The sequence below is a fragment of the Acanthochromis polyacanthus genome, chromosome 15 (assembly GCF_021347895.1).
Source record: "Acanthochromis polyacanthus isolate Apoly-LR-REF ecotype Palm Island chromosome 15, KAUST_Apoly_ChrSc, whole genome shotgun sequence".
Taxonomy (NCBI): Eukaryota; Metazoa; Chordata; class Actinopteri; family Pomacentridae; genus Acanthochromis; species Acanthochromis polyacanthus.
Genome location: NC_067127.1, coordinates 21223126 through 21275042, shown reverse-complemented (window position 1 = coordinate 21275042; position 51917 = coordinate 21223126). Strand labels below are relative to the sequence as shown.

The following is a 51917-nucleotide window of genomic DNA, read 5'->3' as shown; positions in this document are numbered from 1 at the left end:
TTTCCTGTCTCTGTATTCTCCCTATGGAACGAAGCCAATAAGTTTAAAAAATAAATATTAATTCAAAAAATGTAGAACTTTTATTGGCTGTAAATATTTTCTGTACTGTAATTTTACTCATTTGGTCTTTCTCTGTACACCCGACATTTATTGTCTGTCCACATTCAAAGAAGAGTCCCTCCCCTGTCACTCTTTCTTAGTTTTATTTCCTTTATTCTTTCCTCATAAACAGTTTTTGGGGATGTTGGATATTTCCTCACCTGAATTGTGTCCCTAAGGATACTAGGTGTCGAATCTTGTACAGACTGTAATCACTTGAAGGCAAATTTGTGATTTGATATTTAAGAATTTACTTTAAAGAGTTATTGCTATTTTTACTTCTACGTTAGCTTTGAACAGCCCTTGTATAAAAATGATACTTGTGCATAGTAATATAGCAAAAACCATATAGTCAGACATTTTCAGTCAATGAATGGATCTCCAAATGACACTGTGTTGAATTTGCATCTCCTACAATATCCATTCATGCCAGCGGTTAAAGTGGGGGAAACATTGTGGTTTCAGTTAAGTAATGAGAATTAACTGGACTTCCGTGCAACACAAAAACCTAGTGCTTCCTTAAAAAAAAAAAAAGCAGTGAACATAATTGAAATAACCTTTATTTTTCCTTTCAAAAATATTTGTACTACAATATGTATGAGTGCCAACAATGTCATGCCAGCCGGTGTATTTTGTGTCATTACAGGCTCTGATCAGTTGGATTGTAAATTTAAAATGTAATAGAAGCCATGTTGTGAGATTGCACTTAAGATTTCAGTATATGCTGGATTAGACATTTGGTTCTGTACAAAAAGTTATAAAATGGTTTATCATGTTCTTTGTCTGGTGTTCTCTGTTTTTCCTAGTCTCTCAGATGGTCATTGAAGAGGTCAATTCTATTCAGGAAAACCTGCAGATTGAGAGGGTTTGTAGAGAGAGTGCAGAATCGCTGGCTTCCAAGGTATGTTTGGACAAATGCTGTCTACAATATGGTTTAAAAACACTGACTATAATATCAACAGGTTGCTGACATTGACAAGTATCCTCAGATTCAATTTGAATTTAAATCTACTAAACATGGTAACAACCAATAAAATAGTGTCATTAAATTGAAACAAAAGAGAAATAATGTTATAGGAAATGCAGGATTTCTTGATTTAGAGCAAACTTGGCTGGATACATACTATATTATTGATTGAGCCATGATGATGTGTTCATTGTATTTCCATAACTATCACCTCGACCTATTTTTTTTTTATGTTGCAGTCAAAAGCACTCTGTGGTCCTTCAGCACTGTTGCTGTCCCCATATCTTAGTATCTGAAATTGCACTGGATTCTTCTGATTCAGAGCACACTTTTTTAGAGTCCTTGCTAAAATGTGAGTTGTGATTGAGAGTGGGGGAGCCCAGCACATAGTAATTTTGTAGCCCACTGGTGCTGAGCTTATCACTGTAATCATTTCTCATTCAATTTCTGGACAAAAGCCCTCACAGTCCACCTGGTTGGACCAGATTTTGGGCAGTAGGGGACTGAGGGAGAATTATGGTGAAGGTCGACTTTAAGGCCTTTTTTTTTTTTTTTTACCGTTTTTCGGCCTTCAGTCCCCCTTTGTCCTTTGACTTGTTTTCCATCTTCATCTTCCACGGCTGACAAGTAAAAGTTTTACTGGCTCAAATGACCATAACATAGCGAGGTTTGTTAAAAAAATCGACCTTCGGGATACTTGGTGCTTACCTGCTATTTTCCGTTACTCGTTGGTCCAAGTCATTTTATATTTTGTAAAGGTTAAAGGCTTTTAACTACTACTGTTATTATTACAAGATTTAACATAATCATATATCACATATATTATAAATGTTGCTGTTGACTGGAGAAGTATACTTTCATTTTTGTAGTATAATTTACAGCAGTGGCATCTGGTGCAAAAAAAAATCAATCACATGAGGTCGGAAAAAAAATACTAGTACTGAGAGCTGCGCAACATGGAAGATCTGAACTCACCAATTAGAACACAGCCCATCTTGGTGCCAAAAGTCGTCTGAGTGTCAAAAGTCAAAGAAACTGTAGGAACTCACTAGCTGTATGGTTTCGGGTGCATATTGGCAGAAATGTCAAACAGCTTTTCCCCGGTTTGATTCCAAGTCAGCGAGACTTTTACTGCATGTCAAAATACTGAAAGTCTTACATACACTCATTTTGCTGACCACCTGTATACAAATTACCCTAAGAAAAGTTGAGTAAATTTTGGAATAAATGCTGACATGACAATGAGCATAAGTGCACGCAATCAAATTTTCTATCATTATTATTTCTCCTTAATTTCGTGAGCAACGAGTGCCACACCTGTGCAGCCACATCAGCTCACAGGCTCAATAGCACATGTGCTGCCAGTATTTCTGCTACATTATCTGAAGCACATATTTATACCATTTAGATCTGATTACACAAATTTTTATCTTTCAAAGTAATTTCTATAAGCTGGACAAAAACAGGCAACAAGTATATTGTTTTTAGTTAACTTGTGATCGTCTCTGGTTAGGATTAGGGACAAGTCAGGGTCTGAGTTAAAATAACATTGGTCCCTTTATCGTGATTAGAATAATAAACACGAGTGAAGTTATAAAACAAGCTTGGGTAAGAGAACTGATGACTGTTGATATGAATTGGTAAACAAACAGTGTGAAACTGTGTTCTTTTCTGTACGACTATCGAAATGTGCTTTTGTGCCTGTTTTTTCCAAAATAAGTTTCAAAGATGAAGATAAACATAGACCATATTGTCAGATGAAAAACAGGAGACTTACAGAGCCCACCAAATATGCTGCAGTATTGTGTGTAGTACTTTGTCACTGTACTCTATGGATGAAAATTTGTTAGCTTGGAATTTCAGGGTTTCTACAAAGTGAATTCTTAGCAACCGATGATAAAGAATCAGACGTGACGAATTGTCATTGCCTTGAAATGTGGGAGATTATTTTGTGTCACATTTCTCTTCCTACTGACCGAGTACTAGAATTGCCTTCAGAAAAGACATAATGTATCAGTGTATGTCCACTGAAGAGGGGCGCTAAGAGGCAGCAATAAACTAGCCCATTCCTGACAGCTGAAATGAATTTATTTGTTCTTAAGAATATACTGGCTAAAAGCTTGCTTCGTGGCAGTCTAAGTGACTACTCTCTTTCAAGCTTTATTTGATGCCTTTGGTCACTGCTTCTTTCCTCCTCTTCTGCCTTGATATAAAACAGTGTGTATAACTAGAACTCCCTGTGTCTGCCTAATATAGCAGGGTGCATGAGCACTCACTGTGGGGGGCAGACAGACACAGGTCCTTGATTAGAATAGATTATATACATGCATCAGCTATTCATTTACTTAAGTTAAAAGCAGCACATTTATTCCCCATTAATCCATAAGTACTGCGAATCCATAAGTACTGCGAATAGAATATAGTTGGAATTTTCTTTTTTAACAATGTCGATCTTTCTGCAGCATTTTCAACAAAACTGTAAAGTCACAATTCATAGACTGGGAAAGTGTTGACATCAGTTTATTACTCATTTACATTTAAATCAAACCAAGAATACACAAGAAGGTGGACAGACAAATTGAACTCTGTTAATTTCTTTGTACCCGATGATGGTAATTTGACACACCAAATATTCCCAAGGCCACTATGAGAGAAACTAAAGTTTAGAGCAATTCCTTAACTCGTCAACATTTTGAATTAAAAAGCATCCGGAGGGCGTTGGCAATTTAAAACCAGTCAGAATATGAGAATGTGGCTTTGATGCTTAATATTTTTGTGTTGGATGTGTGATCAAGGTAAAATGAAGGGCTGTGACTTTGTAATGGTGACCTCCAGAGAGCGCTAGCCTGATGCTATGTCAGCCTTGATTTGTCTGAGTATGTAATTTCATATGTACATCTCTCACCGATTGTAGATTATTATCAAAAGAATGTGATTCCATGTTATGTATTGTTGATTGCATTTCAGAAAAAAAGATGCAGTCTGAAGGGTGTCATCAAAAGATAGAATTGCTGCAATCTGCTCCCACCAGGATGCCATTAATAAATGTTTCCTTTATGGCTTGCCTTTTCTATTTCCCTTTCCTTTTGCTGCTCCACAGGCACTTTTCTCCAGTCAGATGACATCAAGAAGTATGCATAATTGGCATCCATCTCCTTTCCATAGTCTTCATTCATGTTTTACTTAGTAATGGTCTCCTTAATTGATACATATGGCCATCTTGATGATTGAACTTTTAGAAATGGAATGTCCATTGTGGCAGTTTAGTGTATGCCTCGTGTGGAGCAGATCATTTGCAAAGAATTTCAGAGAAAAACACCACAAAGAATACGTGTTAGAAGTGATAATCATGCAGAAAAATATGATACACAGAAATGCAAATACATGTCACATCAAAAAACTGTGATTACAGCTAAAGAACAGATATTCACTGCCTTTTTCTTCAGGCTTGTGCTACTCTAATGATCGCTGCTTTTCGCACCTTATCATTCCTTTTGCATATGTCCTGCCATTATGACTGATTGCGGGGACAAAGAAAAGAGAAAATCAGAACAAACATCTCATCTGCCATGTCTGTTGCTCTCCTATTTTATTTCTTTGAATGATTTTCACTAACTTAATACACAGCGCACCTGTGACTTTATGTAGATTTAGAAAATGAAAATGCGGTACCATGTGCTGAATACAACATGCATTGTGCTGTTTCTGCACCATGTAATTTCATATCGTGATATAGTGAAAGCATTTATTCTTTTCAGTGTCATCATTATTACTGTGCTGTTGAGTGCAAATTATGTGGGATTTCTTTTTTATTTAAAAGAGTATAAGTTCTAAAATGTTTAGTGTTTCTGTATGTTTGCAGCCCCTTTGCTACTGTGTCGTGTCTAACAGAAGTCACAGAGGTGCTGCGAAACAGCTTCAGTGATTAATTGTGCAAATTAATCAACCCATCTAGATTTTAAATGTAACTTTGTAATTTTAAGATTAAGTATGTAAAGGACATAGAGAAAGAATAGTACATTCAAATGTGAATCTTTATTTACTTTGTGTGTTTTCTTTTTGCCTAAATAATTAATACAGGCTTTAAAAGCTACTGTCACCATAATTGCCATACTGACAACTCGGACCTCTCCCTCAGTGTGGCTGCTTTTCTAATAACTCAGTGTACCTGCGTTACTAGAAAGTGCAAGTACAGAAAACAGAAGGCAGGAAGTGACAGTTAGCTGGTTACAATAAGAGTGAAAATAGTCAGTCAGACAGAAGTCTAATATTCACATACTACTGTAAAATGGTTACTAATGGCCCACTTGAAGCCTTTAAGGGCAGATGGCAACTCACCCTGACTCTGATTCTATTGGAGGTTTCTTCCTGTTAAAATTTTGAATTTTGTCTCCACTGTCAGCAAATATAAATGCATCTCAAATAATTCGGCTATTGGAAAAAATGTTTTTTTTTTCATTATTTAGTTAAAAATTTATATTTATTACAAGTGAAGTGAAATATTTCAAGACAATTATGTTTTCTTTTAGGTGAGTATGGCTTATAGCTCATAAAACTCAAATATCCAAAGACTCATTTTGGAATATGAGAGCCACCTGTCAAATATTAGTCAGATTTGCCTTAACTAAGATCTTTTTTTATATATATTTCTGTCCATGATGCTGATCATTAATGTGAAATACCATTGAGAAAAATGGATAGAAATGTTAAATTCTTTGCAGATTCACTTTCTTTGAATACCACTGGATCGTAACAACAGACTTGGAAAAATCTACTGGATGGCTGTAGGTGCAAAAGATAAACCACAGAGAAAAAAAATGAAACAGCACCTTTAGACAGTTAAAGAGTGGTATTAAGCATTTTCTCCATAGCATTGTTGACTCTTCTCTCCATTAAGATGCCTGCATATGTCCTCTGTGCGTCTCTTTTTTCCCCCTTACTGTAGCTGAACCGTGAGAACCGCTCTCTGAAGAGGAAGAGCATGTTGTTGTTGTCTCACCTCAGCCCAGAAACCATCACAGAGATCAACCTTCAGGATGAAGAGGAGGAGAGTGGGAACCTTCATGCAGCTGTCAATGTCTGCGTCTCCGACGAGTGCCGCAACACCATCTCAGGTACACGATGTCTAAATCCTCCAACTGTAATGTATTGTAGGTCACAACTTTCCTTATACATTATACTTCTACTGTATTTACAGCTGTAGCCATGTGGACACAACATTCATTCATTCACTCATTCATTCGTTCATTCATTCATTCGTCATCAAACAAGCAGCAATGACAAAAGATCCTTTGAATTTGCATGTCAGAGTAAATTTACTGGTGGGGAATGTTACTTAGCTAGTCTTAGAAAACAGACACTGATATGTTTACGCTTTGAATTACATTTTTCAGAGAAAATGTATAGATATTACAGAAATCCAGAGTTACAGCATGAATGCATGGAGAGAGATATGGACTTTTAACATGATGCTGCAGTAAAGTCTTGATGCTTTATGGGAGGTGAATGACCCAATGATTTTCCAACTTGAGCTACTGTATACTGGGAAATCTGCAAAAATGCAGAAGGTGTACATTAACAATACAGTCACGATCATGTCATTCTGAAATACAGTGTTTGTCTAATATTTGACATCTAAAACACTTGAACTTGAGAAAGGATTGTTATTACAAATATGGAAAAGGCAACATTAATTGCAAACATGTGACGAGTGTACCTAACTTTTTGAAAGTGCGGTCTCTTAGTCTGTATTACTGAGGCCTCGGTCAATAGTTCTTTTAATCCGAGATTATATATGCTCAATTACCCATTCACATTTAGATATTCAAAGACAATACAAACATATGTGGAGGGTCAAACAAGAAAATGACTCATTTTTATAAGTGCTAAGCTGTTCTTTGCATATGCATGAAGCAGGTAGCTACCAAGTCCAAATGTTCAGTCAGTTTCAAACTGTCTGAAGTACCGTACTGTCCTAGTGAATTGTTTTCCTTCCCATCCAGCTGCCTCTGGGAAATGTCATGGTCAGTTCCTTTAGTCAATCAGTAATTATACCTTGGGTGATAATGGATTCATACTCCATGATGCTTTTCCCGTCATGTTGTACAAGGCTGTTGGCATTAAAATAGAGAGATAATCATGTTATTTGCAAATGATATACTCTGATGTAGAAAAGGACTGAATACAGAAATAAGTTGACTTCCTCAAAGATTGTAGGCTTATTATGTTGAAATTTCATAATTGCATGTTAATAGACAGCTAGTCAAAGCACTTCCTGTCAGGGAACACATGGGATACTTTGGCTGTAGAGTACTTTTTTCCCCTAACCATATGAAGATTTCAGCTAAATATGATCCGAGAGCATTTGTTGTAGATTCTGAGCTAAGCACACGGGTAAGGTTCTGCCACTGTCAAACTGTTCATCTGTTCCCACATTTTTTTAATAGCATTTTCACTTAATGGAAATTTTGTTCAACAGAATCCTTGTCCTACTTAACAAAGGGCATTCCATCCCTCCTCAAAAACAGTTTTAGGTGTCAGTGACCTGTTTCTGCTTAAATACCCTCCTAAATGTCTCAGCCTGGTCCTGCTGTGAGCTGCTTTGTATTAACAAATTTAATCTCTCTGTAATTTAAAAGATTTTGGAACAGAAGTGTTTCTCAGATTTCCTGAGCACAGAAATTCCTAAAATTTCATGCAGCGGACTGTGACTGACTGACATTATTCCTTTTAACAATACCGTGTTGCTGATGCTGCTGCTGTTTTTTTTTATTTCACAGCATATTCATTCCCTCAGAATCTAGCTTTCCAAACACATATCACTAAGAAATAAAACAATGTGCAGTACATTATATTATTGTGGGTTCTCAGTTTTTTACAGCTGTCTTGGAATAAATATTCTGCATATTCTGTAATTTGACACAGCAGCAAATACAGGCTAGTGGCGAGCAAAGGTCTGTTAAAAAAAAAATAACGCTGAGGGGTGAAATTACCTGTAGCACATTTCAACAGCTCACATGGTAAAGTTGGTATATTGTTCATTTTGACTCACTCTATCATTACAGCTATTAGGACATACTCACCACTCTGCTTCTGCCAGCTGTTTGTCTTTTTTTGTCCATTACTTCCGATTATTATGAAGGAATTATCTGCCAAACTCAGCATGAAAACAGGATGTCTTGAGTTTCCTTTGTTTCAAGAACTGGATGGTACATCTCAAGGGTTTTGTCTTAATATATACATTTGAACACATCCATGTGAGAAAAAGGGGGAAACGTGGAATACATTACATGACTCTGCTGTTGTACTAACGTACACATAATAGCACCCACTATCTGACAATTAATGGAAACTGTTTCCTTGAGTATTATGAGTATAATGTTTTGGTTACCAACTCAAGAGACAAAAACTGATCACAAACCGTCGTCCCCCATATTTGGACAGCTGTCCTGTAGAACTTCACCTTCATGTTTTCAGTGTCCTACAGCATAGTGTGTAAGAAATCTGCTCAACTGTTCTTAATTGTTGTTGTTGTTATTGTTTCAGAGCTTGAAAATAAGTTGGACTTGACACTGAAGGAGAAAAATCAAGCGATCAGTGATTATGAGGTAGTAAGAGAACAACTGAGGGAAACCAGGGAGGAAGTAAGTTTGAGCATTTTTAATTAAAAGAAGCTTAAAATCTTGAAACCTTAATGTGAGTGACTTCAATGAGCAAATTTGAGATTAATGATACAGTAATCACTAGTTAAACTATAAACTAAAAGAAGAATAATATTAATAGAGAATTATATTAAAATCCTTGACCGCCTTGACATATGCCCGAAGTTTCACCTAAAGTAAAAACACTGTACATGTTTTCTGTGCTGTACAACAGCTGTATTTCTTTCTCTGCATTGTGTCTTTACTTTATCCGTCCTTATATTTACAGTTGCTGAAAGAAAAACATGATAACACAGTTTTAATTGCTGAGACACTGCAGCAAAAGAAGCTCCTGGGGAGATATAACAGAGGTAAGACGGATTGCATTTTGTATAGAAATGTGGTCTTCATTTCAGGAAAATGATTATTATTCATCTAGTGAGTAAAAAGAGGATATACACAATTATTGATTGTTGATATAGGGTGAATAGAGCATGTAGCATTTCTCCAATAAGATCCATAAATCTCTTCATGTGGAAATCTTTGTCCAGTGTCTCAGTTTGCTGTGGAAGAATACAGTGCTTTACAGGACACCTTGAACCTGGAGCGAGACCTGAGGACGGAGGCAGAGAACTTTGCCAGAACAGTGGGTCTTTTACAGTAGTCCTCCATGTTCCGCTTTTATGTTTTGTCAATTGCAACAATATGTTCTGACTCCCCACGATGAAATATTCATTTAATCTGTGGCCCTTTCAGATGGTGGTGGAGCAAAAGAAGCTGAAGAGACAGAGTCAGATCCTGATAGAGAGCTCGTCGCTAAGTGAAGCTCTGAAGGATGCTCTGAGCCAGGTTGCCAGACTGACAGAGGATCTGGAGACACAGAGGCTGGAGCACCAGAACGAGGTCCGTGTGCACAACCTCAACACATATTTTCAGATTTGGCATCCATTGTAAAATCTTCAAGCATGTGGATAGCAAGTCTCACTATGAGTTGTCCATGTGTGTTTTCTCATAAATATCTAAGCACTTGTAAATTGGAAACGTTTCTACTTACTATGTTTTCAGACCAAGTACTTATAAAGAGAAAAATCCAAACCCATATTTTAAAGCAGTGGCAGGAACAAATGTTTTTATTTACCAGCACCACATGTACATATAGTGGGAGCTTAAGACATGTTAGCTTTTGACTGAAATGTAGGCCTATTATCCAAAAAAAGCCTCTAATAGTCTTTTTGAAATAATACAGGTGATACATTTTTCTATTCAAACAGTCTGGTAACTTCTAGTACGTTAGCAACTCAATTCTAACAATAATAGTAGTGTAATTTACAACAAGCATAAACTATTTCTCTAGTTATTCAAGGAACAGATCTGCATAAGAAAACAGAATCTGAAAAAAGGTCAGGCTTTAGGTCATGGTGGCCCCACCATGATTTTATCCATCTCTGGATGATTTGCTGCAGTTTTTGAATCATGTTTGAGAATCAAAACAAAACAAAGAAATAACTAATAAAAAAATATTAGTAGAAGTTGGGTATAAATATTGTATTAAGTTTGAAAGTAGTAACTCTTACTGTGGGTGCTGGAGGACAGCTTGGTTGCAGAGACCCATTACCTAGTATGTTATTTGACACACGTTATGAACAGATTATAGTGGCAATCAACCAAAATCACTTGCACTGTCATTCATTTAAATTTAGCTCAATAGAAACAGAAAAAATAAAACATATGTAAATCATCCATGTGATTTGCAGCTGTATATTGCCTTTAATTCATATGCATCAAAACAAGATTTTTATTTAGCTGGTTAATTACATAGGGTGCCTGGTGAATTATCATGGGCCTTGACAGTAAAACCAAGAGGCCATGACCTGCTAGATTAATGATTTGAAACAGCAGAAGAGCCTCCAGCTCCCTCCCACTTCCTCTGGCACTGATGGAAAACAATTAGAGTTGAGAGGGATCACTGATCTCTCCTGGTGCTAGGGTGGAGGTAAGCCATACCTTTTATTTGATGAACAATTAAAACACTGGTTAAGGAACTGTGGCTGGGGAGTAGATGATTGGATGTCAACTGGCAGCTGCCCAATGCTATTTATTAGAAATTATCACCACAGGAGCTGCAGCCACCACAACCAGCGCTATGCTGCAGATCAACTCCTCCTCAGCTGTACAACTGAAATATTTCCTGTGGAATACTTATAGTATGATATATTTATGTGTGTGCGTGCGTGTGTGTGTGTGTGGCTAGATGTTCAGAATTTCTTCTCCACCACAATTAATTTGAAATGAAACAGTCAAGATGCGCTTTAAGTTCGGATTTCAGCTTTAATTTGAGGGTATTTACACCCAAATTAGGTGAACAGTTTAGGAATTGCAACACATTTTAAATGTGCCCTCCACATTTTTAAGGGACCAAAGGTAATTGGACAAACTAACATAATGATAAATCAAATTGTCACTTTGAATATTTAGTTGCAAATCCTTCTGCAGTCAATGACAGCCTGAGGGCCGGAACCCACAGACATCACCAGGTGGTGGCCTCTACTGCTGCTGTCTTCAGTTCTTGCTTGTTCTTGGGACATTTTCCCTTCACTTTTGTCTACAGCAAGTGAAATGAATTTTTCCCAGAGCACTTCAGAACTCATCCTGCTGCTTTTGTCAGCAGTCACATCATCAGTAAATATAAGAGAACCAGTTCTACTGGCAGCCATACATGCCCACGCTATTACACTACCATTACCATGCTTCACTGACAAACTGGTTTGCTTTGGATCTTGAGCAGTTCCTTCCCTTCACCAGATTCTTCTCTTCCTATCATTCTGGTACAAGTTGATCTTTGTCTTATTTGTCCATAGGATGTTGTTCCACAACTGCACAGGCTCTTTTTGATTTTAAATTTGTTGGAAAATTCTAGTCTGGCCTTCCTGCTTTTGCAGCTCACCAATAGTTTCCACCTTGTGGTGAACCCTCTGTATTCATTCTGGTAAGATTGTCTCTTTATTGTTGCCTTTGACACTACCTCCTAGAGAGTGTTTTTGATCTGGCCAGCTGTTGTGATTGGGTTTTTCTAGACCAGGGAAAGGTCATTCACCATACTTGTTTTCCGTGGTCTTTCGGATCTTTTGGTGCTGTTGAGCTCATCAGTGTGGTTTTTTTTCTAAAAAATGTATTAAACCGTTGATTTGGCCACGTGTAATGTTTTTGCTATCTCTCTGATGACATCTGATGGCATTTGACATCAACGATGAATATGAGACAAGAAATCAACATTTCAGCTTTTATTTCCAGATATTTACATCATACTTTTGGAGCCACTGTATGTTTGTGTTACAAGTCCTAATGGGTCAGTCGAGGTATAATGAGTTAATGCAGTTCTGAGAGTTTTTAAAATGCAATGATGCGTAAACTTAACAACACACGTCATACCCTGATGTACAGATCCTACATAGCATGAACAAGAACCTTCAATATTGTGTAACACTGAGCATGCCCTGTTCTTGGTCCGCCTTCAGATAAAGCAGATGGAAGACAGGCTAAGGAGCTGTGAGGCTCAGAAGGAGATAATGGCACTGAAGCGCAAACTGGAGCTTCTGGAGGAGGAGAGGAAGGAGTGCAGCAGCAAATGCTCGAAGGCCGAAGTTGAGGTCAAGGATCTGCGGTTTACAGGTAAGGGCAAATTTGGAATCGTAATGATGGGATGCACTATGGGCATCGAACACTATGTAGGCCTGCACAGTACTACTTCTGTAGATGTATCATCATGTATGTAGGCTACAACAATTCTAATCGGCCTCATTTAATGTATGTCCACGGCATTCCCTTCATTTGTTGTTGATTATAGTAGTTACTTTTGTCTGTCCTTGGTGCTGTTGTGGTGTGTGTACTATATCTGGATGTGTTTGTTTTGCCAGTTGAAGAGCTCCAGAAGAAGCTGCAGGTCGCTACCAACCCACCACCAGCTCCTACACCTCCACCACCACCACCACCACCTCCACCTCCTCCAGCCCCAGCCACTGCTTCCAATCCACTCAGGTTTGATCTCACAATTTGTTCTCATCACTGTCAGTTTGGAAAATCATTTTCAATATGATGCATTGTTGATGTGTCCAGTGACTAATAAGCCCAACTGATTAACCTGCAAATCGCAGAAAGCCATTTATTTATCCACAATATAAACAAGGATTTGTATAATTTGTGTATTTAATAACAGTCATCAAGGTGATTTTATGTGAAGTGAGCAGCTTACAGTTCAGGACGCACAGAAACATCCCAGTTTTGAGAATCTACATAACAAAGTTGGAAAAAATTCACTGTCACTACTGCAGTACACTTAACTGATCCCAAAATTCAGTTTTGTTTTCCCCTACAGCTCACTGTTGTCGCTGATTCGAAAGAGAAGAGACATCAGTGGTGACATCCCACTGGTCAACCAGGACTCTCCCAAGACACCAGGTACACATCAAACAAATACAAAATGTGCATTTCATGTACTGTTGCTACACACAACATGTTTTATGACTAAACCTATTAATTATACCAGAAATATTAAAATAAGAAATATGTTAAACCATTAGTTTTCACAATATGCAGTGCAATTTCTGTTACAGGCCGTTTAAAAAAATCCACCAGTAATAATGCATGCACAGTTGGAAACACAATTATAATAAAGTAAAAACAACAGTAACAATAGTAACTGATGTAAATGTTGATTTTCTGCATCCTGCATTTTTTTGGCCTTCAACTGCTTTAACTTATATCCAAACAATTTCTGATATATCAGGGCAAGCAGCACAAGCTTTTTGCAGCTTTCTAAGTATGTATGATTTTGACATCTTGTTCAGGCCGAACAGGTCCTGGACAGGTCACCAGTCTATCACAGGGCCCTCAATTTCATTCAGATGTTCTATTCTGTTCCAAATTATGTCTTTTTGTGATGACAGAAAAGGAAATGTTGCATTAATATCTATTCATACATCTATTATCTAAAACCACTTCGTACTGTAGAGGGTTGCAGGGAGGCTGGAGTCTATCCCAGCTTGTTTTGGGTGTGAGGCAGTTTCACTGCTGACAGGTAGCCAGTCTATTGCAGACATTAATATCTATATTCTGTATTTCATAGTCTCTCAAAATTCATTGTATCTTTTCTTTCTTTATGTAATGCATGCTCATTTTGTATGTTATACTCTTCATGGCTGCTTTGTTTCATTCAGTAGATGGAGGAGAACTGGTCTTGAATCCTAATTTTTCCTTTCAGATTTTGTTTTGGCCTTTTCCATTTACAGTCAAAGTCACTTGTGTGTAGAAACAAGAACATTGTAACAAACAGTGAATGACAAATTCTAGCTCAAAATCTCCATCATTGGCCTATTAGGTCAAGATGTTAAATTCTTTAATTTGTGCAAACCAAAGGGAGGCCTTGACTTGTTGAAACAGGTAGGACATCCATGTTGACTGCACAGGCTATGCTGCGTCCTCATTTTGTTAAACCGCTTTGAATATGTGCGGCCTGAATTGGGCACTATGCACGGGGTATTTGTTGGAATTACATACAGGGCTGAATAGGTGCTACCCAAGGATCGTCTACTCTGACACCTGAATAATAGTCTCTTTATGAGTGTTGGAGAAAAATATTTTACTATTACTTTCACACAAAATAGTTTTTGTGTGTCATTTTAAAGACATCTCAGTAACTATTGTCTCTTTGTGTCTGCCATTGAATGTTTTATGTTAGAAAATTAAATATTCACACGTCTTTGCGATTGGGTGGCATTATTAGAATTAGATTTTTTTTGTTGTCATCTTTGTGAATTTCTTGCAAAGCTTTTGGATGAAGATTTTCTGAATAGAGACAACTCAGTTTAGAATAATTTTGTTAACCTCTCACTACAAAGGCTCTGAACTCTACAGGTTTAATTTGAACCATGCAAAATTAGCGGTCATCAAAGCAATTATGGACTCTTCCACGAGTACAACCAAATCCACCTATGAAGTTCTCAGTCATACAATGCAGGACATTATTTAAGGCATAATAATGGAAAAGATGGAGTTTCTTCCCCCAAAAAACTTCACAGATTACTCCTAAGGGTTTGCCATTGTCAGGCTTTTATATCTAAATTTACTTTATTTCAATTGCAGAGCTAATGATGCCTGTGAATTACACGGTGGTACAGCGTTAAACACTATTTTAGGTAGTGTTTCATATTTAGTGTCAGTAAAGCCACTAAAGACAAAACAACTGAAGTTTTAGACATGCTTATCTCTTGCTTATTGTGTGTCTGCCACTGCCAGAAGTGGATGTCAGGCAGCAGGCAGTGGATGAAATGATGCAAAGGATCAAGAAAGGCATCCAACTTCGACCTGTCAGCCAGCCGCGTCAAATACCAAGGAGACAGGTAACTTCACTGCTCTTCTTAAATCGTGTTCTACCCTGATGTGATCCGTGATCTGCTGTGTTTTTGATTTCGGATGCCAGTTCATGAAAGCTTTTAACCTGTAGTCTCATGGCAGTAAACTGTCAGTAAAAGGTAAAGACATTGCAGCGTTATGTTGCCCTGTTTGCTCCGGTACACTCCACTGTAGATGCTATGTGGCTGTAATCATGCACTAGATACTGCAACTACGTACTCTCCACTGTGCATTTTCACAAAACTCAGATTTGAAAGAATTTGAAGCGATATGTAATTCCTTTAAACTATTTTCAATACAATCTACTTTGATAAACATGAACTAAATTTTATCCAAATTGAACTGTTTTTATTCCAATACAAGCATTCTTTCAGACTTATATTACACTTATGTGGACCAACTTAAAAATCCCTGTAATGCTCTAGCTGATCTAAGAGAACTAAAAATCACAAACTTACCGTTTAAATTCAGTGAGGAGACAAAAAATGTCTGTTGCTTTGTTAAATTTACTAAAAATCTAGATAAAGATAAATGTAAATAAAATCACAACGCAAATAAAAGAGAAATGCATTGAAAATGCATTAAGGTGTTGTTAACTATGTGAAGCTCAGTATTCTCAGTATTAAATCAGTACATCATTTTGCATATATCCTCAGTCACTATGGAGAGATGATAGAACGTGTTGGCAGAGGGATGGCAGGTGCTTCAGTCGCTACTCAGTCATTGACAATTACACAGAGAAGGATATTATAGTAATATATAATCATGCTGTACACTCATTTCAAATATGAATCCACGTTTCAGTGATGGGTAAACCACAGGCACTGGTCTACAGATGTGGAAAAACGTGTCAGGATCAGAAAAGCCATTCTTCAGTATGTCGTAGACTGAGAGAGAGAGAGTGAAGGTCAGGATGCTTGACCCTTACAGAGAGGTGACGGTGACTCTGTTATGCTGTGGGTGGCATTTTGCTGCCTCTGCCCTTTAGATAGAAGGGTCACAGCAAATTATTACAAAGTTCTTCTGAGTGATCACCTTTATCCTGTGATGAAACATTTCCATCCAGATGGAATGGTCTCTTCAAGCAAGCCAGTACTCCCAGCCCTTTGGAATGATAGTTCACTGAATGACTGGATGAGTAGGAAAGTTATGTAAACGATATGTTGTGGTCTTTACATCACCAGATCTTAGCACAGTTGAACACCAATGAGAGATTTTGGACTGACATGTCTGACAGCATTCTCTAGTAATGTTATCAAAATAACTATAGGGGAATGTCTTTTGAAAGACTGGTGGTCCATCTCTCCAGTAGACTGCCACAGACTTGGAGAGCTGATGTCCAGGTGCATTGAAGCTGTTTTAGCAGCACATCATACCTTACACCTGAGAACACCTTTTTCATTTTTATCTTCAATTTGTCACCTGTTGGTCACTCTTGCTGCATTTCATAAAATATGCTTGACATAAACGATAATAAATTTCAAATTTGAGCGTATTTTAGTGACAACAGAATCGACACTGCCTTAATAAGCTACTTAAAGGGGACATATTATGCAAACCTCACTTTGTGAAAGTGTCTTATAGTAGTGTGTGTTGCAGTAGCCTCATTATGAGGTTCGAATTTGAAAACTGTCTGTTTCCTCCCTGCCTTGCTACACCACACTGTCCTACCAGCGTGCATTGTCCTGGGTGAGGGAGGGGGTTCTGGAGTGGCGGTTCCCTCACAGCGCCACTCTTCTCTCGTTTCCCGGAGCTCGGCTTCTCGGTGCGGGTGCCGGGCAGTCTCGTGCGAAGTGACCAGGCTCATGGCACCGGTAGCAGCTGTCTAGAGAACAGCGGCGATGCGGCGACGTAGGCAGCTCTGTCTCTCGCCCCTCTTCTTCCCCGGGCCCGCACTCAGCCATCCTGAAGTGTGGCTTGAACGCGGAAGTCGTGGGGGGCCGGGACGTAAGCGTGCGTTCCGCTCTCTCGGCTTCTCGTAGTGCCTCGCTGAGTGTTTGCTTTCTGCACAGCAGTGGCGGCAGTGGCAGCAGCGGCACTGGGCGGCTCCCCACTCTTGGCTGGTGGTGGCCGGCGGCGGCTGGGGAGATGCTCTGGCAGCCGGCCGCCGGCAGCTGAGGCACTACGAGGCGCCGAGAGAGCGAAACGCACGCTCACGTCCCGGCCCCCCACAACTTCCGCCTTCAAGCCGCACGTCAGGATGGCTGAGTGCGGGCCCGGGGAAGAAGAGGAGCGAGAGACCGAGCCGCCTACATCGCCACCGCTCTCCAGACGGCTGCTCCCGGTGCCATGAGCCTAGTCACTTCACACGAGACTGCCCGGCACCTGCACCAAGAAGCCGAGCTCCGGGAAACGAGAGAAGAGTGGCGCTGTGAGGGAATCGCCACTCCAGAACCCCCTGGCTGGCTGCAGGCGGCTGGGGAGATGCTCCGGCAGCTGGGGAGATGCTCCGGCGGCCGGCCGCCGGCGGCCGGCCGCCGGAGCATCTCTCCTGCTAGCGGCTGCTGCCTGTGGCGGCCCACCGTTTCGTCAAGGGGCGGCGGGTTCTTGGTGTGGTGGAGCTGTCGGGGATTACGAGAGCGAACTCTCCGCTGGCCGGCTCTTGTCCTCTTGGGTTTGCTCCCAAGAGGCGGCTCAGTCTCTCGGTGACAGCTTGTTGGAGCTCCCTCAGTTCTTCCTCCATCTGCAGTCGGGCGAGCGCCATCCCACTTCTGACACCAATGTAGCACTGAGCGCGTCCTCTCCCAGAGAGGGGAGGGGGAGTGGGCGCGGACAGATGCGTTCATTTGCATACCTGGAAGCAGGCCCAGAAACAGCCTGTTCTGAGGAGAGCTGGTGAGAGGGAATTTTTCAACCGCTGAAACTCCGAACAAAGGATGATTTTGGGGCGAACAAACTTAAATACTATGTTTTGGGCTTCTGAGACCTATATGACGTGACTGAAAAATAGCATAATATGGGACCTTTAATGAAGAGAGACAATAAGACAGGCCAGCTTGAAGCAAATATTGGTTTGTTAGATTTGAAGATTTCAGTGGTGAATTGAAAGTTGAGAACAGATCTTCTGTCAAAGTGTGATGAGGTTCATGATATTCTGAACCTTATTATAGCTGGACATGGGACCATTTACAGTACCGTTTAAAAGTTTGGAGTCAATTACAAAGGTTCGTATTTTTTAAAGAAAGGCTGTTTTTTTTGCTGTTTTTTTTCAATGAAGATAACATTAAATTAATCAATCAGAAATCCAGTCTAGACATTGTTAATGTAGTAAATGACTATTCTAGCTGGAAACAGCTGATTTTTAATGGAATATCTACATAGAGGAACATTTCCATCAACCGTCACTCCTGTGTTCTAATGCTACATTGTGTTAGCTAATGCTGTTGAAAGGCTCATTGATGATTAGAAAACCCTTGTGCAGTTATGTTAGCACATGAATAAAAGTGTGAGTTTTCATGGAAGATGTGAAATTGTCCGGGTGACCCCAAACTTGTGAACAGTAGTGTAGATTTTGCGTCTATAGCCACTGACTTTCTACTGAAGCTGCAGGTCTTTATGTTGCCATTTTATACCCTCTGTGTCTGGTGTCTGAAAAATTATTTGGACTGACCGTAACATGCTAGCTAGTGAGACAAACAAAATAGAACGCCACCTACAGAGATGCAAAAAAAGTCCAGAACAAGCTGCAGAGTTGTGAACACTAAACACTGAAGACAGACAAAAGACATGAAAATGTGACACTGGAGCGCCATGAGTGAATGGGATGGATGGATAATGGATGTGTGTGACTTTGAGAGAAAATGTGTTTTCAATTTTGATGAAATCACTGAACCAAACCACCGGCTGCAGACATCTAGTGTTCTGAGGCCCGAGTGAGCTTTTTGTACATTGTTGAGGTTATATTGTTCAGGGCTCTTAAATCCATCAGTGTGTGGGATTATCTAAGAGCTTATTGTTTTGATAAAACATGACATATGGCCAAGACATTTTTAGTCTGCTTGTTCCTTCGACTCAACAACTCTGCCAAATTAGATAGCATTAGGACCTGCTCTACAAAGTAATTATAAATAATGAGGATGGGAAAATTGACGTGACTCAAAATGATTGTGCGTTGACACATTTGCGTCTTGTAGAAAGCATACATCGTCGTGCTCGAATGCAGTGTCTTGTCTTTGTGGTAAGAGGTGCAGTTTAGCCTGTAAGTGCTGAATGAGGAAAAATAAGTATAATGTGTCAGACTGCTGTTTATTTACCAGACCCATCTTTCCCCTCCTATTTTCCTCTTACCAGATGGAGAGGCTGCCCTCTAATTCTGCCATTCAGGAACTTAAAGGAATCATGGTAATGGAACTTTTATACAATCAAATGTTCTCACCAGCCGTATTTTACCAGTTTAACTTTCCACATCAGAGCAGACTTTGTTTTCTACGCTGTACACAGATGTGTTCACACAACACAATATGATAAAATTCAACAAAAGTTAGAAAAATAGTGAAATATTTTGCCTTGTAGAAAGTGCTACTGCAACCTTTAGAGAGGGTAATATTCTTTTCCTGTTGTATTGTTAATATGCATCCACTCCAGTTAAAGTTCCAACACAAATTTGAAATTCTTAGAGTTTCTTAACAATTTACTACTTTTGAGCTGTGATGTCTTTTTTGCATCACTAGGCCATCTGTATATGTTTTTGTTGAACTGTCTAGGAGAATTTCAATAGAACCTCCCCCAAACCAAAGGCAGCTTCTCCATCAGCAAACCGCGATGAGGAGCTGCAGAGGATCCTGCTGCAACGGCGGGATGCGCTGGAGTCCCAACACAATGCTGGTAAGTTCCATCTCCTTGATTTTAAACTTGCTGTGGGCTGTAATGCATCTACCAGGTCTTTTTGGTGACACGTTAGACACGATCATTGTTGCTTATTCATGCTATCAGTGCTTTCTTGTCTTTTGTGTTGAATTCATTGTAGGGCTGTCTCATTAGCTTAATGAGAGACATCTAGTGCAGAATGTTAATCACTCTGAACAGTAATCTTTGTTTTTTCTTAATTGTAATTTAATTGTTTTTTTATTTTATTTGTTTGTAGCAAAATTGTGAACATAAGTTAGGAGTGTATTATAGGGTCACTTCAATGTTTGGCCTTTGTTCTCAGGTGGTGTAAATGTGATTTTGTAGATTTGGATGATAGATCCTGTAGTGAAAAAAAAGCAGCTCAGGGTATTTACCTCCAAATCCAATTCTAATTCTTCATGACGTAGATCTGTATGTGTCGCTCTGGCCCCTGCTGCAATTCAGTCAGTTTCAACATGTTACCAGAAACATGCCTACAAATCCTCTGACTTTTTTTCAGTCAGACACTACATGTGTCCTAAGGGCTCAATGTCATCATTTTAAAAATGTCGGACAAGTTGATCTTGACCACTTTTTGATTCTTTGACCGTTTTATGCCTTTTATTTTTACCCTTTTTCAAATACAATCACAATAAAATCTGATATCATTATGTCACTGTGACCTCACTGACAAAATCGAAGCAAAGTCATTGTTACTTGCTGTAGTCTGAGTGAGAAGTGACAAAACTGAATGTTTCAATGAGTGTTTGCTTCCCGTGCAGGTCTCCATCCCTTCCTCTCCCCTGCAGTGTGACGGGTGCCACCAGACGGAGCTCAGCCTCACAACTGTCTGCATACGTAGTAGACTGGGTGTGGGTAACAGATAAGAATGATTGAAAATTACTATCATAACATTAAAATTTACTGTATATATGCACAATTCATTTAAAAGAACAATTTGACTATATTATGAGGAGTCAGTCATTCTGTCAGTGCATTTCCTCATCAGAATGACGACAAATCAGCAGTTCTTGTGGTTGTAAATCAAGCCAGAGATTACGCATCGTGTGGACTAAGACCACAGATTTGTTAGTCATTTACATTGAGACCGTTTCATTTCAGTGAAATGAAAGACGGGCGTCCTATTCAGGGTTCATTCAGGTCTTTTTCGACAAGCTCAGTTAATTGTTTGGACTGTGAAGAAATAGCAGAGCGGGTTTTGCAGCCTTGAGCTTTTGCCAAAGCAAAGTATGTCTCTGAATTGTTCTGTCTCGACCAGCGTTAACCTTGTAGCCTCCCAGTGAGCAATTACAGACCTCTGTGGTATATTTTGTTTCCACTGTTCCCCTCGCTCACTCACCCACTAACTCACTCACGACCATCTTAGGCTGCTATTTTTTTTCCTGGCCTCCTCTTCACTGCATCCCCCTGCAGTGTGTTCACCTATTGTGCCTCAGGGATTTACGTTGGTCTGTGGTCATATCCCTCCAAGGATATGCGACAAATCAAGCAACTTTAAAATTATTTGCTCTGGTAGCCAAAAACAGACCTGCTTAAAAAGAATGTGATGTTGTACACATGTTGATATGCACACACATGTACTGTATGTATCAGCAAGACTTATTTGCCACTTATTTAATGGGCTAATCAGTAGCTGTCAAGTATTGCAAAAGGTCCAGAACTGTAAACGCTTCATAGTTTTGTAAGTGTTTAAGTGTCTTCGGGTAGATTTTCGCTTGAAGCCTCAGTCAGGGGTGGGTGTAAGTCAGGCATGGAGCAGAGGATCCGCCTGCGCTCTTTGAAAATCACAATGACTGTGCTGCCGATTTAGCCACAATGGTGGGCAGCTCTCGTGTTGTTTTGTTTTCCCCGACACCTGCTTGCGTTTCCCAGACACTTCCCCGAGTGAGGGAGTGAAACATGAGAGTTGTGAACTGTGGCCGATGTCCATCACCTATTGTGCGCTGCTGTTAATTAAAGCTTTAGGCTTCATTTAGCACTGAGGTGCAATTTCCAACTCCCATTCGCCCCCCTCACACCGTGGAGGAAATGTCATTGTGTTTCAAAGTCTCTTCTCTAACCAGATTCATCGGCAACACGCTTCAAAGAGTCCCCTCCATCTTCCACACATTCATTCATTCATTCCCCACTCCACTGAAGCAAATGTCAGAGGAAGTCAAAGTCACACTCTAATTTTATTTAACAGCAGATTTAGTCTCAACAGTGGACCTCGTAGAACCAGGAAATTGTCTGAGTAGATTCTCTAAACCAATCATTTGTGTATAGAGAGCACATTTGTATTTGCCTGCTCCACTTGCTCATGACCAAAGTAGCATGAGGATGTGAGGATTATCTTGGATAACATCTTGGAGGTTAGAGTGTGAGTGAGCAGTTGACTTGCTTGAGTGGAGTAAAATGAAGAAAGAAGAGAAGGCCTTTGTATTGATTTATGTGTCTGCCTCCTCATATCCTCCATGTCTAATGAGGTTCTTCTAGCCGAGGCCATCCTGCCATAGCTCAGTATTATGCCAACGTACAATATAGTGTTTGATTCAGAGGGGGAGTGACGCAAGTGTCCTTTGGATTTGCTGCCACGCTCTTCCTTTCCTCAGCAGAAACAAAGTCAATGACTGGCTCGATTCCTTGCTGACGTTGATTGACGGATGATACACACATCTCCGATTGAGGCAAAACATGCAATTACACGAGCCATGCTGCGTCCTTTTCTTCCCTCGGCCTCTTGTCCGCGGCCACCGTCCCTTCTCCCTGCTCCATCTCTTCCCTCGTCATCAGGCCGATACAATATAATGTTTTGTTGTTTTTGTATTTTCGTCCCTTCAGGGACCAGCAATTACAGGGGTCCTTTTAGTGCGTCTAGGAAACACTTAATTTGACCTATTTTGTTAGTCATTTCATTTATTTTCCCAAACACAGTAATTGCCTGCCAGGGAGCCACTGTTGAGACTCTGCTGTGTGTCCAGCTTCAGTTTGTGTCTGCACGTGTCATTGATTAGAGGTTGTCTTCGCGAGCTGACATTTACAGCAACACTGAGTGTGAGCTGCCAAGAAGCCAAACAGAATGCAACAGAAAGTTACCAACTGCAGGACATTTGTCATTAAAATACACATTCAATTTGGAGCTGCTGTAACTTATAAGTCATCGAAAAATAAAAGAAACATGTAAACCATAATGAGTTCAGTTGAATTGTTGTTCAAAATAAAAACAAAATATATGTTTAACAATACACCTGAAAAGTAGCCGTGATGGGCCATGTGTAACAGACAAACTGTTTGGACCTTCTGAACCCACTATTCAATCACGTTTCATTGTGTTAGCTGCAGAAAAACCTTAAAAATATTTTTTTAAAAATGATTGTTGTTACTCCACCATAAGTCCAGGACCATAAGATGGAAAATTTGTGATTAATTCCACCATGCAGTAAACATATTATGAGCTGTGGGAGTCTGTGGGGAGTCAGTCGGCCATTTTCCCCAGTTGTTAATCCATTCTTGTTTTCTGTTTGGACTGAATTAATCCTCCTGCCAGTGTAATGCGGTCTGCATTTTCATTTGCAAACCTAAAAAGTTAAACAGGACAATTGCAGTGTGAGCAGGGTCTGCTGTCTGTCTCACAGCAAAGAGCTTTGAATTAGGGATAACTCGCTTGACAGGCCCACAGATGCAGCTGTATGTCTGCTACACAAAGCACTTGTAAAGCGCCTCCACTTCCCCGCCTGTATGCAGGCAGCCTTTTTTTTTTTCAATGCTAGAGGACAGGGAGATGCTGCTGCCGGCCTCTCTTCTCCTGTTGTTCCACACTGACAGAATCACTTCCTCCACAAACTGAGGAGCTACAAGAGGGGTCAGCAAAGGTGCTGACCAGTTATGAAGGGGCCTTTTCCTCGCGCATTCCGCACAGACAGGAGACAGGCTTTGTTGGACAACACTGTCACAGCTGTGTGTGGGTGGGTGTGTTCGCTGGCATTTATCCTCCCACGGCTTCTTGCAGCCCTTTCATAGCCTGTTTTATTAAAGCACAGCTTCCACTGGCCAAATGAGCACAATGACTCAAAAACGATTTGAATTCTGTCACACTCTAATAAGCTCATATGATGTTTGAATTGCTCCCCAAATTATTCCTACTCGTGCAAAATTTTGATTTGTAGAGAAGATTCATTACACCTTCTTTGGTTTTGTTTGATTTCTTCTGGCTCAAAATCACACAACCAAGTGACAAAATGGGAAGATATTGTGTCAGAAATGTTAAATGAACAAAAATATTCAGACCACTTGAAATTGTGTCAGATTTTTGTGAATATGCAGCATGCTGGTCTTGGTCAGCTGATGTCGTGGATCACTAGTCAGTGTTGCTGCACACAAGAAGACAAAAGACACTAAAAGAGTCCAGGTCTGAATCCCATCCAGAACCAACAACTTCCTGGACATGGAGAGCCTCACTACAACTAGCAGAAATCCCAGTGGAGACATGCAGGAAGACTGTTAGCAATTATAGGAACTGTTTGATTGATGTGGTGGAAAATAAAGGCTTCGTCATCAATTGCTGAGAAAGTATGAATCATTTTGGACGTTACGCTTTTAGTAGGATTGCCTTTTGTCACTTGTTTATGTCGTTTCCGGCAAGAAGAAACCCATTGTTCAAAAACAGAATCATTATAAATCCGGCTGATAATTTCAGGCTTAGGTGCAGCATTTCCACAATGGTGTGATGTCGTCCAATTCTTGAAAATTATGAATGAGTGTGATGAGTGTCTTTTAGAGCCGTTAATATATTTGTGTAATCAGTGAGATTTTTTACTGCCTCGTGGTATTCTAGATCGTTGGGGTCAGAACAACAAATTGGTGTTGTAAGATAATACTGCTTTGCTCCTGCACGTTTCTGATGAAGTGTGAGAAAGGGTCCAGTGTTGGCATGGCTTTGTCTTCAGGTGGAAATCACTGCCCGAGATGTAGTTTCAGAGGATTTTCTCAATGACTCCCAAGAAGGCCAAGGACAGAGCTGTCAGTACGATGCAAATTAAATGTGAAAAAAAAATACGTATACTCGATAATCTTACGATACACATTTACACTGTTAGAAACTGAATCTCTTTTTTTTTATTGACTGAAATGTGTAAATAAGAGATACAAACGGTATTCATATATTGTCACATAGAACACTGACCTCCACCAGTGCATCCCTTCTGTTCACCACATAGTGAATATTGAAGGCTTGTGAGTGCTGCTGTGTTCACAATTTTGTGCAGATGATTGAATGTGACCTAAAAGCGGACCTGTGTTTGCAGAAGGAGGCCGAGCACCTGCTAATATGGCTTCTATATACCTGAAGTGGCAACAAGATGTTTGGGGTGGTTTAAAAACTGCTTTACTGAAGGTCATGTCTGGCCACTTAGCCTCTCTCTGAAAAGCTTCAGATTGATTTTTTTTTTTTTTACCACAGTTATAAAATAAAACAGAATGGTAACACTAGATTAATCTGATGTGGTAGCACTGACACACATCTGAAGGCTCGTTGGAATCAGACAGGCTGCGAGCTGTGTTCCTTCAGACTGTCCTCTCTGTTCTGCTCCTGGGTTTTTCCATGGAGCAGCGGAGGGGGTGCTTCTCTTTAGAGACTGTGGATGAGACAAATTAAAAAAAAGAAGAAAAAAATAGAAGTGAATGCACAAAACACTGGACATTTGCAGTAACTGAAATGAAATCACGTTCGTGCTGCTGCAGCTAAAGCACGCCGAGCCTTTCGGTCCACCTCGGGCCGCTCTGGGCTTCAGAGTGCAGTATCAACCCAAACATTAAACACAGATAAACATGCTGAATAAACCCGGCTGATGGCAGCTGATTGCACGCAGACGTGTACTCATCTCTCATTAACCCTCTGGTGTCCCTGTCTCTGCTTTTTTTGGGGGGAATGATGGATGGGGAAGTATTTGTCCTTGTGTGTAATTAGGCAGCCAATTAACAGATCCAAGGTAGGGTTTTTTTTTTATTCTTCCCCTCACACACACAAATACACATTTGTATAATTCCTCACACAGTTTCTTTTCACATCCAGCACTGAGAGAGGGATGTGTTCTTGAGCTCAGGCATTACTACCGCTCTCTCTCTCTCTCTCTCTCTCTCCCTCTCCCTCTCTCACTCTCTCTGGCTTTGTCTGGCCTCCTTTTTCTTCATCCAGCTTTTAAATAAAGAGACAAGGGAGTAGTATTTAAAAAAACCTACCCAGGATTCCCTGTTGGGCCAGTTCTTCTTCTATAGAAATCAGCCGGTTGTATTTAAGCATCCTCTGAGCACCACTCAGACCTCCCAGTATGACATAGTCCAGGCCTAGACCTACAGCCTGAGGGAGAAGAAGAAGAAGAAGAGCAGCGGCACACTGAAACACAACCTGGTGATGAGGAGAGGCGGAGACATGGACACTGTCTCCACGGTTACACTGATGAGTTTACTGCTGGATTTAGTCAGTTGGTGAAACTGACAACAGGTAGGAGGAACACACTGTATCCAATCAGAGTTGTTTAAGAAGAGCGGCAGTTTGGAGGGGTGGAGGATGTGTGTGTGTGTCAAGTGGAAATAAAGACAGCAAAAACTTGTAGGCTGGATTACAAGGTTCTTCAGTTATTGGGTTCCCTGGTTTTATTGGTACACAGGAGTGATTATGTTCACGAACTATTAATTAGTCCAGGGGTGTCAAACACATTTTAGTTCAGAGGTCACATTCATTCAGTCTCATCTCAAGAGGGCCCTACCATTGAAATCATAACATAATAATCTATAAATAACCAAGAAAACATGCAAAAGAAAGCGAGAAACAAAGTGACAAAAACATGAGCTAAATGACAAAAGTCAGACAAAAAACAACAAAAACAAGTCAAAATATTACAAAAACAAGGAACAAAGTGACAAAAAATGAGACAAACTACACGAAACAGAACAAAAATGAGACAGAGACAAAAAAGTTACAAAGCAACAAAAACGAGACAAACGACAAAAGTCAGACAAAAAAAGTCCAAATATCAAAAAAATGAGAGAAAAAATGACATAAAAGAGAAACGACGCGAAACAAAACAAGAGACAAAAATTCAACAAAAAAATTACAAAGCAACAAAAACAAGACAAAACATGACAAAAGCGAGAAACAAAATGACCAAAAAAATCGACAAACATTGCAAGCGAGACAAAAAACGCAAGACAACAAAAACACTACACATGAACGAGTAAAGCAAAACACAGAGTGACAAAAATAAGACAAAAATCACAAGCGAGACCAAAACAAAAAAGAAAACAACAAAAACATGAGACAACAACAGTCAGACAAAAAAAGACAAAAAACAATAAAACAAGACAAAATATGACAAATAAGACACAAAATGGCAAACAATGAGCAATCCTCTATGATCAAAACAACTTGTCATGGTCTTGAAATTATTTTCAATTTGTAGTTTTACAAATTTTCTGTAAATTTTACAGTTTGAGGGCCGGATTGGACCCTCTGGAGGGCCGGTTTTGGCCCATGGGCCGCATGTTTGACACCCCTGAATTAGTCTGTTCATTTCTCAGATCTACAGAATTTATTTCCATATTACTTGTGAATCAGCTCAGATATTGAGTAGTATAATAGAACACACTTTTGGTTTACTTGATATAAACAATGAACTATCTATTCATATTTAGACAGTGTTCATTAATTTTTTAATTGCTGCATTGAGGCTTCTGGCTTTGTTGTGATGAAAGCACACAGTTACAAATGAAACTTTTCACAATGTCACTTCCCTACCTAAAATAGGTTTTAGATGGTTTGTGACTCTCAGTCAACACAAAACATCATTACACAGATATGTCCTGCTTTGGAATGAGGCAAATGAACAGACGAATAAAGAGATGATCTGAAAACACAGCACAAAAGAGATGAGATAAGACTTACGATATCGGACAAAGACTCTTCGTTGCAGGGTTCACTGCTCGTTGTTCCCATCAGCACTGAACCTGCAGATCAACAAGTGAAGACACACACAGTCTGATCACAATCCACCATAGAACCAGCAGGTCTTAATAATCTATTGAGACAGCATCTGTTCAGACGCTTCAGTAAGCATCAGCTGCTTCCTTATCAGCCGTTCATCAGAAGTTCACTACTTCATGCAGGTCTACAACACGCATTCTCCCTTCACCTCTGCTGAAACCTTCATGTCAACACTGTGAGCGGCCGCAGTATGTTTCTCCACCACCCCACGCTCCTCCTTATGTGCTGCATCTTGTGTGTGTTTGTTAAAGGGTCATTACTTCATACAACAAAATCCTTATTGCTCGTTGGCGTTTTTGATCAGAGCATTGGCTTTTTCAATAAATCTAGCTATACAGCAGGTTGTTATGCTGTAGTCAGTGCCATGTCAGACGATTCTCTCCCCTGTGTAGGGATGAAAGAAAAGGTTCACGTGAGCACTGCAACCCACACTTCAAAACGTCATGAGTTTGGCTTGGTTGTGAGCAAATACTAGGACGGAAACAAAGTATTTAATAATATTTTTGTGCTTGAAAGATGCAGCTAAAATTCCTCTTCCCCTTCCCCTTAGCTGACGTCATCCCAAATGATCTTCCAACAGGCAGACTTTACAAAGACAGAAAGATCGATTAGCAACTAAATATCAGTGAAAACACGGTAACAGCAGTAGTCGGAAGGTGTAAAGCAAGATATAGTATCGTAAATCAGATAGTGGACTATTTTCACAATGCAGCTCTGAAAAATGACAGGCAGTTGCTTGAGAATGAATGCATGTAGAGACTGCAGAAGATTAGCAGAAGAGGAGTATTCCAGCATGATAAAGATCCAAAGTGTTTTGTTATTTCCATTATTTTTATTAAATATAGTGCTGTTCTGTAACGATGGATTAGGTCATTAGACAGTGAAATAGCTATTTTAGAAAGGAGTCTATGGAGAAGATAGCTTTGTTCATTAGAGGCTTGTGGTTGAAACTTTCTACAACTTTGTTTCCAGGCTGCTCTGACATGGTGTTAAAGCAACTTGTTACATGCAGTTACAGTAAGATGGTAGATTTGAAAAGCAAGCTGCCTCCTTGAACTTCTAATGTCACTACAGACATCTGCAATGTCATTTTTTGAAAGCCAAACCTGTAATTCAAGATATCTGAATTACATTTTGAAAAGCAGAATTTCACTTTAAGATACAACATCTCAAACATTTTTCTGACGAAAGGACATTGTAGATATGTTGAATTGAGGAGAATTAAAGATATTTTGAGCAAGAATTATGACTAGTCAGACTTAAACTATAGGTTTTTGAAACTGGAATTTCCCTCACAGAAAAATCACGTGCACGTTCACATGTATATGCAGACAGACCCATGTGTACACGTGAAATTTAATGATTGCAAGCATGTTAAAATTACAAATGAAATATTGGAGCACATGTGTTTTTGGAACACAAGTCTGAAATCCATGTGTATTTTGATGTAAAACCAACTGGGGCTTGAATCCTGAACTTCTGATGAGTTACCCAGAGTGTTGAGCCACAGGACCAACAATTCCCATGCACAAGGGAAGACGCCAGTCACAACACATTATACTTGCAGGCAGCCACAGGAGAAAAGTGAATGCAAGCTTCACCCCTCCTTCAGTTAAGTTTCCCTGTCCTACCTTTGAACTGTTGCTTTTCTTTCGACATGTCTTCCACATGGGGTCTACATGGCACCACATGTTTCACATGTGCCCCACTATGTTTCAGCATGCGGTGACACGAAATTCATGTGCTTTTTCTGTAAGGGTACAACTAGAGAGAATTCAGCTCCAGATACCTGCACTTCACATTGTGGTTATCTGCAGCTGAGTTGTAGATTTGTGTAATTAGAAACCCCATGCACATGAACAGTAAAAGTGACTGAAGGAATGACACTGATGTCTGCTAAACATATCCAGTCAAGCTGTTAGAAGTTCAGATGGTTTGCCTTACACACTTGTTTCCTGACACCACCACCTGCTCCTGATTATGGTTTACGATTCAATTACGCTTTATTTCTTTTCTTTTTTTTTTTTTGTTCTTTTCTTTTTATGTATCCAAACACACAGGGTTTGTACAGGAATTGAGCAGTGATTCTAGATCTTCTTTTCTTCTTCACGTGTTACCTTTGTGCTTTGATGTGATGCAGATCAAGTCACTGACTGTTGTCTCATTGACGGGCTTTAAGATAAAACCTCTGACTCCTGGAAGGGGCGGGGCCTGTGACTTGTAGGTGATGTCAGAGATCAGCGAACATGTGTGTCCAGTCGCTTTACTCAGCCTTTCCCACTGGTCTGCATCCTGACAGAACACAAACACACAGACAAGAAACAAGGGTACTCATTAAAGCGAAGATAATACCGTTAAAATTATCATTTATAAGCATATACACAAATTAACATCACAGATACATAGAGTAAACAATGAAAAACATGTCTGATATAAAGCGTTAATGTTTAACTGCCCATTTCTGATAGAACATGACCTGTGACAGATGATCCTAGAACTGTCAGAAGGAGGACTGCTACGCCTGCATCTGTAACTATGGCAGCAAATGCCTTTAAGCTAGCCTGTTATATGCTGACTTCTCAGTGGATTAGCCCACTGTGAACTCCTGGTTGCAAGTGACTCTTTTCAGGTTGGTCCTTGTGTCATTTCTGACCTTCCCTGAAAATTTCATCTAAATCCGTTAGTCCGTTTTTGAGTAATGATGCTAACAGACACACAGACAGACAGACAAATGTATGCATCACATAACTCCACTGTTCCTTGGTGGAGTAATAATATGCACTGAACTTACCTCTCTTCTAAATGGATCGATTAGAGCCACCACTGCAGGGTATTTGCAGATGAGGGTTTGGTACATGTCCGCTAACTCATCTGGACTCTTCAGAACTCCTGTTGCAACCTCATATTTCCCTTTAGACTGAAAGATAAAGAAGAAGCAGAAAATAAACCCTCTCCACGGCTTGTTGTTTTTTTTTGTCCACTGTGGCTATCCCATATGTGCACTTAAATAGTCCCCTTTATCTGTGCTATCAACCAGACCTCTCAACACCGTGGCTAACAGGAAGTGTTTCACTATCTTTTGTCAACTTACATAATCCATTAGTTCATGAGCAGCACAGTTCACGGCTAAATGGATATCTGTTCCCAGGGTCAGTTCAAGATTACTGCAGGCTTCAGTGATCAGGTCCAGAGGCTGCTCGGGTCGCTCATAGCTCACAGTCGGCGCTCCGCTGTCGCACACAACGGCCTGCGGTGCCTTGGAGCAAACGGAAGGTCCACACTGTCAGCCACAGCTAGTAACATCAGCATATACTGATTTGGTCTTTGGATATGTCAGCTGAAAAGTAGCTTAGCCAAAGCTAAGCCTGAATAACAATAGATAAGTATATATTCACACTGTAGGTCTGAATGAGACAGTTGTCATTGCAAGGTTATCAGAAGCCAAGTGTGTTCCACTTACACTCTGCTAACCTTGGGTCCTGGCACTGATGGAGATGCTACTTTGACACGTACCACCTACCTAAACATTGTTGCAGACCACGTACACTCCTTCATGGCAAGAGTTTTCCACTTGCTGTTCACATTATGAATGCAAGTTCTAAGGGTCACTGCACGACGGAAAGGTATTTCTGTGTATATAGCAGAAATGCTGCAGAAAGGATTGAACAGTAAATAGGGAAAGTACTGAATGCTTTATTAAGCATTTCAACATACCTCCAGGACGGCATGCATTAATTTGAAGAATAGCCATGAAAATCGAATAGAAGTCGTCTTTTATGTATATCTCTTTTAGGAAAGCTCAATAACAGAAAAGGCTTTGAATTCTGCCTCCACCTTTTACCTTCTCTGCTCTCAGAAAGGCTGTGTGAACTCAATTCCTATTCTTACAATTAATAAATAGTAATGTCCCTCACCCCAGCTTTTGTTGAAGAGTTCACTATTCTCATCATCTCCTTCTGTAACTCAAGGGTCATTGTGATGATCTGTTGAAGAAGTTCACAGCTCAGTACATTTTATAAATGCTACAGTGAAAAAGGAAAAATCTGGAAGAACCATGGTGCCATACCAATATTATGCCACATCATAATAACAACAAAAGAAGCAAATGATTGTACACGAACTTAAACTGTGAACAAGTCTGTTCCAACTGTCAGCGTTAAGAAGTCGGCAAGAATAGAAAATGTAACTACTGCACAGAGATATGGCTGAACAGTGGTAATTACTTGTTTGACTCCTTGTCCCATTTTGGGGATCAGGATGACTTCCTTCAGTAAATTCAGTTTTCCCGGCGAAGTCTTCCCACAGCTCAGCAATGTTACCAAGGAGGCGGGGATGTGAAACTGTGTTGGAGCCTGAACAAAATATTTAAGACGTCATTGATTACAATGTAGAGTTTGCGTAAACGTGTGTTTGTGCCTGTGTGTCAAACCTCTCGGCCTGTCAGAGCTGCTATGTATTTGTAGAGAGGGATGCCCTGGATTTGTGCCCCAGTTTTGACCACAGCCAGAGACAGAGAGCCTATGGCCAAGCTCCCATGTAGAACTGGTTCTGACGGTTCTGCTGGGACGAATGGCTTCTCTGCCATGTTGCTCTTTTTGACTGAAATGTAAACAAAACATTTTTAAAAGTTACAAACTAGAGCACACAGCAGTATGACAGAGGAGTTAGAAGGAGAGGATTTTGGACTTAGGTGATGCGCTTCCAAAGAGGAACTAAAAATGAGCAGCAGTTTGACCCGCAGTAGCTCTTCTGTGGGATCACAATATGCAGTGTGCTGTGTGTTTGTCTGTGCTGACTCCTGTCCATGACTGAAAGCCCCTATGGTGGGCATGTGAGTGTCAGAACAGGGCTATGGAACAATGAATGGTGGCCTGGTCTGATGGATCACATTTTCATTTACACCATGGAGGCAACCTGGTACACAAGTGTCATTTATCTGGGGAAACGATGGCATAGGGGCGCACTACAGAGGCAGTGTGATGCTTTTGGAGGCACGAAGAGATCTACACAACATTATGTTGTACTTGATTGGTTGTATAGAATGTGTGTGCCACATTAGACATTTACATTCGAATCCATCTTCAGAACCATCTGCAACAGATGATTAACAAAAAACTTTATATGAAGTACAGTAAACTGAAACTAAATCTCGATCAGTGTTTGATGTTAGCACTATTTGCTCTTAAAACAGCACCAGCACACAGTGTACTTGCACACAATTTTTCAGGTATTTGGTGGATGACTGTTCGGCATCATGACTTGACATGATCCTTCTGTGGATACAGTGTGTATCAGCGACTTCCATCTGTTCAAGTAACCTCAGCCTGACCATGTCAACTTCACAGCACTGCGTGATTTGTTATGTATACAAATGCAAATCCTGTGTTTTATCAAGGAAACTATTCAAAGAATTCTTCTTCTGTATTTTCTGACAGATCGGTCTGTCAGAAAATACAGTACAAATACAATGACCCTTACAACTTACATTCACTCTCTCACAAGTCAAATACTGAACCCAGGATTTGGCTAGTGTAAGATGTTATAACTGGGGACACCGTCGTATTGGTACCAGTAGACGAGCCACTTAACTACCTTTATCAGCATTCTTCTTTTCTTTAGTCTGCATTGGTGTTGGAGAAGGAGCCACCACCTCAGGCTGACTGGGTGAACAACTGTTCTCCCTGTTCCGGGTCTTCTCTTCCAGGTAGCGAGCCATAAAGAAACTGCTGCGCATTTACAGAACACAAAATTAAAATTCAGTGCCGTGAAAACAAGACCCTCGAGATAAGGCTGATATTTAAACCAACCTCTTTGGGCTAAAACCTGTACTTTCATGCTGTTTGTTCCATCTTAATACAACTTGACGTAGTTTACTTGCGCACCCTGTCTTTCATTCAAGGAGATAAATACTCTCCCAATCACTGTGCATTGTGAGAAAGTAGACTGGTCTTTACTAGCAACAATAAGGGCACTGCACCTGTAATTTTAGTTCATTTGAGTTTACTAATGTTTGATTCGACATATCACATCTCTTCACATTTCCTTCCAGTGCTTTGCTCCCATATAACTGAAATAAATTACAAAGGTGTCACTGGATGAATTTAAACTTTAAGATGTGGATCTTTTTACAAATGTGTGGCTCAACAGGTTGAACAGAGGCTATAGTCTCTGATCCAGTGGTCATGAGTTACAATCCAGCTCACGGCCCTTTGCTGTAGGTCCCTCCCCTATTCTTCTCCCCACTTTCCTGTCTCTCTCTCTCTCACTGCTGTCCGATCAATAAATGCAAAAAAATACGCTTAAAGAAACAGAAATGTGTGGTTGTTACTGATATTGTTTCTATGCGTTAGCGTGTGACCATCTGTGTTTTGCTGTGAGCCTAATCAGGTCTCTGTTAAGACGTGTTGACATCAGTGACTAATATTAACTACAAGCCTTTCATTTCAAAGCTGTCGACATCATTTAGCTGTCAATTTAATCTCGCTCACTTCTTCTCAACAATGCAGCCTGCGTATACACAGCGTATGGTATGGATCTATGCAGTGCAAGATAAGTATGTTACCATCCTCTCCACCACAAAGCCATTCTGATGCACACAACTCGTTAAGCTTTCTATTGTGTCATAAGACATAATGCAAAAGCAGCCAGTAAGAGGCACTCAGTGCATCATGATGATATGATAGGCTGTGACGATAGGCAAACCAGAGCAAAGTATTAACCTCAACATGACTCCGCTCTAGGAGGTGAGCAATCGGTGACCTACATGTGACCCAGCTGGATTTTAATGCACAAAGATGGCACTACGTATTTATGTATTCTGTTTGTTTGTTTGTTTGTTTACCTTGCTGTTTAGAATGAAGTGGCATCAGTTTCAGATTGGTATGAACAGCTGTGAGGTAGAATAACTTGGGTCATGAACATTTCTACTGGGCATTTTAGTGAATTTGCATGAATGAGAAACATTGTGCATTTATTGTGCTTTTTCAAACCATAGTTAAGCTTGAAAGCACTTTATAAATGTGGGTCACTCAGCATATGTGGATAAATATGAAATGGCCTATACAATGATGATAAATAAAAAAGAAGTGCTCATCTCAATTTGATCTGTAAAGTATCTATAGAAGGAACAATCTAAGGTCTTTGAACCTTTTTATTTTCACTTCAGTCTACCTCCAGAGGTGTAACCCTTTGCATTACCTTGTAAAACACACACACTACCTGAGTATATGGTCAATTTCCGATTGGGCACAGGGGTTTTGGTCCTTCAGCATGCTGTTCAGAGGTTCATTGATCCACTGGACAGCAGTCACCACATGATCGACCCTCTCCTGACTCTTCGCTTTCCAGTCTAGGGAAGTCTCCATGGGTGCAGAGTGGCTGGAGACAGCAGCTGAGGACATACTCTGAACAACAAGAGAGAGGTAAAAGTTTAACAACAAGCTAGTTACTAACATACTGTTACAGTTTTTGAGTAACATGGTGATTGGTGTAAGGCCCCACCATTGTCATTTTATAGTTACTGTCCAAAAATAAATCTGGAGCTCAGAACATGACAAGTCAAATCATTTATCCATCAACTGCTCTACTAACACATTTATGTCTGTGTGCCCTGCAGCCAGCAGTGTGGTCATAGGGGGAGAACACGAGTTAATATCTGCTATCTTCAACTAATTACTCCCTATCTACATCGTCTCTGCTGAAAATGATTCCTAATTAGAAATAAAATCAGAGAAGGGCACCAAATCAAGATAATAGGACTCCTCCATCTAAGCATCATTTGAAGACTTTTAAGATCATTTCTTCATTACCGTTCTATTACAAGAAACTATGAGACAAGGCTTGTAACAAAGGGCCTGGGTCGTCATCTACACGGTCAACATTCAGTGTGCCTTGGACTATTTGGTCTTTGACTAATATGCTACTTCTTTATGAACAAAAGTTTACATACATTACATATACATTGCAGTTCAAAAGTTTGGGGTCACCCGGACATTTTCATGTTTTCCATGAAAACTACCCTATCACAATTACACAAGGGTTTTCTAATCATCAATTAGCCTTTCAACTTTATAGGTTAACACAATGTAGCATTAGAACACAAGAGTGATGGTTGCTGGAAATGTTCCTCTGTACCCCTATGTAGATATTCCATTAAAAATCAGCCACATTAACATTGTCTAAACTGTATTTCTGATTCATTTAATGATATCTACGTTGAAAAAAATGCTTTTCTTTCAGAAATAAGGACATTTCTAAGTGGCCACAAACTTTTGAATGGTCGTGTGTGTCATGGGCGTCTTGAGTTTCCAATGACTGTTACAGCTCTTACATTTCCATGATGGAATGGCATGTGACACACGTGTCTTTGCTACAATTATCAGCCATGCATTTTGGTTCTTTCATAGATTTATTATAGGTCCTCTGGGCATGTAAAGTTTTCTTCACAACTGTATATCAAAACTGCCATTTTTATGGAGATGATGAATCTGATGAGATGATCAGATTTACCTGACATTCCATTCTAGTGCTATCACGTTATGACTTTTTTTTAAGATAAACTCACATAATTTCTTATTCTGGGTTCGGACTCTCTAGTAAGTCAGGTTTCTGTGTCGTCCAGCATAAAGCTCCATTGTAAAAATCTTGGTGTCATATTTGACAACAACATAATTTTGATTGCGATGTGATTTTTATTGTCAAATCCTAAATCCTTAATCATCTATCTGTGGCTTTGAGGAGCAGTGCCTGACAATGACAACGCAGCACTAAGAACACTATTCAGCAAAAGCGTTGATGCATGCCTACTGGTGAGACACGCAAGGTGTGGGCCCTCTGTGACCTCACCATGACCTCGATTTATGGTGTCACATCTCATCTTTGTGGCTTTTGTGATACTGTAAAAAACTGAAATGGTAAGGGTCATGGGACATGGTCTGTTTTCTGATTGCTACCTTCTATTCTTTGTTTTTGCCGCCAGCTGCCTCCTGCTGGTTTAAAGAGGCCCCTCACTGTCACTTCAACTTATTCCTTTGTTAAATCTTCATATGCTCAATCTTTACACTGAATGCATACACAGCATAATGTGGCAAAAATGTGCAATACACAATAATATGATTTGCAATAAGAAAATGCATATTAGCCATGCTAACACTGCTAACCCCAAATGCTGAATAATCCATCCACCCATCATCTATACACCACGTAATCCTCTGTAGGATTATCGGGGGACTGTTGATTTTTAAAAGGCAACATGTGTGGTGACTATAGACAAAATGTGACTAATAGATTTTACCTTTTCTTTGTTGCAGACGATACAGAAGACCTCTGCCTCAATGGAAAGTTGACCGCTTGCATCATAAACCTCCCTTCCCTTCAGTCTGCTGATCCTTGGTGGTGCAGAGAGGTTTGTAAAGTAATCTGCCTGAGGGGACAGTTCATAGTTAAAAATCTTATATTTTGATTTTCTTCTCTGAGCCACAGAGTCATCATTCAAGACTTGTTTCAGAACTCCTTTGTACAGTTACATTCAAGGACAATGAACAAGAAGTATTTTGTTCAGCTTTTCATCCAGCAAGGACGCTCAAATATGCAGTATTTAATCCATTTTTTTAAATTATAAAAGCCATTGTCTTTTGTCAGATGCATAAGGATCAGAGATTTATAATACTGATTAGTGACATCACCTAGTGACAATCATTCTGCCGAGTTTGCGTAAAACATTAAAGTTGTGGCAAAATTAGAGCTGATGTTTTTTCATAGCGGACGGATTATCATTTGATAGCACAAAAATTACAGATGGAACAAAAAATGTTTTAAAATGCTGTATTCCATTTAGGGATATTGTGCATGAAGTCTCACTGGCATGGCTATAATAAAGCTATTAAGTGAACCGAGCCATTATCCATGTCATTAATTACACCCAGTCAACACATCTATTTTAAAACAGGTCTGTTGGAGTTAAGCTTACATTACACACAAACTGCTGCTCAGTTTCTCTGCTTCACCTCCCTCTCTTTTACCTTGCTTCCTTAAAGATAACAGGTGATGGCGAGGGAGGAAAAGAAAGGAAAGGGGACACTTCTTTTCTTTGGTCTTCGACGAGCCTATGCCTATTCTGCAACTGTTTCAGAACCAGGTAGCCAGCAAGTTGGTGGACAGTTTATGTTCAGTGGCCTGGTGGAGACCATTACTCACAGTGAGGGGGAACAATGAGTCCATGTAGGCCAAGTAGTCATTTTTTTTGGGTCGCTCCTTCTTACAGTTTGCTTATTCAAGAAAGACTGCCACGTAGAAGTACAAGGGGACTCACAGACAGTCTAACTTTTTTGTTAACTGTTGTCAAAATTTGTAAGTTCATTACCATTTAAATGATATAAGTACATGTAAGACACTTATGTCAAAAATGTCCTTGATCTGCTCAGAACATCCACCTAGTTGAGACATCACCCAGAGTCCATTCTGGTTCTAGTTTCTTTTGACTGCAGGTTTTGGGTCAGTATTGCATTGTTCAGCAGTTTGTGCCACATGTTTCCTCTTGAAAGTAGGTGTAAACTGAATCATAATTATATACGCTTTAGCTGATGAAAGCACTGACTGATTCTTTACTTACATGTACAAACGGATGTATTTCTATACTGTATATGTGCTTTACATTGACAGTAATACCAAATCTTTGAATGGCTACAAAATAATTTTCTGGCTGTTTGTGGTTGAATAGGGGGTTGGCAGCACAGGTAAAGTCCAGCCACCTCTGTTCTCCAGCCCTGCTGCCACCTTTGGTTTGATTTGGGGAAAAAAGGGCAAAACTCGGGAAATTGTAAGAACCAGTTAACACTTTCTACAAAAAAGTAAACAATGATTCAGGAAGCTTATTCAGACAAACAACCACTTTCCAAGTTATTTCAAGCATCAAATGCTAACTATTTTTCATAGAAACTAAGAGAAAATGCAAATGAAAGCTCATACGAAGGTACAGGATGAGAAGACAGTTGAGACAGTTGTCCATCTATTAGTGGCAGCCTACTAGGAAAGTTACCAGGTAACCTACCAGGCAAACTACCAGGCAAAGTACCAGGTAATCTATCAGCTAAACTACCAGATAACGTACCTGGTAATTATCTGATGACAACCAGGTAAGCTACCAAATAACTACAAGAGAATCTACCAGATAACCTGCCAAATAATTACCAAGTAACCTACCAGGTAACTACCAGATAACTACCAGCTAACCTACCAGGTAGCCGTACAGGTCTTGGGGCTGCAGCAGCAGCAGTTGGCCCAGAGCTCTCTCTATCTCCTGCGGGACTCGGTTCACTCGATAAAACTCAGCAGCAGCCTTTTTCATTTCGTACAAGTCCTGTTCCTCTTTGGACTGACGGCTGACGGATCCTTGAGAAGACATTGTTCGGGTGTCGTCGCCGTCCCTGTAGTTTTAGTGTTGTCTGTTACCGTGGAAACGGCGCATTCAGGTGACAGCGGGAGATCGGGAAATCAAAGTGACGTTGCGCGTCGCGTCCAGCGTCCCGCTTTCTTTTCTTCCCGTGAAAGTGTCATCTAATAAATTAGAGCTGTAGGAAGAAGCATCGGAAATGAGCTCTGCGTCTATCTGCGGCGTTCATGTACGGAGCCTGACGGTGGAGCTGCGGAATGTTCTTTGGGCCATTTACTGTTCTGTAAAGCACCGTAAAAATAAACGATGAAATCATGTTCATCATGTTTGTCAAGATGATCTGCAACACTGCTGTGTGCTTTAAAATGTAAATGTGAATTCTAGTGAGCCAGTGGCTATAAACAGAGTTTAAAGCGTGATATGGTCAAGACTTTGGTGTGTAAACTGAGTGCACAAGGTCAAGGACTAGTTGTCTGTTCAATAGCAGTGTATGGAGCCTCTAAGGTTATCTCTCTGTGTTACACTGACCCTCATTTAGAAAGATATTGACCCAATACCAAACCAAAGCTGTGCAGTTTTGTTTGGCAACAATACAGTTTCATGCTCACCATAAACCTGATGAACCAGTTCATTTTCCAAAGTATGTCTGCTTTCCCTGAAATCCAATTAGCCAGTCTTATAATAATCAGTTTGTGATAATAGCAATCCACATCAACTAACACAGTAATACCAGTCTGTCTACACTGAGTGTCCTCACCTATTTCAAGGAAATTCAAGATTCAAGACCTTTATTTGTCACAAACATGATTACACACAGTCGACACATCCTCACTTTGCCATGACTGTTTTAAAATAAACAATATTTCAAGAATATTCAACCCTCAAGATGATGTAGTGATCTACTACAACGACTTTGACAAATGAGCAACTCTTTTGTGCATAATGTCAGGACAGAGAAAACAGCAATATGGTGCTTCTTCAGTCCTTTGGTGATCCCTGCTTCTCCTTCTCAACACTGCAGCTCAACATTAGCTGCAGACTTCTCGCTGAAGCAGAGAGGATGGCAGCCTACTGCTGTTTAACAATGAAAGAATGCCTTCTGGCATGCTCACATATCACTCAGCAACAATATAAGAATGTTTCTTGCAGGCAGAGTCACTGGGGAAAAAGTTCCCTTGAAAAAATATAATGTATGAGATGTATGCATCCGGGTGTATCTGTGATCTATCCATTTATGTTTTTAAATGTCTGCCTCAGGCGTAAAACCTGAGCCAAGCAGAACTGAAAATGGACTGAGTAAAGAATTCCAGGGTGAGCACTTCCTTTTTTGTGTGAGGCTACACATTGTATTATATTGAGATTGTAAACTGTGAAATTCTTGTGTAAGCTTGGGACATGAGGACAGTATGTTGACTAATTGTGAAGGGAGCTTTCATTTAGAACAGGAAACACATGGTGAGACAACATATTTTGTGTCTATAGATATATTTAACCCTTAGATGCACGAGTGATTGGACCCTGCACTCTTCTATAGGTGGATCAAAAATTACCCGCATAAGAATCAGTGTGTTTTTATGACATTTTTCTCATTGTTCAATTGTTCAAAAGTCTGTCAATTCTCTATTTTTAATGAAAAATATATGTATTCACTTACATCAGCCTGGCTTCCCTAAAAAGTAGCTTCACATTTAACACATTGCCCAACCGCAGTAGATCCGAGGAACTTGAATTCAAATATCAGTACAGCCTATAAGTATTGATGATCAGAGCCCACTGATAGTCCAGGATGGATCTCTCACACACAGCACAGCTCATCCTCCCCATAGCAACGTTATCTGAAGGCCTTAACCCCGAGCTGCGCCCAGTGTCAACTTATTACAGCCTGTGAATTGCTCTCACAAACATCCAATCTCACCGCTGACACCCACAAGGCCGCAGGATTCCTAACGTTACAAGTATTTGTCAACAAAAATAGAGCAAATGAAAGGACATGCTCACAATAGCTGGAGAAAGCTACGTTCAGAAAATCTTCTTTGTCATTCAAGTAGCACAGACTTTATTTTGAAAGGGCAGGCACAAGTATAATTATAATAATAACAATAATGGAATTGAAGTAATAAAAATAAAATAAAATAGTCAATAAAAAGCCACCAAAGACATGCAAATTACAAGTACAATGCAACATTAGCAATACATTACACAGTTGTATAGAAATATCCTCCCACCTCCTGACCTTCATTCACCGATCTTTGCTGTGAAAACACATAAGCTGAACCCTTGACCTGTTTGTGACCTTAATCACCCGACGGTGGCCATTAAACGAAGCGACTCCAGACCTTCAGATCCTGCTGCAGAGATAATGGACAATGCTCTTCAACACTGAGGAGGCTTTTATTGTTTCAGCTCGCTTCTGCTTCTCATGCTCAGTCACAGTTGTGTGGAGAATAAATTAGGTTCAACCCAGGACCCTTTCATCCAGAGGTGTCAAACATATGGCCCGTGGGCCAAAACAAGCCCGCCACAGGGTCCAATCCAGCCCACTTTGGAAAGCGCAAAAAAACTACAGAGAAGACATTAACAGCACATTATAAATTTGTCCTCTGGCGTGTTTTTTTGATCATAAAGTAAAATTCTTTGTTCAGTTCCACGTACTTGTGACTAAATGTTTTGTGTCTTTGTGATCTGTGAGCTGTAATGTGAAAATGATCAAACTGAAACTGAACTTTTTTAAAAATTATTTTTCTTCAGAAGTTTCAGGTTGTTCATAATATTCAGCAATGCCTTTTCTTTTGTTTTCTGCTGCCACTTGCACAGTTTTTATGCGTTGTTTTTGTAAAGATTTCTATTTACATCTTTAACTCCACTATTTAGTTATTTTTTTCATTTTAAGCATATTATCTTATATGTTTAAAAGGGAGAAAATCATCCAGGATGTCATTGTACACTGTGTATAATGACAGCAACGCCTATCTTATCTCTTCTTATCTTATCTTAAAAGTTCATTAAATGTGATACACTAAGCCAGTATTTATGTCATTCTGAGTTAAGCTAATCCCAAACATCAAATATACTTTTTTTGTTTCATTGTTTTTGACTTTTCAAGTTCAGATCATTAAACAGTCAGTAAAATTTTATTAATGTCAACTTAATTCTACTGTATAGTTTTTAGTCAAAAGTTTTAAAAACTCAAAAGTCTTCATTTAAACTTTTTAGGAGCCATGTATTTTCTATTAAAGCTTGTTATATAAGTCATTGTTTTTAAATATCTTGACTTAATTTTAATTTTAATTTTTTTTTTTCCAGTTTGCACTTCTTTTGCACTAAAACAAAGGGAAGCATTTGGAAACATTAGGAGTTGTGCTTATTTATAGGTTCATATGCTGTGATTTCACTGGTTCGGCCCACTTGAGGTTAAACTGAACGTGGCCCCTGAACTAAAATGAGTTTGACACTCTTGCTTTAATCTCTCCATTTTTACCCTCGTTAAAATGAAAATTCTCTATTTACACGCTGCAGAGGGCGTGTATTTTTTTTGGGAAAAAACAAAGCATATTGGCTTGAACAACGAAGAAAAAGCAGGATTTCTTCTGTTAGCTGTTCTCATGCATCCTGTGCTGATGCCTGGTTATTGTTCATCCAGCCGGCCTCAGTGAACAGTGGAGCTGCTCACATCTCCTCCTGCGGCCAGAGGTGAGTCTGAGCTCCGTGAAGACAGAGCAGCTCGGATCTGTTCCCCGTAAATAAGGAAGGATCAGTGAGTCAAGAGCTCCTTCATGGAGGCAGAATGAGGTTTACAGATGAACTCTGCAGGTTGGAAACATAAAAGCGCACCTGGCGCTGCCTCTTCCAGCACAACCTGCTGTCTGCTCATCCACAAGTTACTCCACAGTTTACACTCCCAACTTCTGACATTTTTTTAATTAACACTCTGGCGTTTAATTATTTTTTCCCCAGTGTGATATTGTATAGTAATATTATACGGAATTAGAGTAAAAACAATATATACTTTTCATGCATAGAGGTCACTATATATATATATATATATATATATATATATATATATATATATATATATATATATATATATATATAAAGTTTGGACACACCTTCTCATTCGGTGCTTTTTATTTATTTATATTCTTTTCTATATTGTAGATCAATACTGAAGTTTAACTTTTTTTTTGTTTACAACATAATTCCATATGCATTCTTTTATGGTCTTTAATATTGATCTGCAGTGTATAAAATAATTAGATAAAAACCACTGAATGAGAAGGCGTGTCAAAACTTTTGAGTGGTAGTTTATAGGCTATATATAGAGATTATTATTATTTAAACAGTGTAAATATGCAAGGCACGGACTGGTGAGGCGTTGCTTTATTTGCAAGCTGCACTTTCTTAATTTTAAATATCCTTCTCTCGGTATTTTTAAAAATTATTTATTTATTTTACTTTATCTGAAATAAATTGCACGTGACTGAATGTTTTGTGGAACTCAGCAACACTCGGCCTCAACATAATTAGAGACAAAATACTTGGAGAAAACTGAGCGGTGGCCTGCTGGTCGTGGCCCTCCGGTAGGCTACGAACACCGGAACAAATAAATATAACACCGGAATAAATACGCAGGCTGTACGGAGCCTGGTTGAGGGCCGAGGTGAATCGCTGGCCCCGGGCCGCTCATGAGGCCCCTCCGGCAGCCTCGGGGCGTCTGGTGGCTCCAGGGCGGCCGACGATGAGCGCACGGTCCGCGGCCACACAGCCGCTCTGAGCCCCGGTACCTCCGCTCGGTGTTTCTCCCAGCGTGGCCCACATCGGCGTGGAGATGACTTCTTGTGGAAATCCTATCTAAATGTATGTACCAAGAGAAATATAAAATCATTTGAACATGTGTGTGTTGACAGAGCTGTGTACACATTCAGTCACCAACTGTTTCACCAAGACACCAGCTTAATGGAAATGTTCCTTTTTTCACTCAAAACCTACTGACAGAATTCCTCTGACAATGGACTCAATATTTGCTCTTCAAATTCCATTACAAAATAATTACTCTAATTCAAATTTTCTTTTTAAATAAGGGTTGTTTAGTTTGATAAAAATTCAGATTTACACTCCTAGAGACAACAGCAAAGACAAGAATGATGACAGACATTTTTTTTTTAACTGAAGCTGTTAAATAAATACATTTTAACCTTGCATTTACATGTGCATTACCATTACTGTAGGTGAGCTCAGGTCACGCTCATAGTTACTGCCGCCACCACCTGGATGCAGAGGAGAAGAACTGTCCCTTTGTCATCTGGATCTGGAGCTCTTTTTCCACACAGAAAACACACTTTATTCCCATGCATCCTACATATCAGAGGCCTTCCCTAGCAGGCCTGCAGAGACAGTTTAAAACCAAATCTGAAGCAACCCCTCAAAAGAGAGTAAAACCCATTCAGGCCTGTCAAAAAGAGACACATTTTAAGACGCTAAATCCTAACAAGGTGCAGCTTTCAGCCAATGAAGCCAATCCCCAGCCTCCTCCTGGACACTCTCATCTCACATCTGAGGCAATAATAGGCCCATCATTCCGTTCTCTCTTTTTTTTTTCTTTCCTCCAGAGACCAAAGGATGGTAGGCTGCAACAGCAGGGTGCCGGGAGGCTTTAAAAAAAATGCAGCAGCTGCCAAGAAAATGATTAACGTGTGATGACCAGTTTGGTCTGAGTGACACAAACAACATATGAAATTGGGCTGCAGGAGAAGTATCTACAAGTAATTTGTCAAGAACTCTGGATGTCTTTTTTAATGTGCTGGTGCCCATTGTGGGGGTCCGATAGGAGTCCTTGAGGGAGTTGCGGGGATTCTCGCAGGGGCTTTGTTGGGTCCCCTAGCAAGGCAGAGAATAGTTTAATTTCACTGTCCTCTTCTTTTGTCGGAGGCTTAGAGATTGGTCCAAGTTTCCTGAGAAAAAAAAAGTATTATATTGATATAGATGGTAAAATTGTGAAATTCTTGGGGCACAAGGACAGTGTGTTGATCAGCTGTGAAGGAAGCTTTCATTTAAAACAGGAAACACATGTTTTCTGACTATAAATATATTTAACCCTTAGATGATGAGTGATTGGACCCTACAACTCTTCTATGGGTCAAAAATGAACCGTATAAGAGTCAGTGTGTTTTTATGCCATTATTGTCATTTTGGTTCAGAATGATCCTTTGTATTATTGTTTTTATTACATTTTGGCCCACACAAGAATGATTTCATGTTTGAAATATGTTTATTTTTCATTTTATGACAGATTTTGAACATTTTGACAAGTGGAAAAAGAAGAATATGACACAGAGCAGCATTAGAAGAATGTCAACATCCATTTCGTGGACATTTTTCCGCTCTTTTCCTTCAGCTTTTGCTGCTCTCCGTCCCTCCAAGTCTGTGTACTGCATCACCTCTTGCATGATGTTATCAGTGATAAAGAGCTTGGGGTAGTCATACAAATATTACAGTTTCTTCAAAAGTATAAAAGGTAGCTTAAAAATTCGAATGGAATGACATCAAATTCATGTTTTTGGAGGAATAGCTGGAAAATGAAGCAAAGATGTTGCAAGAAAACAACCTCACCGGGTCATTTTGACCGATTTATACATCTAAGGATTAAGATACAATTCAATTAATATTCTGAGGGCTAAGTTCAGCATCCCTCCTGTTGGCCGAGTTCAAAATAAATAAACTGACCAGCAGATTACACTGACAAATACAAAGCAGGCAAATATAAAATGTGCATGGGTTGAAGTAAATTTTAGTGGATTTTTAGTACATAAATACCAAAGCTGTAAATTAGGGCTTAGGAATATGTTGCAGAAAAATTCACTCACATGAAATAGCTCTCTTGCTTCCTATCTACATAAAGACTATAGAAGGGCTAGTATTTAAAGGCACATGGCTGCACAGTGTTTCCATCCACCTCCTCCTCTGCTGATCACCTGTTGCTATTTCAGTCCGGCCATTCATGGCTGCTAGACGCCTCATCGCACAGCGCTGAAAGTAATAGTGTCTGTTTATGTCAACATGCATGGCTCATTCAAACGAATTCCCATTTTAATTGCCCGAGCAGTGACGTTAAACAGCTTGCACGGGGTCTCCACAGGTCACGTGAATAAAAGTAGCCTCTGGCCTAATTAGCGCATCTTTTTCTCCGGTCTAAAAGCAGGGGGCGAATGCAGCTCTCCGCATGGTCACCATCTCTAATTGCGACTAATTAAAAAGCCCTAGTCATGTTTTCAAACTTTCAAACAGGTGTGGTTTGAATAGGGGCTTTGGTGGGCTTTAAAAGTCTGCTATCTGGGGAAGAATCACTTGTGGTGGTGATGCAGAGAGCGCACAGGTTGCCACAGACTTGCTGCTGATTTGCCCGTTTTGTGGTTCTGGAGACACAGAATTGTACTGACGAGCCTCTGAATTAACCAGGAAAACAAAAGCAGTGATTCATATAGATCAAAAATAGCCATTACAGGCAAAACTTGCATCTTTATTCAAATATTTGTGTATGATTTTTTTCTACTTAAACCGTGTTCTTCTTGTCATCCTCGTCAGTCTGACGCTACCACCTACACCCAAAATGTCCCGTTTTTTTTCACTAGCTAAGAATATCAGCCCTGCTTCAGAAGCAGTGCCTTTAGTTGTTCCAGTTGGCTTCTAAACAGTCATTCAAAATTAAAAGCAGAATTTCAATTTTTCAGTTTCCTTCACATTATATCTATCGGGAGAAGCATGTCTCTGAGTGGAGAAATGATGTAAAAACAAGAAAAAATAACAATGCTGTCAAGATTTTTTTTGAACTGTGTAATGCAGCAGGGCAAATCCTTCACATGGTTATAGTCTCATGGTCTGTAGCTGCATTAATGAATAATTTAATGCAGACAATTCCACATGAATCAATCCACTGTTGAGTATTATGTGGCTACTGCAGATGAACAAATTCCTTAAATGCCTAGGGGAATATTTTTTTTTAACTATTTCATAAATTAAAACTAAATTAGCACTGATTTAGGTAAAAGCTAAAATAAAAAAAGCATCATCACAACCACATACATTTATTAAATGTGCAACTTTTTCACATAGCATTTGTGAGGGCTTTCCGCAGAGAAGTGCACTTTTGCTTTTTTTTCCCCCTATTTGCATGAGCCGCAATAAAGTCACACTAATTATGGTTATTATATTTCCCTCACTGCCGGTCTAAATCCATAACATACACCGGGGCGATGGTTTAAAGTGAGATGCAGGTGAAAAACTAGAGTCACATAGATTCATATCAAACCTGAAACAACACGTAGATTCTGTTTTCAGGTGATGTGCTTCTCCTTGTTTGGACACCTGCCTGTAGGGCAAACGTAGAGCTGCTGTCTGGCGTTTCGAGTCATTCACAGCCCTTTGTCTGAGCCCAAGAAGTGGCCGACCTGTTGGTGAACAGTTTCCCATCGGGCTCGAAAGGAGGACTTGATCAAGAGAGTCAGAACTCGCTGCCTCTGAAACGTGCTTTGTAAAAAATACAAACCTTGTTGTTATGGAAGAGCCAACTGCAAGTGCTCATTGTGCAGTAGTTAGTGCAGTCTTAGTCATAGTCTTAATCAAAACATACTTTAAATACGTCTGTCAGAGGAAATATTGTATGTATATTATGACCTGATTTAGGAATATGCCTGTATTGTACCGTTGGCTCTGGGCTAAAACTGAAAATGAAGGAAAGAGGCCTTACATTAACTATAGATACAATGTTACTGAATTTTAGTGCAATTAGTTTTGTTAAGGAAACTTTAATATCATGCAGCACAAATACAATGGCACATATGTGTATTTTAGTTTGTTTGTTTGTTAATCCCTCAGATGTGACTTTTTCCACCCAGTAAGTGACTTTTTAGCTTAAATGCGTATCATGAATTTTGAATGACAGAGCACAAATATGTGACTCCACAGACAAACAGAACTCATCTTTTACACCCACCGCTGATTTAAGTGGTATTTCACAGTCTAATTTTTAATCATTCTTCAAATTGTTCGTGTTGTTGAATATTAGTGATAAAATGCAGTCCTTGCAAGTAGAACATTTGATAGATTTTTTTTTCTTGCTATTGTAGAGAGGTAATTCTCAGGGAACAAAGGTAAAAACCTAAAGACTGGACATGATCCTTAATAGATCAGTGAACATGAGGGAAAGAATAGCTTTACTATTTTTGCTTGATTAGTTACTTGAACACCCTAACGAGCAGCTAAATCAGCCTGTCGGGATCTCTTTGTCCAGCCGTAATCTAATACTTCCATGGCAGAAGCCTGCAGGCCTCCAGTCTGCCTCTAGTTTCTACACTTGTACTACACTCTAGTGACACACATGGAGTACTGCATGAGCATTTCTGTCATCCCAGAGCATACTAGTGCATTTCCAAAAAAATAAATAAATAAATAAACAGTGGGAAAGTTAAATATTTTCCATGAGTTATTTAAGAAAGGGAAAATGTAATATGTTCTAGAGCCATTACATGCGAAGTGAAATATTTCAAGTTTTTTTTTAGTTATTTTAGTGGCCATAACTTATCGCTTATGAAAATCAGAGATCCAGTATCTGAAAACATTTTACTTCAAATTTGAATCAATTATTATTTGAACGATACAAATAATGTGTAGTCCAGTACACGCAACCGCAATCATGGGGAAGATTGCTGCTATTAAAGTTGTCCAGAAAATGCTTCCTAACATCTTCCACAAGGAGGACAGACCACAGAAGCTCATTGCTGAAAAGACTGGCTGTTGGAGTGCTGTATCAAAGCATATTAATGGAAAGTTGACTGGAAGGGAAAAGTGTGGTGGGAGAAGGTGTAAAAGCAACAGGAATGATTGCAGCCTTGAGAAGATCGTCAAGAAAAGTCTATTCAAGACTTGGAAGGGCTTCATTTGGACTGAAGCTGGTGTCAGTCCATCAAGAGTCACCAAGCAAAGACGTCCTCAGGAAAGAAGCTACAACTGTTGGATTCCTCATATTAAGCTACTCCTGAACCACAGTCAGAAGATCTTATCTGGACTAAAGAGAAAAAGAATTGGACTATTGATCAGTGGTCCAAAATCCGCATATTATTTTTAGATGGAAGTCAATTTTGCATTTAATTTGGAACTCACTGATCTAGAGTCTTTAAAACTAAGAGTTGAGAGGCTCAGAATCCAAGATGTTTGAAGTCCACTGTGAAGATTACATGGAAAATGTATGACTGAAAGAAAATGTGACTTGCACCACACTATTACAGGTGTGTGCAAACAATCGAGAATGGAGCCATGTTTAATTTATCCAAATTAATGTTCTGAAAAATAATAAGGGAGATTTTTAAGAATAACCAAAAACCTACTGTTGTGAAGAAAAGTTTTAACTTGTTAAGACCATTAATATTATGGTAGTCGTGAGTTTCCAGTGACTCCTATAATAAAAAAATCATGCATTTTGGTTTTCATCAATTCATTTTGGGTCTTTTGGAAATATGACAAAATCTGCTGGGACAAAAATATATATGCGCAACTTGAAGTATCGGTTTTGATGATGTAGAAAGTTGTTAATCAAGTTTTCTCAGCAGCATGGCCTCTCAACTTTTCATGAGTGATAATGATTGACTACAGCTGGTGATTCGTCTGAGCCAATTAAATCGGACCCATTTGATACGGTCATGGGACAGAGGCAAAAACACTACAGTGGGAAAGTCTAAGAAGTGCGGCAAAGATCTGAAAAAGAAAATTATTGATTTGAACAAGTCTGGAAGTGACTTGGAGTCTTTTTAAAATAATCTGTACAAACAATTGTTATTAAATAAATTTCATGATACAGTTGAGTAAATGCCATGATCAGGACAAAAATCCAAGCTTTCATTTGCTGCTGAGAGATGGCCAGGATTCAACCAAGAATCAATAAAAATCTGGCAATAATAATAAATCAGTGTCCACAGTCAAAGGTGTTTGACATGGGCTGAGAGGCTGTCAGGCAAGTCTTAAATGCAGCTGGGCGTTGAAGCAAGACAGTGACCCCCAGCACACATCAAAAGTAGTGTTAAAGAAATAACTACGTCAGGCCACAGTGAAGCCAATAGACCGGTCTCCCCCGAAGATGGAAATTGTGTCAGAAAGCAAAAAAAAAAAATTAAATTTTAGAAAATTTTAAATTTTTTTGCCATGATGGTACCAGTACTGATACACTCAAGTTTGGGAGTCGAATTTCATTGGAGTCACATACAATACTGAGCGTGATATTATACTATGATATTATGCTTCTAAGTGTATTTAGTAAATGCAGTAAAATCAAGTACGTTCATAGAAGTCAATTTGTAGCTTATATTAGTTCAGGTGGTGAGATTTGCATGTGTGTGTGTGTGTGTGTGTGTGTGTGTGTGTGTGTGTGTGTGTGTGTGTGTGTGTGTGTGTGTGTGTGTGTGTGTGTGTGTGTGTGCATTAGTAGTTGTTCACCAGTCGTTACAAGTTTCTAGACATTCTTGCATATTCTTTATTTTGTGAAAATATTACTATAATGTTAAAATTTTAAGACAAAATGACAAATAGGTTTCCTCTCAAAACTTGTTCAATCTGTGCTCTTCAAATTGCATTACACAAAAAAATCTAGATTTAAAGACAAACGTCAACAAAAAAATAAAGTATAATACTGTAATATCAAACTCCCCATAAAGCACTGTCTTTAGTCTAATCATTATGAATGAATATGAAAGCTGTATTAGAATGTACAACTCACACAAATGAGCAAAAGGAAACAAACTCACTTACCCTTTGTGGCATCAATCTTGCGGAAAGTTTTAGTTTTGTGTGCTGGGTTTTGAGATATCTCTCTGACACTTTGATCTGACCCCTATTTTTTCTGCTCAAAGCATTATAAAATTGCCCTTTCACATTTTAATTAGTTGTTAAATTTTGCCTGTACCCCATCAACAGCGCCAAGCACAGAGTTTTCACAGGAATACTGTCTTTAGTGGAGATAATGCCAATAACAACCTCTGCTTTCTCTGTTTTCTAATGAACACTCAAATGAAGGAAAGTTTCTTTCATCTATCGAAGACAAGATACAGGTCAGTGAGTTTCTGTTTGTGCCCTGATGCCAGGCAATGGTGGGGAAGGCTTAATTCTGACCACTAGATGGGGTGAGAAGCTGCTCAACATGGTGGAAAGCTTTTGGTCCTCCACATTGCACTAAATAAAAAAATACATAAATAAATAAATCAATAAAATGAGCAGTTTCCACTGGTGTATTGTCAGTGGTTCACGAGGAAAAAGTTATGCATTTATAATACATTTAAAGTTTCAAAAGTAAAAGTTGGTTACTCATTATGCAGAGCTATACTCCTGTCAGTGTAATGTGTACTGTATGAATAGATATGTCTGCTTGGAAACAATTTTAACTAATTCACATATGACAGGAATAAGAAGTTTCGATCTGGGCATGACAGCTCACTGATGGTTTGAAGAGTATGAAAACGATATGAATGATTTACTGAGGCTGTCACCAAATGTCAACTCAAGTAAACACCT

General features: G+C 39.5%; 2 protein-coding genes across 4 annotated transcripts; one reads left to right on the top strand and one right to left on the bottom strand.

The window, feature by feature from the left end:
- The first annotated feature begins 905 nt into the window (after positions 1–905).
- shtn1 (shootin 1) lies at positions 906–24930 on the top strand. Its single transcript, XM_051959804.1, has 13 exons — positions 906–1000; positions 6012–6180; positions 8612–8709; positions 8996–9077; positions 9258–9352; positions 9463–9615; positions 12228–12375; positions 12621–12741; positions 13079–13161; positions 14998–15101; positions 19405–19455; positions 19818–19938; positions 20724–24930. The coding sequence occupies exons 1-13, from the start codon at positions 914–916 to the stop codon at positions 20753–20755; spliced, it is 1344 nt and encodes a 447-aa protein (XP_051815764.1). The 5' UTR covers positions 906–913; the 3' UTR covers positions 20756–24930.
- Positions 24931–25037: 107 nt separating this feature from the next.
- On the bottom strand, positions 25038–39560 carry eno4 (enolase 4). Of its 3 annotated transcripts, none has more exons than XM_051959801.1 (13): positions 39213–39560; positions 37272–37400; positions 35198–35382; positions 33572–33702; positions 32409–32578; positions 32203–32331; positions 31894–31962; positions 31071–31235; positions 30771–30896; positions 30097–30271; positions 27881–27942; positions 26179–26296; positions 25038–25574 (listed from the first exon to the last, which is right to left on the bottom strand). In XM_051959801.1, exons 1-13 carry the CDS (start codon positions 39378–39380, stop codon positions 25504–25506), a joined length of 1698 nt encoding a protein of 565 aa, XP_051815761.1. In that variant the 5' UTR covers positions 39381–39560; the 3' UTR covers positions 25038–25503. The 3 variants fall into 3 exon arrangements, with proteins under 3 accessions (XP_051815761.1, XP_022050025.2, XP_022050026.2); XM_022194333.2 differs by having other exon boundaries at positions 33572–33705; positions 39213–39557; XM_022194334.2 differs by lacking the exon at positions 31894–31962 and having other exon boundaries at positions 33572–33705; positions 39213–39557.
- Positions 39561–51917: the final 12357 nt, after the last annotated feature.

Excerpts from the sequence above, each read along its gene's own strand:
- shtn1 (XM_051959804.1), top strand. The coding sequence starts at position 914 with ATGGTCATTGAAGAGGTCAATTCTATTCAGGAAAACCTGCAGATTGAG. Across the intron at positions 1,001-6,011 it reads CAGAATCGCTGGCTTCCAAG|CTGAACCGTGAGAACCGCTC; the intron begins GTATGTTTGGAC and ends CCCTTACTGTAG. Across the intron at positions 15,102-19,404 it reads GTCAAATACCAAGGAGACAG|ATGGAGAGGCTGCCCTCTAA; the intron begins GTAACTTCACTG and ends TCCTCTTACCAG.
- eno4 (XM_022194333.2), bottom strand. The coding sequence starts at position 39,380 with ATGTCTTCTCAAGGATCCGTCAGCCGTCAGTCCAAAGAGGAACAGGAC. Across the intron at positions 35,383-37,271 it reads TCGTCTGCAACAAAGAAAAG|AGTATGTCCTCAGCTGCTGT; the intron begins GTAAAATCTATT and ends CTTGTTGTTCAG. Across the intron at positions 30,897-31,070 it reads CTCATGAACTAATGGATTAT|TCTAAAGGGAAATATGAGGT; the intron begins GTAAGTTGACAA and ends TTTATCTTTCAG.